The sequence below is a fragment of the Haemaphysalis longicornis genome, unplaced genomic scaffold (genome assembly GCF_048455015.1).
Source record: "Haemaphysalis longicornis isolate Haplotype H1 unplaced genomic scaffold, Haemaphysalis longicornis Haplotype H1 scaffold_6, whole genome shotgun sequence".
NCBI classification, from domain to species: domain Eukaryota; kingdom Metazoa; phylum Arthropoda; class Arachnida; order Ixodida; family Ixodidae; genus Haemaphysalis; species Haemaphysalis longicornis.
Genome location: NW_027526407.1, coordinates 29087181 through 29156987, shown reverse-complemented (window position 1 = coordinate 29156987; position 69807 = coordinate 29087181). Strand labels below are relative to the sequence as shown.

At 47.8% G+C, this 69807-nt stretch overlaps 4 protein-coding genes and 1 long non-coding RNA gene across 8 annotated transcripts in view; 1 reads left to right on the top strand and 4 right to left on the bottom strand.

Moving 5' to 3' along the window:
- LOC144142405 (uncharacterized) overlaps nucleotides 1-5232 on the bottom strand; it is a 16550-nt gene extending 11318 nt beyond the window's left edge. The window contains exons 1-4 of the mRNA XM_077673899.1: nucleotides 5215-5232; nucleotides 4384-4464; nucleotides 2348-2467; nucleotides 2171-2272 (exon numbers count right to left, since the gene is read on the bottom strand). Coding sequence (XP_077530025.1) covers nucleotides 2171-2272; nucleotides 2348-2399 — 154 coding nt within the window. The 5' untranslated portion in view covers nucleotides 2400-2467; nucleotides 4384-4464; nucleotides 5215-5232. The remainder of the gene's footprint in view (nucleotides 1-2170; nucleotides 2273-2347; nucleotides 2468-4383; nucleotides 4465-5214) is intronic.
- A 1722-nt stretch (nucleotides 5233-6954) lies between these two features.
- On the bottom strand, nucleotides 6955-19864 carry LOC144142408 (zinc finger and BTB domain-containing protein 41-like). Of its 2 annotated transcripts, none has more exons than XM_077673901.1 (5): nucleotides 19739-19864; nucleotides 16863-16958; nucleotides 15533-15598; nucleotides 13839-14013; nucleotides 6955-9119 (listed from the first exon to the last, which is right to left on the bottom strand). In XM_077673901.1, the coding sequence occupies exons 1-5, from the start codon at nucleotides 19833-19835 to the stop codon at nucleotides 8513-8515; spliced, it is 1041 nt and encodes a 346-aa protein (XP_077530027.1). In that variant the 5' UTR covers nucleotides 19836-19864; the 3' UTR covers nucleotides 6955-8512. The 2 variants fall into 2 exon arrangements, with proteins under 2 accessions (XP_077530027.1, XP_077530028.1); XM_077673902.1 differs by lacking the exon at nucleotides 19739-19864 and adding an exon at nucleotides 17849-18388 and having other exon boundaries at nucleotides 6956-9119.
- Nucleotides 9012-16856, top strand: LOC144142409 (uncharacterized). The gene is made up of 3 exons (XR_013316982.1): nucleotides 9012-9134; nucleotides 14718-14792; nucleotides 16084-16856. It is a non-coding gene; the product is annotated as an uncharacterized LOC144142409 (long non-coding RNA).
- A 6592-nt stretch (nucleotides 19865-26456) lies between the features above and the next one.
- LOC144142406 (uncharacterized) lies at nucleotides 26457-41553 on the bottom strand. The gene is made up of 6 exons (XM_077673900.1): nucleotides 41108-41553; nucleotides 39154-39258; nucleotides 38994-39089; nucleotides 37600-37680; nucleotides 34466-34640; nucleotides 26457-28534 (listed from the first exon to the last, which is right to left on the bottom strand). The coding sequence occupies exons 1-6, from the start codon at nucleotides 41334-41336 to the stop codon at nucleotides 27898-27900; spliced, it is 1323 nt and encodes a 440-aa protein (XP_077530026.1). The 5' UTR covers nucleotides 41337-41553; the 3' UTR covers nucleotides 26457-27897.
- Nucleotides 41554-45264: 3711 nt separating this feature from the next.
- LOC144142404 (uncharacterized) lies at nucleotides 45265-69284 on the bottom strand. Of its 3 annotated transcripts, none has more exons than XM_077673897.1 (5): nucleotides 68951-69283; nucleotides 66788-66892; nucleotides 66627-66722; nucleotides 57723-57886; nucleotides 45843-45978 (listed from the first exon to the last, which is right to left on the bottom strand). In XM_077673897.1, the coding sequence occupies exons 1-4, from the start codon at nucleotides 69189-69191 to the stop codon at nucleotides 57810-57812; spliced, it is 519 nt and encodes a 172-aa protein (XP_077530023.1). In that variant the 5' UTR covers nucleotides 69192-69283; the 3' UTR covers nucleotides 45843-45978; nucleotides 57723-57809. The 3 variants fall into 3 exon arrangements, with proteins under 3 accessions (XP_077530022.1, XP_077530023.1, XP_077530024.1); XM_077673898.1 differs by lacking the exon at nucleotides 45843-45978 and adding an exon at nucleotides 48457-49202 and having other exon boundaries at nucleotides 68951-69284; XM_077673896.1 differs by lacking the exons at nucleotides 57723-57886; nucleotides 68951-69283 and adding an exon at nucleotides 67864-68300 and having other exon boundaries at nucleotides 45265-45978.
- Between the last annotated feature and the right edge of the window lie 523 nt (nucleotides 69285-69807).

Here is a 69807-nt window from a genome sequence, read left to right as displayed (position 1 = left end):
TTTGGCAGAACAAACACCCCTGACTCACGCAGAATCGTCAAATCTCCTTCACTGGGTCTGTTTACTGAACACTGCCGTTGATTCTGGGCAGGGAGGCTCAGTTAGCCACCTGAGAGCAACCCAGCGACGGCGGGCAGCGTATCTTCAAAATTTTCAAAATAATGTTTAGAAATACATATACAATTTATCCTTGTACAAATACTTGTGTTAAAAGGTTTTCAATACGTAAATAAACGTTTCAGCAGTTACCGTAGCTGCTAGGTTTGCAGGTCACATGACAGGGACACATATGGTAGTGTCAAGTTTTGACACTACGAACCGCCACCTTTCCGATTTCAGGAAGTTTGCTGCCAAATTAAAATTATTTCCACCGATTTGTTTAGAAATTGCTTGTGGTTACCGGGCTAATAAAACGCTGGCTTTCATATGAGCTAGAGAACATATACGCGACAAAAATCAGTTGTCTGTCCCTTTAACACTGCCTTGAAATGATGCTTGAAAATTGTATCAAAAGTAATCTGCCTTTGTGCAAGTTTTCACTGAAATGTGAAATCTATCTAGCCAGTGAGGGACTTGGCCTAAGAAACAAATATCTTGAGTTGCCATTACACAAACCAACCGACAGAAGAACATCTGTGGCTGTAAGCTGTTTGTTAAGACAAAGACAAACAGCTTTGTTTTTGTCTTGGAAACCCCCATTAATACCCCTGCTACACTGGCATCTCGAATGCCTTCGAACCATGCGACTGCTACACTGCTCCACTGCCTTTTTCAATGGCATTCGGCCCAAATGACTGGCGAGCCAAATGAACATCTTAAGACATTTGGGGCTCTCGCACACAGCGTCTCAGGTCAGCCTTGAAAAAATATATTACTTGTGCACTTAAAAAAAAAATATTTTTATTTGTCGGACTTTGTTTACCTTTCATTCACTTCGACCACGACACCTAGATGCAATAATTGCACACTCTCAACATCAGTGCGAGCGAGCGAGCAACGAACTAGTGTGGCCAGACAGCACAAAGCATGTGCCTAAAAGTACAAAAAAAAAAAAAAAAAAAAACCCTTGATTATAAGCCACCACATTAGTGTCAAAGCTTTTGTTATTTATAACTTAATCATTTTACTGCCAAAGACTGCCCGAAATTTTATTGTTGCATTATTGTTTGGAAGCGGAACTTAAAGGAGCCACGAAGACAAAATACAAGTTGGGTTTATTAGAAAGACTGCTTAGTCCTGATAACAATGATACCAATATCACCGCAATCTTCGAACAAATAACGGAGATATTAAAGAAAACGTGTGCAGCAGTCGCGACCCCCTAGCCAATTTCCCGCAACTTTTCTATGACGTCACGGAACCTTGTTTGTGCGATTGGCGGCCGCCTAACTGACCTGTCGCGACGACACATGACTGGACATCTGTAATGGGGCCTCTAGTTCCATTTGACCTCATCACTTGAATGCTAACGGGCAGTTAACGCACTGAAAATTATGTTTTATTGTGGGCCCGTATGACGTCATTCTTGCTCATAACACATCACTGTGGCGCAAAATTTGAAAGTTTTTAAATACTTCTTGCTTTTTTTTGTTAAAAAAAACATCTTTTGTGGCTGTAATGGAGCTGAGTGAGATACGGAATCCTAGTTCTTTCAAATTACACGAAATTGTATTTTCTCTTCATGGCTGCTTTAACGGCAGCAGCACCATGCAGCACGTCAAGCGGTTGCTAAAGCTTTCAAATGCCATTGCAACTGTAGTGAAGCATGGGGGATACTGAATGGAACCATCTTACCAGCGAAAAACGGACAGGGACCTAGAAAGAAGTAGACGGGACAATCGCTAGTTCTAGCGATTGCAGTTCCAGTGATTGCCTCGTCTACTTCTTTCTAGCTACATGTCCGTTTTTCGCTGGTAAAATGGTTCTAAGTGAACCCCAACTAGCCCAACTTTCAGCCTTAACTGTGATACTGAATGGCATTCAAAGCCCCTCATTTGAGTCGAATGTCATTCGTTTCGAAGGCATTCAAGACACCAGCGTAGCAGGAAAATAAGACAAAACAAGTGGATTTCAGCAAAGTGTCGGTAATGCCGCAGAGTTTCTGGCAGAACACTTATCACAGGCAGGACACTGCATGAGCACGAGACAGGAGCCACTAAAGTGAACAAACCTGAAGATGTGGCTCTCGTTTGGCACACCATGCTGCGCATGAATGGACGGACGGTTTGTGTGCCCTCCTGCGTGGTATCAAGACGAGTGTCCCACTGCGTGCCTGAAAGAAACATATGAGCGGCGCGTTTGTTGGCAACTTGCACAAACCAGTCACACAAACAAATTGCAGCAGTACCTTTGTCTGCGGTGTTTGGCGGGCTCCAGGACACCATGTTACAGCCGCGCATGACGTCTCCAAGCCCGGCCAGGATTCGGCAGACGATTGTCAATGAAGTTGTGCTTCGCAAGTGCCCACCTGTCAGCGATGTGAAAGCCGCGCACAACAAAGAGCGAGATTGTAACTTCCTATTTTACTGCAAATAGTTATGTAAGTAAAACTGCGAGTGCGAAATTCCCAGTTAATTGCCCTTTCAATGAAACTGATCGCAAGCAACGCAGAATATGAAGACAGGTCCTCACTTGCAGCTAATTTTTCATTAAGCCCTTCATGAGTATTTGTACCTGAGTGGCCCAAACGACACACCTTTCATACGACACATTTGGCATGAAAGTGTGACGTATGAAGGTAGACTTGATTGACTATGGAATTTCACGTGCCGCCGCTAGACCTTGTCAATGAGGTGCACTATAGTGGAGGGTTCCGGGTTAGTTTTTACCACATGAGGATCTTAAACATGCGCCGCAACCTCAGCACATGAGCATTTTCGCTTTGCACCTCCAAAAGCAGCCCCTGTTGTCGGCATTTCACCATTGTCAGCTCGTAACAGTTCAGCACATAACGCCTTAGCCACGGAGCCAACACAGCATGGAAGTGTGATGTATAAAAGCTGTGTTGCTTAGACCGTTTAAGTATACAATAACAAAAAAAAAAAAAAAAACAGCTGTGAGTCAGCACTCATTAACCGTGCCTTTGTAGTGTTATCCTGTCCAGTTAGCGCGCTGCTGTTCTTTTCAAGCATGAATAGCATCCTACTAGCAAAAGTTTCCACTTTTACAATGAAGAGAGGTGATGAGTGGGTTCGCATTATTCCCACACAAAAACGTGTCCTGAATTCGCTCCATGCATTGAGAAGTGAAACATTATATTCCACACTGCTGGCACACAGCTTGCATAAGTCGCGCGCGATTGGTTACTCCCTGGACTCGCACAACTGATTTTGCAGATCACATTGCGCAACAACGTCGCATTACAGAAACACATATATGCTTAATTTCCTCATGGAGTTCACAGCCATGATGCCACCAGCAGCGCTTATACAGTTTTACAAGGGCATATCGCTTGCATTTCTCACACAATGTTGCCTTCTGTGAAACAGCCTGGGGCAAGGAAGCGATCATTACCACCCAGTCCAAAATAGGTCCACCAGAACATAATGAGTCCGGCACCCCTTCTTGCACACTTGCACTGACTTGTGCAAAACCAAGCGTTTTGCACACGGTGCGATGGCACGTCACTGCACCAACGGTACGGTCATGGAGAAGTCAACACTTTGCTCTCTTCTTTTATTTACCAGTGCTGAACCGTTGGTTCCTGGGCAGCCAAAAACTGCTCAAATAAAATACGAAGCCGCTTTGGAGCAGTATTGGGCAGTCCAAAACGACAAATAAAAGAGGCTTTCTGACGCAAAGCAAGAGCTCCAAACATTTGGTGCCACTATTTCTGTAATTGAATTTCTAATGCTTAGAATGGGCAACACCAAATTGGATTCAGCATAGAGGCACCTAGTGTCACTAAAAAACCTTATTTAGTGACACCAGAGGCACCCGGATATGCTAGCGCACATGTTATTCAGCGTAGGTTCAACAGAAGTGCCGCGGCTGTGCACGTATGTATTCTGATACGCATTTGCTTTGTTGCCCGAAGCATGTTCTAGGGGTACCACCACCAGCGGGGGCACACTGGGGCTGCTTTTGCTCCACTCTGTAGTGCGCCACAATGCATAGAGATAATGACTGCCACAATAGATTCCCTGCATCAGTCAGCGAATGGGACCGGTGTTAACAGGTTCCAGACTCCACTGGTGCGCACTGAGGAAGCACATCGTTTTGTGCACGTTGTACCAATGCCTCCTAAAAAAAACTTTCCAGGTTGCACGGCTAGGTAGGCTCGCCCCCTCCCGCGCGGGATGTCACAATGCGCATTTCTTGCGCAGTGAAATAGATTACAACAGCGCGGGAAGGTCGAAGGAGGCTTGTAGGAAGATTGCCTACCGTCTCACCCCTTGCTCAACTGGAAGGCTTGCGGTACAACTATCAGGGGCCGCTGCATCGCTCCAACCAGCCTGCCAGGTGCTGCAGAAGCCTCGAATCAGTCTTGGCACACGAGGTTTTCTCACAGGTAAACCTCAACTACCAATCCTACGTCGTATTTGAATTCACGTGTACAAAAGCCACGCGCTGTTCGCAGCTGTTCCAACAAGGATATCACTGTCTCGAGGAATCCAGCCAAGGCGGACAAAGCAGCGCTGTCACGTTCTCACAACCACAGAGCAAATAATTCCAAGCGTCGCGCCGTTAACCGCGCCAAGTCTTTATTCGCACGCCTTGTGCGAACAACATTTATTATTTGTCCGCACGCGACGTGGGAACAAACGTTTAGTTCAGACGCGGTGGGCGAATAAACATTATTTCGGACTCCGCGCGCATGCCGCGCGCGACGTGCAAAATGATAACAAATTTAGGGCCTGAACCGTACATCTTTGCTGCATTCAACGCGTTGTGAGGTACAGAAAACAGGCAATACAAAAAGAGAAACGCTGGCCGGGAAAGGGAAATAACAGCTCCGGCCCAAATATGCCGCGTGGAAGTGGTGGAAGCTCTCTGATCAAAATACGCAAAGCTCGATGCCTGCTACGGCAGGCGCACGGCTGTATTTTTGTTGCATTTGCTATGACAGCGCGGTCGTACAAGAAGCAGAGGCCAAGACAACGGTAGCAGAGCTGACATATCAAAATTACTAACTAAAATGTCACCAATATTAGCAATGTTTTTGTCCATACGAAAAGGAAACGCAAGATATAACAACAAAACAAGGGTACGCACCAGATACAATGTTTGCTCACAACCATAGAGTTTTCTATGCTCACAACATGACTGACGGCCCCAAAAAATTCCCATGGGAGGCCTGTTATAAAACGAACGCACGTACTATAATATATAAAAAATTAGTTTCAGCTAAAATTTAGGAGCCAATTAAGATTGCTAGCATCAAAGCATTCTTTCATATTTCAGTGAACGTGTATTATGCACTCCTGGCACCAGCAATGCAGCTTTCTTTCCTCCACGAGTAATAAGAAATTTGCACCCGGGTAATTAAGAGAGAGACAGAGAGAGAGAGAGAGAGAACAACTTTTTTGAAAGCAGTGATCAGAAGGCGCCTGCTGCCTTCTCAACAAGAAGTGGCTGGTCTGAGAGTGAGATGACCAAGGGAAGGGGATAGTGGTAGGTAAAGATTAGGTAAAGTCAGATGGATGACAGGAAAGACATAAAAGTCAGGACGAAGGAAGGACTGACAAACAACTGAGCACTTTATTGCAGCAGTACCGCAGCGATGGCTCAGTGATGGCTTTTATACTGCAGCGATGGCTCAAAGGTACAGCACTCGCCTTGTATGCGGGAGGTACCGGGTTTGAATCTGCGTACCGCTGGGCACCCACCGGTTTCTTTGATCAGTACAGGCGTCCCTGGTCGAGTGCGGACCCTTGAAAGGGGAATTCACGCCTCAAAAGCTGCCTTTACCCTTGTGAGGGGCCCCTAACCCTTGTCCATCTGGCGGGGCCCCCGGTCATCATGCTGCGTTGCCGCATTACCGGGGGTGAGAGCCTGGCGGCGTGTACTGCCACAAGCGGTAACGAGTCATCATGCTGCGTTGCCGCATTACCGGGGGTGAGAGTCTGGCGGCGTGTACTGCCACAAGCGGTAACAAGTTGAGCGTCCACCGTGGCTGTGGAAGGCACCATGTGCATTCGTGTGCCTTGGTGGCGCCGGGTACCTACCGGTAAAATAGGTACAAGCGACTCTCCGGCCTAGCTCGGCCCTTGTGTGGGACTACAACGCTTGGGAAGTTCATCCGGCTTGCATGGGAAATCGCCCCTATGGAAAAGGGCGGCTGCAAAAACGCAGGAACATTTTTTAAAAATAAAATGCGAGAAATATGGGAAGGCCTTCAAATTTCCCGCAGCAGTGACGTAATATAGGTCAGCACTAAGAGCTCAGTCATCAGTGCCCTTCACTGCAGGGTAGCCTTTAAGCGATGCAATCAAATGGAACCAGAGGCCCCACTAGAACTGCCCAGTCCAGTTTTTTGGAGGTGGCTTTGGTACCGTGAGCTCAAGATACCGTGAGGTCATGGAGAAAGAGCCATAAAGTGGCCATTTTCTTTAATAGAATGTCGATTATTTTTTTGAAGTTTATGATGAAACTCGCATCAATGTTGCAGGGAAAAAGCACTCTTTTGAATTTTGAATGAACCAAACTTTTTTTCTGTCTGCATGGCCCCTTTAAGTGAGAAATTCTTTGGCAGTCACTGTCTGCTGGTGTTTCCTGGAAAACACACAAGGAAGAACAGGCAGGCATGTGCATTCCATAAAGCAGTTTGGTATTTGATCAAATAGATGACCAGGCAATGAGAGAGTTCTGAGTCAATGCTTCCCTAGCTCCTTCATCCCATCTCTCCAGTCGCAGGTTCCCCAAGTGCTGCACGCACTAATGCTTCACTGCACTGCACATCACGGATATCACAGGATGACGACGAACACGAACAAGGGCGTGACCGTGACGTCATAGTGAGAGTCGGCATCACTTCCTATCGTGGCACACCCGAGGACGTCGCGTACAGTTTTGACATCACGCCTTCTCTTCAAAGATTTGTGTTGGAACACCCTTCCACAAGAGACGCCTTCCGAGCCTGTGACCTTGCAGCCCCTCCATGGCGTCACATGACAAACTGCACTCACAGAAAGGCACATTGGACTTTCCTACATCCTCAGCTGTTGCTACGAAGCTAGATTCCTACACAGTTGCCCTGTAAAACAACACAAAGCTGTGCAGGGCATGTAGCAAGTCTCTCCATCACGGAAGGCTGGCCTCGTGCACTTTGAGGTCTTGGGCAGACTTCAAGTACACTTGCCATTTAGCAGCTAGGGCTATAAATCCAGGAACGGCCCCAAAATTTGATCTCTACTCTGAGAGACACCCAACTTGCTGCGGATCCAAGCACCTCACACTCTTGAAGAACTTCCAAGTGTAAGAGTTCTCCAAGCATACTAGCGCCTTGCTAGCCGCTTTTCTCGTTGCACCCTTCATTTGTTTTTATAATCTGACGGGCCTTGTCGTGTGCAATGTTCTCTTTCTGTGGCTATGGCTAAGCCCCTTGATTCAGGTGGAGGCTGCGTCAACTGGACACTTTTATTATTTGATAAGGCAGGAATATGCAGATGCAAATTTAAATTTTCAACAGTAAAAAGGTTGCAGACAATTAATAGAAACCATTTTGCTATTACTAATAGAAAATACCACTTTTCCGCCACATTTCACTGAATATATCGTTTTGGGGACGTAGCACCACACTTTTGACGTTTTTTTTTTTTGAATTCCGCGAAAACACTTTATTTCCGCGATTTTTCGCGGAATTGCGGAATCGCAGAAAGCTAGGGGCTCTACCCATCATTCTGTTTGTGTGGCATCGAGGTACAGAGCTTGGTGATGAGGGCCTTTCGAGCCACAGAAGGTCTACTTTCTTACTGGGATTTATTTTTCTAAATTCAATCCTACGTGTTGCTTGTTAATAATGGTGAATTGGTATCTTTTAGGTTGCATTAGGTTCAATGCACAGCCTACAACCACGTGTAATTAACATTCTGCATCATGCTAAGAGACGTCACGTGGGGCACTGTGCAGTGAAGGGTTTGGAAATACACCTCCAGGACTGGTCTGTTTAACTGTACGCTAAATTACAAACTCCACCCAGAATCCCCTTATTTCTCTTTCTTACGTGAGAGAAAGAGAGAGAGAAAAAACAAATTCTCACGCACACTGAGCGATTTCTCGTTTTTTTAATCCACCAGGAAAAATGGGCATCGCAACCAGGAATCGTACTAACTAAACACGCACCAGTGCAGTGCCTCAGGCTTGGACCCCCCCGCAGAATACGGACAAGGAATCCCTCCCACAGTACAGACACACAGAAATCAACACATCTTGCACTAAAGCACCAGCTATGACCGGGAACATTTCCACACCTTTTCAGCCTGCCGTAGCGACGTACAGTAGTAGCGGCGGTCGTTCAACTTCCGCAGTCCGTATTTCTCGCAGAGGCCCGAATTGGACGCACCCCAGGGTGTCAGGACTTTTTCTTCGTCTGCGCCATGCGGCTCCAGACCATCTTGCAGTCGTGGCTGATCAGAGCCATCTTGTGGGGGAAGCCCTCGTGGCAGGTGATGCACTTGTAGGGCCTCTCGACCACCCGGGCGTGCGCGCTTTTCTCGTGCAGGACGAGCTTCTCGCGGCACACGAAGGCCTCCTGGCAGACCCCGCACACGTGCGGGCGCTTGCCCATGGTGTGCACTTGACTGTGGAAGTCGAGGTCTTTCTTGGAGATGAAGCGTCGGCCGCACGCACAGGTGTGGCGCTGTTCGTGCGCCTTCCGATGTGCGGTCAGACCGGATTTCACGTGGAAGCGCTTCTGACACACACCGCACACGTACGGCCTCTCCCCGGTGTGCAGCTGCTTGTGCACTTCCAGGTACCACGGATGCGCGACCTCTTTTTGGCAGATGTCGCAGGTGTTGGCGGCCTTGTCATTCTGGGAGCGCCGCCCCGTCACCCGAACGGCTTGGCTAGTTTTACCTCGACTCGGCTCATTTCTGGATTGGTGCTTGGGTGGAGAGAGTTCGAACGTGTACACCTCTTCTTCATTGTGGTTCCTCTCGTGGGCCTGGACAGTCTTCCTGTGTATGCGACAGGTGAGCAGAGAAGACATCATTACAACCGCGTTTTACAACTCGCTGAAACGGAAGATTGGATGAGTGGCACATTTTGAAAAGAATACGCCAGAATAATGTAGTGTCTGTTCATTCTGCCTTTCTTGTGCTCCGTTGCCTTTCCACTGTTTATTTTTTTTAAAGTGGTTATAAGCACAGCACAGACAGCTTGACGTCACCTACTCGCTGGCAGGGCTCGGAGAACGACAAACGACATTTCCCTCAAACCAGCTCCTCTTTTCCCACAAGCTGTTATAATAGAAATAGTTTACCCCGAAAACGTTTGTAAATTCAGTCTCTTTATACAGGTAAGTGCACTTTAATTTTGTGCACGAAACTTGTAATAGAAGAAAAACAATGTAAAACCACAAAAACCGTACCCCACAGCAAACATACCATTGCACAAACTCACTACTCGTGCTGGTACCAGAACTCACGCAAACACCTTAAAGCCCACTGAAATTGCCTTTTCCAGCTACAGTTTCCATCACAGACACACGTCCTATTGCTATGGAAATTGCAGAAGAATTACAGTAATTAGGCACCACTATTTATAGTATTTAAAAACATTTTAAGAGTGGCGCTGTTGTACAAGCCGTATGTCTGGTGTTGCAGGGAGAAACACCAGGAAAATGTGGACCGCCTGTGAGCGTGTGCCTCATGGCGGCCACCAAGTCCCGGCTCGTGCAGTAACTATAGTAAAAAAAAAAAAAGCTCCAGCGCTGTCGTCAAGCACTACTGCGCATGTCATGCTTGGCATGAGGAACACAATGATAGCGATGCATACGACGACGACTATTACTAGCAAAGTGCAATTCAACGACGAAACATGTAAATAAACAATTTCAAACTTGTGCAAATGTGTGGTGATGTCACTGATTTGTCCTTCAGTGCTCACGTAGAAAGAAATCCTGCAGTTTCACTATAGTTCAGGCATTGTGCGACTTCGCGCAAGCTTTGCCAGTTGAGCTGGTGGAAGTCAACAATGCTGAGGATGACTTTGCATCCACCACTCGCCACGAAGATGACGACAACCTCTTTGATACATATGACAGTTACTAGTACTGCAACTATGTGAATAAACAATATGATACTGAAAGTTGACTACTCGTCCAGCAATGCTCACCCACAGCCGCTTCGCCATTCCAGTCTTGCACATTAGTGCAAGCTTCCCTGAATTTTTATGTGTGCAAGCATTCGGAACATTTGAATACTGAAGCAAATAACGTGACATTCAATTCTGCTTCGAATCAAATAGCAGAACTAGAAAATTTTCAAAGTATTTTCAAATTATTTAAAACTTCGAAAATGCAAACGGGCAGTTGTTTCCGAATTGGGACGCATGAAATTAAGCCTCGTTAAAAACTAGAAATTCCTCACTAGAACTAGCTGGGCACCCGATGAATCCCACTTTGAGCGTTTACGTTCGACCGCTGCAAACAAGCACCGACTCTGTCCGCTAGCAGCATTGGGCTTTCTCGCAAGCAATGCTCCGGTGATGTGCGGGTAATGAAAGATGCTTTCGGGGGGCACCTCTTGCCTCGATGGCGTTGGGCCAACACTGCACTCTGTTCTTCTCTGCTCTTTTCGCACCTGACGACACTGCACTAAAGCTGGCCCGATCAATGCCCTCTAGGTAAGAAAGCCCACCTGTGTGCTGTCACAGTCCCCAGCCTCTTAATCAAATGACGCACCATGTAAATCTTTTTTCTTAACTCTAAAGTAGTGAGAGACGAGCGTCTCTTCTTCACCATTTCCCTGCACCTACGTGACATGCACCACCACTTTCAAAGTGCTACGCGTAGGTTGGCATAAGTGCTCTGAACAAGAAAGCGTTACAGCTTGGCACTTCTTTACTTCAGGGGGCCACGAAGGCGAAATGCAAGTTTGGTTCCTTCGAAACTTTGCCTCGTTAGAATGGCAAACTTGTAATGCAAACTTCACTCAAGTAAGCTGTATAATTAGGAAGAAACAGAATGGCCGTCCGACCTACTAGCTTGTCTCCCGCAACAGAACCTGTGATGCCATATGTGCCGGCTGTGCGACTGGGTGAGGCCGGCAAAGGCAAACGCGAGGTAGGCAGGGCTTATTTATAAGCTTGCAGAAGAAGTTATACTTGTGCCTAAATTTTAATTCTGTTGGAGTAAACAATGGAACTTACAAACGCATACACATACAAGCACCAGAGCATACTGCACGCACTATGCTTGTTACAACTGCACGCAGTCTGTGCTTTGGGCTTGTCTGACACGACGATGGACAACTGCATAAGCGATACTGCCACTTATGTGACTCTGTTTGTCGAGCATACCCAACGTTTCACAAAACAATTACAGTCAAACCCTGCAATAATGAAAGCACGTGAGTACGAAATATTTTTGGATCCTCGGCGGACGTCCACAGAAGCTCACAAGGATGGCTTGGTGCACTAGTTGGTGATGCATATTAACAGGGTTACCAGTGCACGCAGACGGGGAGACACAGATGGAAGAAAGGACAGGACAAGGCACTGGACGAGTCAGGCAGAACAAGTCAGCGCCTTGTCCTGTCATTTTTTCCATCTGTGTCCCCGTCTGCGTGCGCTGGTAACCCTGTTAATGTCCATAGCAGCCCGTGTATTTCATATCTCGCGGCAAAAAAATGTTTTTAGAAAGCAATCCCCCATTCATGAAATTTGCTGCAAGTCCAGTCAGCATTTTATCTACCAATTTGAGGCTAACAGTGTCCAAAAAGTGAAAAAAAAAAAAATGCTTTTTTTTTCAGATTTAAATTGCTACGGCTGCAGCCACTCAAAAAAACAAAAAAAAAAAAGAAAAAGCCACACTATCGGGGGGTGACACAAATGTGGAATTCCAATGGCAGATTCAGAGCAATCAGCGAGCTCTGCCGCAGCGCACGCTGCTCCGAAACAGCCTTTGGAATGCACCCGCTCCCGCCAGAGCAAATGCTGAAGTATGGCGGGAACAGGAATTTCCCGACAGCCTTTATGTTAGGCCCTTCCAAAAACGTCTGCTTCCCTGCAAGTGTTTTTTTCTTGCCAGGTCTCAACTAGAGTCCCTCCACCGGCTCTTTTGACAATAAACTTTAGTAGTCTCGACGGCGTCAAGTGTTGCCCGCGACGAAAGTTACGTCGGCCTTTTTTGCAGGCAGGTGAAAAATAAAAATAATAACAACAAAAATAAACCCTCAAGGCGCGCTTATACGCCACGCCCATCCAGTTTTCGTTTGAGCTGGGCTCCTCGCCACTTGATTTCGACTTTCAGCTGTCGCACGCTTTCGTTAAGTAGCAAACATGAACGTGACACGACATGCAGCATCTAGTATTTTCCCCTTGTGGCCGTGGCCGTTGCGCCTATTTGCCGGGGTGGGCGCCATGGCAGTTCAAAAAGGGGAGTTGAGCGGAAGCAGACGGCGAAGACGTCTCGAGAGAAGAGAAGGCCCCCCACGAAATCCGGCTGACTTCGCCGATTTCGGGGGAGCAACTTTTCTTGCTCTACGGAGCGATCTCCGCTGCGATGGCGCTCCCTATCTGCCACTTAAACGCGCCTGGTCCAGATGCGTGTCTGCAAAGTAATGTAACCGACTTTTGGAAGTAAATTTTCAGTTTCTGCAAAGGAAAGTATGACATCCACCTGAATGCAGCCGTACGGCTACAAAGGAAAGCTATACAGCTTCCTCAGAAACTTGGGGATTTCCCCTAAATCTGGTCGATTAACACCTGTGCTTCACTTCGAGTTGTTGATCGATTCGCTCTCACGCTACCAAACGACTGGCCTCCTGGTTAGCTCAGTTGGTAGAGCGACTGCTCCGGTCAAGAGGTGGTCCCGGATACGTGATCCACGTGTTTACTACAGAACATACAACCATTCAGTGCATCCGCGTTTAACTAAAAGTCATGGCCCACATATGTGCCCAACGTCATTGCTGGAAAAGTTGAACTGCTACACTGCACTTTCTGGCTCCACCCGGACGCAGTAAACATCGCTTGGGAGTGTAGCTGGTGGCCCCGTTTTGCAGTTTTCTTATATAACAAAATGTCCCAATATTTCCCATCTCTCTAAAATGGTTAAAACGAGCGTGCTGGTTTCAGGAATCACTCATTGCACCGTAGTGCGAGGACAGCCCACTGGTATGCTGGCAATGTCAACATCTGACAAATGCTGCAAGCGACTGGAGGGGGTGTGCTAGTTGTTCAGGCGTCCGTGTTGCTGCCATACCAGCACGCGGAGCCTATAGCAAATAAAAAATACGCGTTGAAAACAATGTTTTCACGCCAGAATACAAAAAGTGCTCACGCCCGTGCCTCAACTTCGTGGTAGCATTCCAAATGCAGCGGTAACAAATTACCCAATAAATGGCTTGTGAGCAGAGGAAAGCAGAAAAATTGAATTGACTCGAGTGAACCTCCACCGTGTTTATCATGAGAGGAGCGAGGCGGGTGGAGGAAAGCGTGACCAATGGGGGGGAGGCAATTACGTGGCAGGAGTTATGGATAGCCTTCTATCGATAGCACCCGCCACGTAATCGCCTCTCTCCACACCCCCTAATTGTCTCTTTTTCCGCCACATAAATATCGATAGCCTTCTATTGAAAGACGATAGAAGGATAGACGACATTTTTAGTGAAGGAAGCGGATATGCGTCCAATTTTTAGACCGGCAAGTGTACGGCCAGCGCGGCTGCCTACCTGGCGTAGCTTGAGAACTGGCAGTAGGGGCACCAGTAAGGTTCCACCTGCAGTGACAGCCGCTCGGTCAGTGCGTGCTGAAGTCGCCAGTGCCGGTCGGCGCTGTCTTTCCGAGCAAAGAACTTGTAGCAGGCCACGCAGCACACGCCAGTCTGGAGAAAGTTGACCTGGATCCCTAAGAGGCACCACACGAGAGAATGAGAAAGCAGAACGGGCGTTTTATCTCTGGCTGTGTCTATTCTCACGGCAGCCGTGAGAATTACCTTCCCAAAATTCTCACGGCATTGTTGGGTTTCACGGCACCCCGAGCATTGTTGGGTCCAATATTCTGCGAAAAATAACTCTGCCAACTGCTTATTTGGCATTGTGGTGTAGTAGCCGCTGGGAGACTGGAAGACTTAGAATTCAGAACAGGGCTTTTTCTCTTCTTCTTCTTCTTTTTTTTTTTTCTTTGCAGTTTCAGAGTTTGGCAAGTTTTTGTTCATCGGGTTTTTGGTTGAGAATTTTCTGGAGCGAGGTTATTTTTACAATTAACGCAGATCAACACATGGGACTGCTACTGCGTTGGGCTTAAGATATCGGCTGTTCAAGGTGTAGTTGGGCTGGGTTACGGTTAGGTTATCTTGGGCTAGAGTAGGTTAGAAAAGGTTACGTTTTCACATGTGGCAGCTGCCGTGAAAAATTTCCTGTGGTAACTCTCACGGCTGCCGTGAGAGTACACGCTACCTTTATCTTTCGGTGGCCAAAAACCTGGCTTAGGACATCGAAGATCCCTCACAACATTCACAGAACAATTCCAAGAGCGTCAGCAAAGCATGAGCATTTCCGAGTGTGCTGGTGCTTGGATCAAATACTATGCAATTACACTTTTTATTTCAGATATTATGGAGAAAATCCGGCGCTGAATAGGGTTGGGCTGGGGTGCACCAGGCAAGCACTCCCAAATAATAAAAAGTAAGCTACCTCTATCAATAAAAAGAAGAATATACAACTAATGTACCCTGCCGGTGACAAAATATGGAGCTGAAACTTGGCACCTAACTAAACAACTTGAGAGCAAACTTAGGGATAGGAAATGAGCTTCCTGGATTTGGGAAAAAACTTGAGTAGATATCACAGCTACAATATAGAAAAAGCAATGTGCTTTGGGTTGGCCATGTAGTTAGACAAAATGACAAAATGACCAGGGTAACAGACTGGAGATCAAGAGATGCGTCTAGAAAAAGGGGAAGGCCAACAACTTGATGGGGGGACAAAACAAGGAGCTTTGGGGGCAAGGAATTGACTCCAGCAGTGCAGGACAGAAGCGGCTAAAGTTAATGGGAGAAGCCTTCGTCTTCCAGTGGACCTAAACAGGCTGTTGATGAATACTTTTTCTTTGGCTTGCCTACAATCTAACCTTCTATTTGCATGAGCGAGTGATGATATTAGCTCACAATTTGTAGCTCCTGTTTTAATCTAGCCATCTTTATAAGCTTCTGTTTTGCAAACTTCAATTAATTTATAACTCCATTCTACATACCCTTTTATTTTACCTTGCAGTGACCACATTAATCACTCCTTTTTTTTTTCAAACCCATAACAAGCCTTTGGCTATTAGCTCATACAGCAGTTTTGTCTATTTTCCTGAGTACTGTGTGCATGAGGGGTGCAAAGCTATGTCAAGCCTGAACACAGGAGAAAAATTCACTTACCAGGCCTATTCTGAGCTGCACGGTTCGAGGTCCCTCCATGACTGGACTTGCTGTGCAACCCTGAGCCTGCAGCGAGAGAAATCAGCGTTTTGTTGTTCGTGTCTCAACACTGTAGGTATTTCAGCAGGCTGTGTTGTGAAGGCTTTATCTGCGCCACTTTAAATATTTTGACATGCCTGGGGTTGATCACAGTGACATAAAATGACAAGAAAAGTGCACAGGCCTGACTTCAAACTTTATTTTGAGTTCTCAATGAGCGTCTCAAAATCAGCCTCAACGAGAGCGAATGTGCCTCCTTGAAGGTTTAAGCAAGCCTCGGTTGATATTTGGCAAGTCCTATCAAGGAGTGTATTTTTTGCGTCGTCTTTTTCCCATTTTGTGAGCGTAACAAGTGATGTACAAATCCTGAAAGCTTGCAGGATAAATTTACAGTTGGAAGCCACTGTCAGCGTGTTTTTTTTTTTCTCCTCGTTGTCCTTGGGCACTCTTTCATGTCACTTTGAAACGCCTGCCAAGCGGAGGTCCCACTTTGCCGCGCGCTTTCCCTCCAGGTTAACCCAAAAGAGGCCTCCCCTGAAACTACACGCAAGTTTGACCATCAGGCAAGGTTTTCTATAGCTTTATGTACATTGGTCAGCCTTCTGAAACATTGCAAAATGGAAAAGCACGACAAACAGGGTTCATGATGACAAAATATTCCAAGGGTTTTCAAAGACTTTCCAAGTAGCTCCGTGCGTGGATATTTTAAGGACTGATTGCATGTTAAAAATCTAAACAAGGACAATGTTCAGGGGAAGAGTGGAGGCACGAAATAATGAAAAAACATCTAAAGACAGCAGAGTTGCTAAAGCCAACATTTCAACGAGGGGACTTGTTTTCAGAATAGAAAAGCCTCCTCGTCGCAACAATGGCTCTTTGACAAATTTTATAACTGAGAGACACCAGTAAATACTTTTGGTGCGTTACGAAATGCAAACTTTCATTTGCTAGACGAGATCAACCAAGGAACAAGCACTCACTCAGTGCCTACATGGCCTCTCATTGATTGGATTCAAGAAATTTAGGCACTTCCAAGGGTTCATAATATTTCCATGATTCTCAAAGCCCTGAGAACAAGCTCTTCAAATTCAAGGGTTTCAACGTTTTCAAAGGCGCGCATTAAATCTGGGCAAAGTTGGGGAAGGAAGAACGTAGATTCGGGAGAGGGACGCTGATCCAGCAGCTGCAGTGTTGCAAATGCACAAATACAGCGCTAGCAATGTTCAGAGAAGACGGAATGCCTTGCTTTCGCCCTTGTAGAGCATGTTATAAAGAATGGCGGTCACCAAACCTGGCAATGGGACGACCTCTGTCTGGCATGCTGTGTTCCTGAGGGATGTTCGAGGCGTCTGCGTTGTGCGTTGCCTGCTTTCCCCGCACTGCACGGCTGTTAGAAAGAAAGAAATTCCCGCATCAGACGCTTGCAGAGAAAGCAACAAAACAAAGAACCTTTACTGGCCTTGACCACTGGGGCGGCGACAATGCCTGCACGTGTAGCCATTTTCTGGTGAATGGCCACTGTTGCTGCATGTGGCATGAAAATCATGAGCAAAGCCAACGCGGGCATTTAGACGGTTACATGGGCCACGAAGAGAAAATAAAACTTTGTTCAGTTTGAAGAAACTACTTTGGTGGCTTGCTTAGCTCCATTCGAGCCATGAAAGACGTTTACTAACTGAGAAAATGCAAGAAATACTGAATACTTTCAAATTTCACGCTGCAGTGATGTAATATGGGCGGGAGGTACGGAAAATGGGCCGGCACTAAGAACACAGTTGGTGTTAACAGCAAGTTAGCATTTCAGTTGTGTGAACAAACACAACTGAATCGCCCCGGACTCATATTTCTTGGCAGCATCTTTCCTCAGCTGCGCAAACAAGATTGCTGTGTCACAGAGAATCAGTGGGAGTTGCCACTGCTTCGTCCGTTTTCTTTAATATCTCGATTACTTGTTTCAAGTTCACGCTCGTTGTTATCAGGACACCACACACCAGCAGCTGGGCCCAGCTGGGAATTCTGGCCGGCCAGCTGGTTTACATGGGCAGGCCTATAGGAGCTGCCAGGTGAAAACACCAATGGAGGCCCAATCGGGCCTGCCGAAAACACAATTGGGCCAAATGGAACCATTTGCATTTTCAAATGGTTCAAATTGAACCAACTGTGTCTTCGGCAGGTCCAAATGGTCCTCCCAATGACTTTTTTCGACTGTGATGCGCGTTTTCTTGATCAGCTGATTCGGCTAACGCAGGTTACACAGCTGAAATTAATTGGAACTACCTTTATTTCTTTCCACTTTTCGCAGCATGGCCCTGGCGTCTTTTGGCCGCGTTACGGTGGCCACCATAGCCGCGTTCTCCGATTTGCGGCAGATGTCGTCCCATCTGGCTTTCCGCCGGCGTCCTGGGCGCGATCTTTGGCGAGCGTGTTCGCCGCGCGGCGCCGTCGAGTGTGCGTTCGTTAAATCTCGCGCCGCAGCGCTCAGCAGGCGAGCTGCTCTTCGGGAGTCCTAACTACGCGTGGCTTCTCCATCGCAACTCATAAACCACACTACCTTGACTTAACGCGCTCTCTCATTTGCCGGCCCAGGGCAGCTTTGAGCATTTCCTGGGCAGCCCGAAACTGCTACCGCCAATGAAATTCTATGGGCCAATAAAATACGAGCTACTCTGGAGCAGTCCAAAGTGGCAAATAAGAGAGGCCTTAGGTTCTGTGCAAAGCTGAAGCAGAGCCCAGACGAAATACCTATCCAACCAACGAATCGCGCACCACATACAAAATTTACCACAGAACAGGGACTTTACTCAAGCAAACAAAAAATGCAACATAAAAGATAAAAGGATTTGGATTGGATTGGATCTGTAGCTCCCGAAGCAATGTTTGTTGACTACCACGTGAATAACCACTGAAAGTAGCCAAACACGGTTTGATAGACACGAAGAAACCTTTAAAAAATGCGACACTGAAAACGTGAGACAAACAGAACAACAAGACGAGCGTAAGACGATCGCACAACGAGCCACGGCAGCTGGATGAAAGGCGCATTCACGTGCGGCCTAAATTCCTCGAAATGTGCTGGGCCTTTCGGTACGGGCCTTTGGCCTTTCCAGCTCACCCCAGCCCTCCTGGGTTGAAATAAATTATCGTTGTTATTGTTTCTTTTCACTTGCCACACTCAAGCAGCTTCCGTAGCAGCTCCGCTGTTACGGCCGGAAACAGCGGAGCTGCTGTTACCGGCCGTAACTTAAGAAAATGTCGAGCGCTCGCGAGCGCGTGCCTCACGGCGACCGCCAAACGTCTTCGTTTCGCGCAGTGGTTCTGGAAGAAGAAGAAGAAGAAAAAAAAAAGAACTGGCAAAAACCTTGAGGAGAGAGAAAATGGCGAGCGCTCGTGAGCACGTGCCTCGTGGCGGCCGCCGAGGCACGCCAGTTTATCTTTTGACCAAAAAAAATTCACAGCATATCCACGGGGTGAATGATGATGAGTGGGCGAAGCTCTTGAGGGGAAATCATCGGTAAAACCGCGCGCCGCCGCCGTGGAGGTTGCGGCGGACGCCGTGGTTTGACGCGCCGCTCAGTTTTCGTCCACCCCAACCTCCATGCAACGTGACCCGGCGAACGCCGCCGATGAAAGACAGGACAGGAAGTACAACGAAGTACGAGGCTGTGATTGGCTGCGGCCTCAAAATGCAGTTTCCCGCTTCCGGTCGCGTTCGCCGCCGCGCGTTCGACATCTAGCTCGCGTAGATCGCCGACGAACAGCCGTATTTTCGACGCCGGCGGCGGAGCGGCCGCCGCCGGGCGACGTCCGCCGCCTTTTCGCCTACATTTCGCTGCATGGAGGTCGGCCTTTATCCATCGGGCGACTCCGAGCGCGCGCCAACAGCGAACGGATTTTATTACAACGCTCCCCGCCATCTAGTAAACAATCCAAGAACTAAACTAGAGGTAGCCACGACATCTAGTAAACAATCCAAGAACTAAACTAGAGGTGGCTACATACATACGCCGAGGATGGACAGACCCACGCCTTAAGGAGCTTCGCCCCTAAAAGTGATTCTTACGAAGGCTTTTGATTGCGTGAGCCATGCGGCCATACTTAATAACCTCAACGTTGGTGTCAAGACATATACCTACATTGCGGACTTCCTTTCGCAACGAACCACTCAACTCAACATCCATGGTCTCAAATCGGACTCCATGAGCCTGGGCAGCAGGGGGACACCACAAGGCTCCGTGCTTACCCCCTTCCTTTTCAATGTGGCCATGCTTGGGCTGCCTCCTTTGCTCGACCAGATCCCCAACATTCACCATAGCTTGTACGCCGATGACATTACGGTGTGGACAGTAGGTGGTAGTGATGCGGAGATACAGGAACGCTTGCAAGCAGCCGCAGATGTTGTACATACATACGTACACGATAGAGGTTTGGCCTGTTCCCTGCAGAAATCAGAGATCCTTCTGTACAACCCCACAAGGCCAGGCAGGCGACCATCATCTGCTCCAGACATTCAAGTATTCCTCCAAGGGAACGCCATCCCCAAAACTGACTGCATTCGCATTCTGGGTCTGCGGATCCACGAGAAAGGCACCAACACAGCAACCATTCAATCATTGCACAATGCGGCTGCCCACATTAGCAGATTAATAACAAGGATCGCAAACAAACAGCATGGCCTCAAGGAGCCCAACCTCCTCCACCTTGTACAGACATTTATAATCAGTAGAATTACGTACGTCGCCCCATATCTCAAGCTGAGGAAAGCAGAAATAGAAAAAATTAGAATCGAATTATTCGAAAAGCCACCAAGGCAGCAGTCGGCGTCCCTATCAGCACCGCCACAGACCGGCTGCTAGAGATGGGCATCCATAACACCTTGGACGAGCTCATTGAAGCCCAACGTACGGCCCAATACAATCGTTTAGCAGCTACCATCACCGGGAGAACCATCCTAGAATCCTTGCGCATTCCTTACGCCCATCAACACGGACACAAGACCACCTTACTTCGGGAAATCCGGGAGCACATCAGTGTGGCACCGATCCCTCGCAACATGCATCCATCACACCACCAGGAGCGCCGACAAGCAAGGGCCATGGCACTGCAAAGGCAGTACCACTCTAACCCAGAGGTCTGCTACGTCGACACGGCAAGCTACCCTGGCCGAAGCGCGGTAACGGCAGTGGTGGTTGACCACCAAGGTAATACGGTATCCTCGTGCTCAGTCAACACGTCCCGCACAGATACGGGAGAAGAAGTGGCCATCGCCCTCGCCATCACGGGTACACGGGCCAGCGTAATCATATCCGATTCCAAAACTGCCATGCGCAATTACGCAAGAGGGAGAGTTTCTACAGAAGCGGCGCATATACTACGGACCCGCTCTGAGACGACATCAAGACAAGTCCGTCTGGTTTGGACACCAGCGCACTCGTCCCTCCCGGGGAACGAGATGGCACCCGAGGCAGCCCGAGGATTCTGCAACCAGGTTGACTCCAAGTCCGAAGAGGTGCCGTCTGACACGTGGGGGAGGGATCGGCTCTGGACATATCAGGAAATTACCCAGCACTATAGGCTGAGTCGCCTGAAACTTCCGGCAGCTCACAGATCCCTCACAAGAGGACAATCTGCAGCGTGGCGTATGCTGCAGACATTCACTTTCCCCCACCCCGCCCTATGCCATCGACAGTACCCAGAAAGGTACCAGGGCACATGCAAATGGTGTGGACTGCCAGCTGCTTCACTGACCCTCATGGTTTGGGCCTGCCATCTCAAACCACAGTCCGCCAACCCCGGATTCCGAGCAGTGGGAGGCCGCGCTGCTCAGCTGCATTCCCGAAGTACAAGCTGCGGTCATCTAGCTGGTGGAAGACGCCGCCAGGGTCCATGGGCTCCTGGCCGCCGTCTGACGAAGCGCCCACCCGGAACCTCCCTCTCGGGTGGTTACGCTCAGCAAAGATGACAAATAAAGTTTTATTTCTCTCTCTCGCTCTCTCTGACCAAAAAGTAACCAAGCGGTTACCATCACCTGGCCTGCTTTTAAACAAGGGTGTCACCTTCCCGTGAAAGTTGAGTGAAAATAGGAGCGTTCGGTCGAGATAAAAAATTGTGGACTTCTTTGTTGATGACATGAATGACCAGTAAAATGGTTCCTTATTTTTGATTTTTAATAAATACCAGCATGCGAAGAACACAGTGGGGATCCGGACAGTTTATCCAACGCCGTTTTATCGAACGCCATTAACGCAGTCGCTTTATCGAACACCGTTTTATCGACGGGCATTTTATCGAAGCTGTTGTATCGAAAGTGTTTTTCTCAGCCTTTTCGAGTAACAGAATTTGCAGTAGGTTTTTAATTTCCTCCTCGCTATGTAGTTTGCAAATCTTGCCTCCACAGCGAGCCTATTTAAAAAAATTTATAGTCTTTGTACTAGTTGCCTTTAATTTCCTGCGTGTTTTCTTGTTTTCGTTGAGATGCGCGACATATGTCTCCAGAATTTTTTGTTCTGTTCACTGCGCAGGTGGTACTGCCATAACGAATCTCCTTGTGTCTCTAGTCCCCCCATCTGATCCGAAGCATATCATGGCACTGTGGCGTATTGATTAAAATGCCTCGATATGCTTCGTACTTTTTTGTATACACCGCTTTTGTGTCGACACATAATCTAGTCATTTCGCCGCGTATTTTGTACATAAGTAAGGCACTTCTTGGTGCTTGTGGGTCCAATGTCAAAAACTTAACTGCAACGCTAGCAACAGCCTCTCCCGATTTCTGCATACCTAATTCTTAATGGGCACCGAATTCAGTTGCTAAGAGGTTACCAAGCCTTGTACTACTGTTTTCGATGCCTTGCATGAACTAACAAGAAAAATGTTAGTTACCAAATTAGTCACCGTACTGCAGGTTTGTTCGTTTTCATCTTCCCCTCGTTGCACCCCAGCAGGTCTGTTGGGGTGCGTGCTTTTGTTTTTTCATCATAAGGCATAAAAAAAGTAAGATCAAAATAGTAAAGACCAAAAATAGAGAAATCATAAAGGTCTACTCAATACAGCGCTGTGACCCAATTACCTGTTAATTAAAATGAAAAAAAAAATGAGAACGAGCAAACAAAGTCTAATACTATGGCCCGTGCGATTACCTGAACAAAGCGCACAAAAAACCAACAAAATGCGCTGCCTGGTCGGGCGTATTCCTCCAAGGCCAGCACGAAAACGTAAGGTTGGTGAATCAAAGGAGGGGCTAAGAGTGTTGACGCAAACGTAGAGAATTCTACGACATCCTGCAGTTTTTATTTGAGCATGATTAACAAAACACGTAAATTGTGACGGGATGGTCCATTGTCCAGTTGTCCTAGGTTAAGAGTTTTCCTAGTGCAAGATGACCTGTGACGACTTGCCCTACTTGACAAGTATGACAACTTGGCTGTGATGGGTTCACTTGTGACGAGTTCTCCTAGACTTCACCGCCTCTGTTGGGGCCTCACTTTCACTGTCGGACCCTCACCCCCTGTTCTATTCATATAGCACTAATCTTTCAGAAGTTCTTGGCCCAATATTTCTCCAGATGCAAACACTGTGACCACATGGTATGAATAGGAGTCGTGTACAAACCAACTGACTAGAAATATCGGGGGAGGACAAGACTTTGGATCATGTAATGATGAACCATATGGCGCAAGGGGTATATTTGACAACACCAACCTAAACATGCCGATACATATCTAAGGAATATTGCGCACGGGGTTAGGGTTGGTACTATAGGAGCAAATTCTGTAATATAAACAAGAGGGGACATACATGCTTGAGTGCAATCAATGAAGACTCAAGAAGTGAAACAAAAAATTTAATAGAACAAAGGTGCTCGAAAACGCAGTAAAGGCGCTTCAACATATATAGACAGGTTTTTGTATGTAATGCATGGCAAAGACAATGTAGAATGAAGCTGACAACAGGTTAGGTTAATGCTAGGGCCAGTTAAACATAAAAAAACCCCGAGAATTACAAGGAAAGCTGCAAAACCGCACTTTCGATAAAGCGGACCTAGGTGGTTCGATAAAACGGCATTCGATAAAACGGGCATTTTTTCGATAAAAAGGCGTTCGATAAAATGGCGTTCGATAAACTGTCTGGGAACCACACAGTGTACCATACCGCGACATTTCAGTTGTGGATGCCAGGCATCACCATTTCAATGGCTTGTGGCCTGGGATAGTTGCCTGCAACAATACTAAGCGCTGTGATGTACAGATCATTCAAGGAAACAAAATGAGAAAACCTCGTAATGGCGAGGGCAGCATAGGAAGTGACCTTTGATGTTGCACTCGATGGCACAGCGGTAAGCCGGAACGTGCAGCATGAATGGCGAAGGTTGCTTGGAAAAAGAAAGGTAATGAAAATGCTGACGAGTGGGGCTTTCTAGAAATAGATCTGGGCAGTGGCACCATGGAAAAATTTAGTGTTTGGTGGAGCAGCTGCTACCAGAAAATGATAAGCTGACCAAAACGAAGTGTTCTCCCGACTGTTGCCACTTACTGCTTGAGCACTGCGGGTCAAAGAACCCTGCTTGCTCACTACTTGCCCCCATTCCTACTATGCTCAAATTATTTTTTTGCATGAACATTTTTTCTCTCATCCTGACTGCAGGACTGGTCTGGTTAACTGCACGCCACATTACAAACTCCACCCAGAATATCCCCTTATCTCATTATCTCTCTTTTTCAGAGAATCTAAACACAAGCACCACGCTCACCCGCTGTTTACTTTAATCTTTTTGACGCAGACAACTGCTGCTACCACTAAAAAGCGCTCGTGGCGCATCTGCCTTATTTGCGTTGATGCGTGAAATGTTTTGATGCATAGTTTGATAACAGTGCTAGGACAGGACACAGAAAAGGCGACACGAGACTGGGCGTTGACTCGTATCACCTTCTCACGTCACCAGTCTCATGTCGCCTTCTCTGTGTCCTGTCCTAGCGCTGTTATCAAACTAAGTATGTACTACCAACAAGCCCGAATTAACACAGTTTTTCAGTTTTGATGCAAATGCTTACACGTGCAGCAATATTTTTACTTTTTATGCCAGTAACTACTACTACTCAATGCATGAACGGCTGCTTCGTATTTGTTTTTATTTTTGTGTGATGTCACCGGAAGTTCTGATGCTGCAGCGTTTTGGAGATGGAAAGACGTGTCACACAATTCTCGCTGAAAAAGGTGTCCACCTTGTCCCTCAGTTCCAGGTGCACAGCGCAGCACCCACAAAGCGAGGTCTTCCGAGTGTTGCATCCCAAGAGCTTCCCCTTCAGCTTACGTGATCAGTAGCAAGCACTCTTTTTTGTGACACCGTACTGCTGGCACTAGTTGGGCATGTTGCTGTTGGCGTGGGCGTACTATCACACGCCGGTCCTGGCACAGCTTCATATACAGTTGAACCTCGTTATAAGAGACATGGATTTAAGAGACAAATGGGTAAAAGAGACACTATTCACCCACATGGTTGGCTGTACTATCTTTCCCATTAAACATTAAATTGACCTCTTTTATGACAGACGTTGGATGTAGAAGACAGTTGGTTGTAAGGGACAAGTCATCCTTGAACTTTAATCGACAATCTCGCTTGTAACAGACATTTTAACTTCAGATGCAGTGCCACCAGTCACTAATTGCAGTTGCTTCCATTGTGGAAACACAGGTGGATGACAGACGCCTGCAGTTGCTATTTATTATAACTTCAGCAAACACACAGTGGTTCAGCCAGCTATGAAATGACGATGAGAAGCCCTGCCAATGGAAATGCAACTTACAGAAGTGGTTGAAGCTTACTGCCATCCATTACAGCGCGTACAACAACTTCAAGTTGCAATTGAGCAACTTTTTCCCGATTTCCCTTGATAAAGATTTGTATGTGCAACCGCACATGCGGGCTCTCCCACTCGTGTAGCTCCCAATCAAGAAGCATCGCAGATGTCGAGTCCTGCAAGCGTAATGAATAGCCTGAGCACACAGTGGAAGAAGCTGTGCGTTTTGGATATTCATCAGGCTTGTGAACTCAACATCTACGATTCATCTTCCACAAACAGTGAAAGGAAAGAAAGCTTGCAGAATCGGTTGTGAAAAACAGTGTAAATACAGTCATGAAGCAAACAGAGATTCAGAACTGTTTCATAAATTCTGGGGGCCAAACATAAATTAGAATGAGCCTTTGCAACATGCTGTAGCGTTCTATTGAGCTAATTTTAGTCATACGGTGCCCACATTGAACTAGGGTCTGATTAGTAAGTGAGAACATGGTTTCCTGCTTATAAGAGACATCTCGTATAAGAGACAGAAACTGCTCCCCAGTACGTGTCTCTTATAAAGGGGTTCAACTGTATTTCAATGGACCTTTTTCCAGTACCAGTCCTCCTAGCGGCAGCCACGGCGAACCTAAACTGGCAGTAAGGCACGCCCCCAAAAATGCTCGGCTTTCGGGGAACCTGTGCACGAAATGTTCTCGTCCTGCCGTACCTCCCGCACCCACCGTCACCCGTGCCTTTCACATGAATGTCGCGGTAGCAGGCGCACACTCGCGTGACTAACCTGCAGTGGCCGAAGCACCCCTTTTCTCACTTTTTTTCATTTTCGTTAATCCCTCACTGGCAGCCAAAGGCATGCAAAGTGGTCAGCCTCAAACATTTTTGCCCCTTCCCATTGAAAGCCTTTTTGTGTGCACGTACAACAACTCCAAAAAGGAGGAAATAAAAACGTGCAGCCCTAGGAGGCATAGCCACTCAGCAAGAAGCAAGCTGAGGGGGCACCCTTTCGTTTATTTTGCCTGAGGCGACTGCCAAGAATGGCGGACCAGCAGCCCGCGCATGCACGTATCGCTACTGGAAAAAGGGACATGGGGAAAAGCTCCCAATAATTTGAATGCATCAGTATCCAGAACAGTTATTTCGATCTGGGATCCCCTGGTTTCCGTCACTCCGCGCCGAAGTCGGCCCAGAGTGATTACAATGTGTTGCAAGTCCAAACCAAACCAAATTTACTAGAGATGCAAAACAACGAAACAGAAAAACAATAGCATAGCAAAAAAACAAAAACAAAAAACAGCATAGTTTGCACATTATGCTGCTGCGACAGCTTATTTCGCTTCTGCAGTGGGCGATTACTTTTAATTTTCACTGCCTCGAGCCTGCCATGTAAATAAACGTGTTTTCAAGCATAAGCAGCGTCATTATTTACAAAATAACCTGCCACAACAATGTAGTAACACCTAATTTGGCTAATTGTGTTTGTCCCACGCAGTGTGGTGTGATGTCCATGCATTCTAGCGGCTGCCCACGAATTCGAACAATTTCATCGTCCCCTTCAACTTCGAATTAACTAGCTTTTACTGTATACATTTATATTAAATGCTGTTGTGAACTGGCGCTAAGTGCCTTAACTTATCTTGAGCAAGAAGAAAGCAGCACGCACATGCTCATTGACAGTGAGAGAAGCAACAACAACAACAGAAAATGGTGGAGAGTCTGATTGATGTTGGTGGCAATGGTGACTTTGCGGTTTGTATGGGCATGATGAACAGCCTGGTTGCCAGATGACAACTAGCATTATGCCTATTTCCGGTATATAGGTCGAAGGGTGACTCTTTTTTTGGTAAAAAACTTTGACCTATATTCCAGCTTGCATGGTAGCAGTCACAGTCATATCCATCTATATCGTCGTCTTTCTCATGCATGAGTTAAGGGACCTGATCATTTTTTTTGCAGGCTTTCACATTTCTCCCAAAGCGGAACGTGTCAGCACGCACTAGAACTGGTGGCAACCGGCTTTGCAAACTGGGTGTCTGCAGCTCAAGCTGTCTCGTGCTCCCCCCTTGAGGCGCGGACGCACGTGAAATGTTTTCTCAGTATTTTTTTGCGGGCGCCACGCGCAAGCCTGGATGACGCCGGGCGCTCCTCGTAACGCACGTGCTCAAGAGAATGGTAAATGGTGAGAGTAACTATGACACGGGGATTTTGACGCCGTCGCACACATTGTAGCTAGTAACAACAGCTTTGCTTTAAAAACAGCTGTCGCAGGTAGGACTGGTAATAGCTGCACACCGAGCAGTGCAGTGCCTTGGGCTTGGACCCTCCACAGGACGTGCAGAGGGAATCCCTCCCACAGCACAGACACAAAGAAATCAACACATCTTGTGCCAAAGCACCAGCCATGACCAGGAGCACTAGCACACACGTTCCCCGGGCCAGTTCAGCAGCAGTGGCGATGTACAAAAGTAGCAAAAGGGTGGCACACACGAGTGACAGAGGCCCATGCAAACACACCGTGCAGACAGTTTTCAGGGACTAGGACATGCCGAGGGCAGTGGCTTTCTGGACGGCCACCTCCACCATGCGGCTCTGGATGAGCTTGCAGTCGTGTCTGATCAGGGCCATCTTGTGGGGGAAGCTCTCGTGGCAGGTGATGCACTCGTACGGCCTCTCGACCGCCCGGGCGTGTGCGCTGTTCTCGTGGAGGATGAGCCTCTCGCGGCACACGAAGGACTCCCGGCAGACCCCACACACGTGCGGATGCCCGCGCAGGTGCATTGTGTGCACCGTATCGTGGGCGTCGAGCTCTCTCCTGCGGGCAAACCGCTGGCCGCAAAGCGGGCAGGCGTGGTGCTTCTCGTGGGCCCTTTGGTGTACGGTCAGAGCGTCTTTCCGGCGGAAGCACTTCCGACACACGTCACACTCAAATGGCCGCTCCCCCGTGTGCCGCCGCACGTGGACCACGAGGCTTTGTCTCAGCGCAAACACTTTTTGGCAGACGTGGCAGATGTGGGCGGTCTTGCCATTCCGGGAGCGCCGCCCCGACACTCGAACGGCTCGGCTCGTTTTGTCTTGACTTGGCTTGTTTTTGGATTGGTGTTCTGGTGGAAAAAGTTGGCACGTGTAGGCCTCCTCTTCCCTGTGGCTCCTCTCATGAGCCTGGACACACTTCCTGCGGGTACCACCACGAGTTGAGTAGAGAGAGAGAGAGAGAGAAAAAAATGTATTTGTTAAGTCTTGTGGTGGCAGCCATAGTGAACAGGAGTGTTTGAGCCTGCAGGTCTGAGCTGCCCGGCCCACCTCCCACACTGCTCGTCACTATTTACATTTGGGAAGCAATCTTACGGACATGGCCCCATGGAGTAGGCAAGTGTGGTTGCCCCAAAGGAGGCAGTTTGGTGAGCAATGCAGAGAAGGGGGCAGAGCAGTGCACAAGAGCAAGTTTGCGAGTGTACAAACAAGCCAGTTTGACATCGCCTGCTCGCAGGCAAGGCTCACAAGTGCTAGACGACATTTTCTTCACGCATACGTTTTCCTCCTGATTCCAAACAAGGGTTCTCCAGCCCACCCTCCCCCCATGTGCTACGGTAAAAAATTTCTTTTGCTCCATAAAAATGTTTCTTCCTCCTCCTCCTCCTCACTGTGAGAATGTTGTCTTCACATTCGTAAGTACGTTTTAATTTTGTACATTGCACTTGCAATGGAAAAAAAAAAGCTGACCCACAAAAACTGTACTCCACAGCTAATATAACACGTGAGAGACAGAGCTCATGCAATACCTGGAAGCACACTGGAGTTATGCTTTCAAGCTACACTTCCCACCACAAACACATTTGTCACTATGGAAACTGTGCAAGCACAGTAACAAAGATACCACCACTAATGAAAAAAAAAAGATTTGAAAAGAAAGGAAAAATGCACGGTAATTTGCAGGGGCATACAAATGTTCTATGTTGAGGCAAACACAATATTCAATTCTGCTTCAAACTGAATAGCAATTGGGGAGGCAATTTTAGAGTGGCGCCCCTAGCGGCGCCAACGAGAAACTGAATAGAGGGGAAACAAAGCAGACGACACAGGCTTTTTCACATGGCCGAAGTCGTACCGTATATTTCAGGATAACGATATTTAGCCATTTATCCAATTCTAGGGAGCACTTTTGAGTATATGTTGATCTGAAAGAATTACTCAAACTGTACACATTTCCCGAAAAGATTTTGCTCGCTGTTTTACAGCATTTTGTCCGAACTAAAATCCCACTTACCTAACATTCAGCCGTCCCCCTACGAGAGCTACCGCACTCAGTCATTCTTACCATGGCTATGAGAATCCGTACAACTGTTGCACGAGAAAAGTTACTAAAAGAAGAAACAGAGGAGCGAAGTCTCCAACGCTGTTTAGTTCTCGGCGTTCAAATGAAATTCCAGTTTGGTAAGAAACTGCATTCGCGTCGGTGTACTGGTCCCCTGACAGGTGCAAAAATTTGTCTCCCCCACTGAACATAGTCCCACACAGTAGACGCTGAAGGCGGCAGAGTATATACCTTCACAGGCTTTCACACACTATACACGTGCAAATACGCGCGACACTGACCTGGTTATATTCGCATGAAAAGCTCCGCCAAGTTCGATAATCGCGCGCCGATGTTAGAGCCACCGAACTGCCCTAACGGCTGCCTGCACTTTCTTCGCATGCTGTCGTTCAGGAGAGGGGAACACAAAGAGCAGTGACCTCCCGCATTTTTGTGTGTTTGTATTGATTCCGACCACCCAAAAAGCGCAGAGTGCTGGGGAAAAAATAGAGGGGGGTGGTGAAGGCGGCGGCGAGATTCCCCCTCCGTATCGTCTGCCACAACGTCAACTTGTCTTTCTTTGTAGGCATTTATTTGCAGACAGCCACGGGTCGCGTGATTGTTTAGACCAATGAGTGTTCATGTCGCGGCGACAGCTTCTGTTTCAAACGTACTGGTTTTCTCAACGTGCTAAGGCTGGGCGGGAAATGGGCGCTTATCGCTCGTTGAGTTAGCTCGTCTGTGTCGGTGTGCTGTGTGTCCCATGGAGTTGTGAAACAGTGTACATCTCGTGATTTGCCTTCAATTACCTGTGCTTGTTCCATCACTGTCTGCGTGTCAGCTCGCCCATCTTATATGCGCTGCCGGCTCTCCGTGCGACGACGCCTAATGAGCATTGGATACCGACTCACACAAGTGTGTGGTACGTGTAGCGCTGCCTATTTTGTGCGGATTACGGGTCGTCCGCGCAAGGAGCGTGTTTTGCATTGCTACCTGGAAGTACTGCGGTCCTGACTGTTGCGCAACAGGTGCAAAATTGAAAAGAAATCGTTCTGTGCTATTGTGCTGTGCTCGTTTTCTTTTTTTTTTGTTGTTCGTTCGCGGAGCCGTATCCTGGCATTTCTTCATCAGCGCTTTCATCTTGGAAACATCGGCTTGTTTTAACGGTGGCCCGAGGCGTGAGCGTTGCAGGTGACCGGCGCTGATGTTACTTGTACGCGTGTTTAATAAAATGAACGCGTTTTTATACCACTCTCGCGGGTCTTGTTTTGAAGTGAAGGTTGCTAGCAAAAAAAAAATATTTTTAGAGCAGCTTTTGGCGTGTTCAAGTTTCCTTTCGGCGTAGCGTGGAGTGTGGGGTATCAATTGTCTTTGCAAGCGGGGCCTTATAAATTGCCGCACTGACTCGCGACTCACCTCGTAGGTATGGAACTTACTACGCACACACAGGGTTCATCAAAAGTGACCTAGAGCCAAACTTCTTTTGTACCCGGTAAGGCGGAACGTTCAATGGGAATTATCGAAAAACTTGCAACTTTCGGCGGCTTGTCGTGTTCACCACGGGTAAATTGTCCAACGGAACAGCTGTTCTTTTAAAAAAGCCACTGTCTTCTCACTGCCGCGAATGATTGCAAAGCCTTTTGGGTCGGCTTTTCGTGTCTGTGGTGATTTCTGCGCTGTTATTTTCATTTCTGTCTGAGATGTGCCTGAAACACTCTGCACTGAAGTGTACTACAGAGCGAGTCCAACGTTCCTTCAAAATTTCAGCTTTGATATCGAGAGCTTGCGTTGGGTTTCCGCCTGCGGAAAGCATTGCAGGCTAATGCCTGATGTGTATTTCGTAGATTTCCACTGCCCCACTGCACATAATTTCCCCGTACATTAAAGGAATCTTGTTTGACCGACCAGTGCCCTACAGAAACCCATGTGTTTTTGTCGTTTGTTTCCCCTCTATAGAAATTTGACCGTGGCACCCCCTAACTTAAGCGGCGCCACCTATAGACCATTTTATTTTCTTCGTCCTGGGGGCTTCCATTTTATCAGTGGGCTGTGCTAGCGGCCCTACAATTGGCGCAGTGGACGGGAAGATGTAACTGCGCATGCCCAACACAGCCCAGAACATGCTCTGATCTTATTTAAGATTAATAGATGAAAAGGTTTATACGCCTCGAGCGCGGCCTGTAGGGGCGCCACTGAAATCCCCCTAGCGGTCCGTTTCGAAAGCAGACGCGGGAGTTCGCGCCCCGCTCCCCAGTGCCGCCGCTGCTTTTGCGGCACGTTCACGACTGAGATTTACCGTTTGTGGGCGTTTGAAATTCATGTTTGTGTGGAGCAGTCACTCTGTTCGCAAATGGGGTGTGTTTACGAGAGTGTAAATGTTTCCGACGCCATCTTAGTGTGGTATTTTCGGTCTGTATAAGCGCCAGGTGTGTGTCACAGGCCAGCTTCGCGGAACCGGCGTATGATGGAGCCGATTGTAGTTTCACTGACCTGAATTTACTAGCCGTGTGTCCGTAACCACCGGTTCCTCAGATGTTCATGCTACGGCTATACACTACGATTTAAATCGGTTTTGTGCGCTTACATAATCAGCGGGTCACTCATACCTGACAGCACACCGGTTACGTTTGCCAATATTATACCTCAGATATTGATCACCACCATTTACAAGCAGTCTGTGTTAATTTCGGGAATATTCAACAAAATTACGATGAACAATGCATAATTATACCCGGGGATCAACACACGACAGAGTCGTCTTGTCGTGAGGTGCGCGCCCGCAGACCTTTATCTGCTACATATATCCTCTGCGAGCAGCGCGGAGACTGGCTTACAATATAATCTGCGTCCGCGACTAAGTGCTTCTTCGAAATATCGTGATATGGCACAGGGAGCCTGCAGAATAAACCAGAAACTGAAACCAGAGGGCCTTATCACATACCACACTCTTCCAACGACACATTTCATTGCTTGTTGAACAGCCTACCCTGTATACTTCCAAAAATGCGTCCGCCGTACGATCAGCTCTTCGTTGAAGTAGAAAAACAAAAGGAAATTGAACGCGAGATTTATGTGTGGGATTACTAAAACATGCATTGCTTGATTCCGCTCCGCATTTGTACACGGCGTCCCCCCCCCCCCCCCCCCCCCCCCCCCCCCCCCCCCCCCACCGATTTCCGAAATAGCAGTGCATTTCGCGTATAGTTGGTCTAGTGAAACCTACCTGACTTAACTTTAGACGAACGTCTTTAGCATGCCAGAAGCAGCACTGTTTTTTTTTCATTTCCGTTAGAGCTATTATGTTTCTAAATTCCGCATTGGCACAGCTTTATTTTTCTGTGGTTTCATTTCCTTGGTTCTTGCTATATGGCGTGTGTGGGCACATATTTAACGACGCACATGCTTGGAATATACTTTACATTTTCGCATAGTTTATATTCTTACAAAAGGCATAAGTTATTGTCTGGGATTGGGTCATCACATCCCCGAAATATATTTTTCTGCGGCGTATATATGCGAAACGAAGCCGCATTCGTTGTCCACGCTGCAAAGTGAAGCCAACCTCTCATTGTGCCAGTATCAGGTCTAAACGAGGCGTCAGTAGAATTCATTTGTGCCTGATGTTTTGGAGGTGACATGGGTGATATGTTGCTGCCGTCGCCGACGCCTGGAAGAGCGGCGACGAAGCGCGCAGAACCGCGTCCCCGGGTAGCTCTTGCAGGCGATCGCGTACTCTACGAAGACGCAGCTGCTTTTTATGTGACCTAAACATACTCTTTGCCTATAGTCGTCACCATAACAAGTTTTTTTACAGCGCGGAAAGGCGAAAAGAAGCGAAATAGAACCAAAACACTTGCACGAGCCCCTATCAGTCACGCAGCGCAAATCCTGTCAACGCCGCGGAGAAGCGGCGGCAGGCGGCGCAGCGATCGCGAAGCTCGAGGCGTATAGGACGATCTCCTGGCCAATATTCGAAAATTTTGAAGTGCTATTGAGTAATTTCAAAGTTTGAAAATGCAAATAGACAGTTGTTTCAAAACTCGGATACTTGAAATTATGCCTTCTTGAAAACTAGAAATTGCCCGCTGGGACACGAGCAAAATATATTCTTTACAATGAGCTCGAACTAGTTGGGTACTGAATGTACTGCACATTGAGCACTTGCAATCAACCACCGCAAACATGCAACTTTGCCTGCCAGTGGCAACAGGCTTTCCTGCACAGCATAGGTGATGCGCGGCTGAGCGGCAAGATGCTTTTGGCAAACGCCTCTTATTTCTGTGGAATTTTGCCAGCACCGCATTCTGTTCCTCTGTTTACTTTTTGCATTATTAAGCATACACTGAAGTTTCCTCAGTCAATGCTCTCTAGATAAGAAAGCCCAGCTGCATACTGACACAGCCCCCATTTTCTATCAGAAAACCCTGCAATCCGTTGGTCCTTTCTTTGCCTCTAATGTTTCTTTTTTAAATGCATACAGGACATTGGCAAAATAATTATATCGTTTAGCTTCGTGCTCCGAGAAACCACAACAAGGATTTTTTGCCAAGATGGCATTGACACCGCAGCATGGGCGAATGACAGTGACTGCTGCCATCACAAGCTCACTGCCGATTAGTTGATTGCCTTTGACAGAGAGCAATGGCATTCAAACCGCGTAAGCAGACTTAGATGCTCCAGTGATATATATATATATATATATATATATATATATATATATATATATATATATATATATATATATATATATATATATATATATTTTTTTTTTTTTTCCCCAGAGGCAACTGCACAGGAAGCGTGGCTGCCTACCTGATGTAGCTTGAGAACGGGCAGTAGGGGCACCAGTAGGGTTCCACCTGCAGTGCCGCCTGCTTGGTTGCTTCGTGGTGAAGTCGCCAGTGCCGGTCAGCGCTGTCTTCCCGAGCAAAGAGCTTGCAGCAGGCCACGCAGCACACGCCAGTCTGGAGAAGGTCGACCTTGACCCCTAAGAGGACCAAAACGAGAGAAAGGCAAAACAGAACGGGCGTTTTACCCTTGGCAGTGTCTGTTCTCACGACCGCCGTGAGAATCCCGTTTCCGGAATTCTGACGGCAGTTGCCTGTGATTGCCTAAGCACGCCACCTGGAGCATCGCTGGATCAAATACTCAGCGAAAACCCATTCGGCCGCCTGCTTTCGTGGTATTGGCTGCGAGGGCCACCACTGACGTCACTGACAGGATCCCTGTTCCTACCTTGCTGTGTAGTCGGTCTGCTGCGAGTAACGTATTATTCCATACCTATTTATTAAATAAATTTTCGTGTTAATTCTTGGCATTAAGTAAATTTTCGTGTCGTCTGACCCCCTGCGGACTTTATAACCACATGAGCTGTGGTAAGTGTCCCAATGCCGCCTGTATAAACATTGCCTAACACGTCACCCGCTTTTCAATGGGAGCGGTAGGGACGCTTAGTTCAGGCACTTATCCGCTATGTGGCGCGCACCAGCGGACGTCCCGCCTTACGTCACTGCTCGCGAGCGGCAAACGCTGCACCCACTTCTACTGCGTGTGTCTGTCAGCTTGCCCGTACGATTTCAAGAGCCGTTTCGCTCACATCTAAGCCGTGACGGCGCGTTAATTCGGGGGCACAATGGGGATCTCGTTCAACATGTCGCTCGCTTCATACCTGCTGCATTTTTCAAAAGATGACTGATGGAGGCGGAAGTGAAGTAGTGTAAGAACATAATTATTGTCGGGAAGACAGACAGCAAACAGAATAACTATATTTTCGGATGGTACAGCCATTATTTTGCTGATATTTTTCTCTCAGGAGGATTTAGTGAAGAAGAAATTGCGAGCACATCTTTTGTTCAAGCTCTCACTTCTACCATTACTTGCCAAAAAATGTCACTTGCTTGTAAATTTCAGGAGATTATAGAAAACAAAAGGATAAGCAGCTGAGGGTCCAGCGATGCTGTTGCGGCACGTGATCCAAGTAGGTAAGCACAGAAAGGTGGCATAAGCCTGCGGCAGCACAAGTGGTTTTGCGTCCGTCAAGGCAAAGGCGGTTTTATCAGCGACAGACCCAGACAGACAGTCATGGTGCAAACAAGAAGGCGTAGGAACGCCGCCTGGGGAACGCTAGACAAACTGTCAACTATTTTGCATAGTTTCCGAGTAGCGGCGCTGGCTGGAAAGCACGTAGGAAGGCTACGGAGCGGGAAAGAGTAGGAGAGAGCAGCAGGAGAGTGGCTGTTGGGCCATTTTTCGCTCACGCGTTGGGCAATGTTTATACAGGCGGCGTTGGCTGTCCGCAAACAACTTGAGCATGGTGATGTGACTGAATGCGGTGTAAGTGAAACCTGTGAATCGTTTTCCCGGGCCGCAGGTTTCACAGGTTTCAGATTTTGCATGTGACCAGTACAGGACAGTTTGTTGCCACCCTTTGAACTCAAACTGATCGCTAAAAAGAGTTCCCCTTGCGCTAAAGTGGGTGTTAGAGTGGCAATTAATTGTGCTAACGATTGTTATTCCCATGAATTTTGCAGGCGGCGATGAAATATCTGCCGCGATGTTAAACCTACATTTCTCTACACCGAACGACCATGGATGGCGAGCGACCCGGCACTGCCCATCAGCTTAGTCACGGGCAGTGCGACAAGCGCACAAAGGATGGTGCCACCTGCGCACAAGAATCAACACAGGGCCCAGCCCAGCCGGTAACTTGTCACCGACTGCTAAAATGTAAATCGTCACAAAAACAAAGTTCCACATGCGAGAAAGGGGATGGCACTAAGGTGAAAAAGAAATTAGTAATTGTTTCTCGCTGAAAGGCATGACCCCAAACCACGAGATGGACAGAAAACCTTGACTCTGCCGCCCCATTTCCAATGCTTCCCTGCACTGCATTTAATGGCGAGCATAGACATCAGTGTTGCTCGTGCGTCAGTTTGTGTCTCCATGCACCTTGGTGGCACGCACTGACACATGTCAACGCGGGCAACGTCAACGCGTCAAAACGCAAAACATACACTGCATGTGGTCGCGGCTTTAAGACAGGAAGACGGGAAGGTTTGCATTCAGAATAGGGCAATTTTGTTTTGTAGTGTTTCAGAATTTAACACATTTTCATTCATCAGGCATTTAGTTATAAGTTTTTTGCAGGGGGGCTATTTCTACAATTATCGCGTGATCGATGCACATAGCTTATACTGGGTTGGGTTAAAGATGAGTTGTTTTTGGTGTAGCTACGGTAGGTCAAGTTAGGTTACATGGGGTTAGTTTACGTTGGGTTAGTTAAGGTTAGGCAGGGCAGGTTAGGTTTCTGAAAAAGCTTGGCAGGCTTTTCCAGGCTTTTCCACAAGTTATTTCCAGCGGTATTCTCACGGCTGATGAGAGAATAGACACTTCCTTTAGATTTTAGTAGTCAAAAACTTGGCTTAGGACGTCAAGGATCGCTAGCAACATTCTCAGACCAATTCTTTGAGTCCCAGTGAAGCAATTGAGGGCAGTCTGTCGTTTTGATAAAATGATTATACTGCACTTTTTATCTGACAAATCAAACAACGACTTCTCTTTGGCTTGCCTTGACTCTAACCTTCACTCGGTTCGCATGAGCAAGTGATGATACGTAGTCACGATTTCTAGCTCTTCTCTAAAGGAGCCTGTTCTAGCCATAATTAGCCATCTTCATAAGCTCCTTTTTTTGTTTTTGTTGTTGTTGCAATCTTTTATTGATTCATAACTTTAAGCTACATGCTTTTATGCTACACGCTTTTATGCTACATGCTACACGCTGCGATAGCAATGGTTTTTTCCTTTATTGTCAAACCCGAAGAAGCCTTTGGCTATTGGCTTGTACCAAGTTTTTGCCTATGTTCCACATAATGTGTACATGAGGAAAGACCAGCAACACCAACCCGAACACTCAGAAAGGTGAGAACAGAGGGGGACGATTCACTTACCAGGCCAATTCCCAACCGAAGCATCTTGACATGTCGAGCTGCTGTTCGGGGTCGCTCCATGACTGGAAGCGCTCTGCAACCCTGCACATGCAGTGCATCATGTGTTGAAAGAGACGAATCAGTGTTTCCATATTCCCGTTTCAACAGTGTACAAATTTCAGCAGGTCATGTCGAGACAATTTTATTTGTGCTCTCTTTAACAGGACAGGCAAGCTTCAAAAAGCGTTGAGGGTAGCCTAAAACAAGAGCAGACAACACAGGCGGAAGCATACGACTAAAAATTTATTTTGTGTTCACAATGACGGTCTCAAAATAAGTCTCAACAACAGGGAATGAGCCTTTTTGAATGTTTAAGCAAGGCTCGGTTGATATTTGATAGGTGCTATCATGACTGTCTGCTTTTTGTTGTCTTTTTCCTCACCCATGCCCATTAAATGTTACGTACAAATCCTTCACGCTCGCACGATAAATTTTCAGTCGAAAGTCAGCACCTGCATTGCCTGCTCTTTTCTCATCGTTGTCCGCAAGCACTGTTTCAGGTCCCTTTGAAATTCCCGCCAAACATGGGTCCCCCTTTTCAGAGTCTTCCCCCCCCCAGGTGAACCCAAATAAGGCCTCCCAAAAAAACTGCACAAGAGTTTGAGCATCAGTGAACACAGGTAAGGCCACTAAAGCTTTACGCACACCGCTCGGCCTTCTCAAGTGTAGCAAAACGAGAAAGCATGACAAACACGGTTCATGAAAACAAAGAATTCCAAGGGTTTTTAAGTACTTCCAAGGTAGCTCTGTGTGTGGATTTTTCAAGGACTGCATTGCCTGTTTAAAATCTAAACAAGACCGATGTTCAGGGGCAGGTTGAGGCTTGAAATGATGAAAAACCATAAAAAAATGGCGAAAGTTGCTGGAGCCGACATTTCAACAAGGAGACTTGTTTTCAGAACAAAAATGTCTCCTTGTTGCAACAACGGCTGCACCAACATTTTTTTTCTCCGACAAATGTCACAACTCAGAGACACAAATAAGTACTTTCAGGTGTTACAAAATGCAAAATTTCGTTTGCTAGACACGATCAACCAAGAAACAAGCGCTCATCGAGTGCGTACATAGCCTCATGTTGATTGAATTCAAGAAATTCAGGCACTTTCAAGGGGTCATGAAATTTCCAAGACTCTCAAGGCCCCGAGAAGAAGCTTTTCAAACTAAAAAAAGGGTTTCCAAAGACCCACATGCACCCCAGACACATTTCGCGGAGTAACAAAGTAGAAACGGGAGAGGGACATTGATTCGGCTGCTGCAGTGTTGCAAATGCAAAAACACGGCGCTAACAATGTTCAGAGAAGAAGGAATGGCTCACTTTCACCATACAGTACTTTATAGAATGGTGGTTATCAAACCTGGATATGTGATAATGTCCGTCTGGCATGCGGCACTCCTGAGGGAGGTTCGGGGCGTCTGCGTTGCACGTGGCATGCTTTGCCCGCACTTCACGGCTGTTGGAAAAGAAACGCGCACGTTACACACTCATGCGAAAGGGGACAAAACACTTGAGAGCACCTTTATTGGCAGTGGTAACAGCAGCTTTGATCACCGGGATGGCAACGTTGCGGCTGGAGATGACACCCGGGCGTGCGGCCATGTTGCGGTGACCAGACATCGTCGCTGCATGTGGCATGTTCATTTTCTATGAGCAGTGTGGGAGATGAACATGGCAAACAGAGGCACTTTCAACAGTTAGCAAACTTGCACTACTGGGTGGAGGCAATTTTCCCACAAAGCAAGTTTCCTTTCACAATTCACGTTTCACAAGGTCAGCGCAGTTGGTTCTTCCATACAGAGCAGCACCATCAGCACGTCGAGGCCAGCTCTGCTGAACATTCCCACCTCAGCACGACCAGTTCCTTGAACATCACAGTGTGGGAACTATACAGCAGCAAGCATGTTGTGCTGCACTTAACTGCCACCATTTTAATTTGTTTTATGATGCACTGATACAGGGTGTTGCGACGATAATTGGAACACTTTAAAAATTTTTCCCGAGCGAACCGCCGCTCTGTTCGCGCTCAAACTTCACAAGAAGGTCACATTTTGTGGTCTATTTTGTTTGACACCGAGAAAAAGTACGGTACTCACCTGTTTATTCTGAAAATAAATAAAAACGATTTTCGCCTATGGGGAAATGGCGGCCGATTTGGACGTGCGAGCCCGAAAACCGGGTTTTCTGATCGTCTGCTAGCTCATTCCTAGGTGCATTTTCTGATCGTCTGCTGCACCATTTGGCTCCTTCCTACCGTGAATCCCAAACGCGCGTTTCACTCTGCATACCCCTGGTGGTTCCGTCGTTCCAACATCAACTTGCGCTGGCTCGCACGTCTAAATCAGCCACCATTTTCCCATAGGCGAAAATCGTTTTTATTTATTTTCAGAATAAACAGGTGAGTACCGTACTTGTTCTCGGTGTCAAACAAAATAGACCACAAAATGCGACCTTCGTGGCAAGTTTGAGCACGAACAGAGCAGCGGCTCGCTCAGGAAAAAATTTTGAAGTCTTCAAATTATCGTTGCAACACCCTCTATATTGAATGCAATGCCATATTGCCCGCCATTGAATGCAATCGCGCGCTAAAATATTTGTCAGTGATTCTTGAATGAATATTCAAAATTCAATGGAATATTGGAAGGCGTGACAAGCGTGATCTGCTTACACATAGGCGAGGGCCTTTGTGTAAGCACATAATAATTGCAGAAACAAATGCTGCAATTACAGCTTGGGCTAACAACAGACTACTAAAATTATTTTGCTTTTTTTTTTTTTTTGAATTACAAGAACCGTTCTGCGACTTCAAAAGCTATTCACAGCAGCGAGTTGAACTACTGAACTTTGCAGTGAGCATGTCTGAAACGAACGTCGCAAATGTTTTGGATCTGGAAGAACGGTGGTGGATATGGAAGGTTGACAAAGACCCAAAGAGTTGATTATTCCACCACCAGATAACTGATAAAAAAAAACGAACAACCAATGTTTGCATTCCTTCCAGCTTCACTGCTGCAGGAGAAAATGGTAGCTGGTACCTTGCTGGTTTATGGTTAAATTCCCACCTGGGCCCAGCTGGTCTCAATCGGTTGATTGATTGATTGTGGGGTTTAACGCGCCGACGCAACGCAGGCGATGAAGCGCGCCGTAGTGGAGGGCTCCGGATTAATTTTGACCACCTGGGGATCTTTATCGTGGGCCGAAATCTCGTACACACGGGCGTTTTTGCTTTTCGCCTCCATCAGAAAAGCGGCCGCCGCGGCCGGGAATCGAACCCGCGACCTCGTGCTCAGCAGCGCAACGCCTTAGCCACTGAGCCACCGCGGCGGGTGTCTCAATCGGTTCCTGCAGGGTATTTAACCATAAATCAGCTGGTACCAGGCTGGAATTTAGCCATAAACCAGTTGGTGCCAGCTACCGTTTCCTCCTCGTCGAGCTGATTCGCGTGGTAACACCGCTAGAATCAACTGGCATTACCTTTGATTTTTTCGATTTTGGCGGCATGGTACCTGCGTCTCTTGGCCGCGTTCTCGGATCTGCGGCACGCCTCGTCCCGTCTGGCTTTCCGCTTACGTTCAGCATCTCGGGCGCGAACTTCACACCGCGTGTCACCCGCGCGGCGCCGTCGGTTGTACTCTCGCCGGCGTTCACGCTGTCGCGCTTCGTAGGCGAGCTGCTCTTCGGCAGTCCTCACAACGCGTGGCATAATCCACACTACCCAACTAGTAATCGGTCCCTCCCATTTGTCTGCACAGAGCAGCCCGAAACTGCTACCGCCATTGCAGTGCTGTTCTGCAGCAGTTATGAGCCCCTCAATATGGCAAATAAAAGAGGCCTCAAGTTCTTTCCAGAGCCGCAGCAAAGCCCGTAAAATTCCTGTCAACCAACATATCGTGCAACGCTCCAACCATTGACTCTCTTCAAACAACAAACGCAAAAAGCAAAAAAAAAAAAAAAAAAAAACAACGTCTCAATGTTTGTTGACTATCAAGCAAATTCCCACTATGAATAGCCAAATGTGGTTTATGCACCCGCGAGTAACTTACCGAAGTTACGGAATATTTTATATGATATCATGGAGGAAAGAAAAGGTATGATATACATCAAGTAACGTTGAAAAATGGGCAAGTTGATAAATGCCCATCTTCACAGCGCAAAACAGTCAAGAAAAAAAAAAACAGAAGCGCTTGTTTTTTGTTTTTCTCCCTGTTCTGGGCTGCCAAGATGGACATTTACAGCCATTCCCTTGTACAACAGAGCACCATACTTGTACTATGCGCTGTCTTGGCACAGCAAAAGAAATGTGCCCGTGCATTCTGTACAGTGTAACCAGCTCGGCGGCCGGTGTTGGTGTTGGCCCACACTGTGGTCGTGATGGCACACCAAATTTATTTCATCTAATCTGGCTCTGTCCCGCCTACGACAGAGGCCGTGAGCAGCTTTTAGCCATTGGCCCGGCACCTACATCCGAATCCGAACACATACGCCGGGTGCGGGAAGATCTGATTACCGAATGCGCTCTTGAGAATGGTCTTTGTCCGACTCCCCTAGAGTGCACCAAGCACGCTCCATCTGCTCGGTTTGTGTGCGAAAAGTGAGAAGAATTACAAGCTAGTGAACTGTTAACCGCATATGAACAGCGAGCATGTGCATTAATATGCAGAAAAGGAGAACTGTGTGAACAGGGAGCTCCGCTGAACTGCTCTTTCCCTTACCTTTTAAATGCAGAGCATTTCAGTAACTCACGATGTCACCCGCGTTGACGTCCGTAGTCCGCACCGCACCCCTCCCTACTATAAAAAAAAAAAACATACTATCCGGCGCCAGGTTTCGATCCCTCGACCCTGCGGGCGGAACGCACTGTACATGGTGCTCTACCCACTGCGCCACAAAGCCGACACAGAATGGGCGTTACTAACGCGCCTTATATCGTTGACTCATTCAAATTACTGCTGACGAGCGCTCTCTCGTCAGCAGTTGCCACAAGTGCAACAACATTAACGTAACGCAAACTACTTAACGTCGTGCGCCCCCGGAAATGCTCTGCATTTGATCGTGCCCCTCGCGAGGGGGATGTTTCACTGTGTCTTCCTACTGGCCAGTACACTCGTCGCCATCTGTCGGATGTAGTGCGAACCCTTTGCGGCTGATGGCGCGCGATTTGAAACGACATTTAGATGTGAAGCAGCTTTTTACCTCTCTCCCCCCAGGGCATCTGGCCTCCTTGCCTCAATAAAGCAATTCTATCTCTCTCTCTCTCTCGTTGGACGGAAAATTTTGTCAAACAAAAAGCCCAGACAGAATCCAGCAGTTCTTGCCCAAGGTGCCGAGAGAAGGCCAGCGCAATCTTTCTATCTTCATACAGCATCGAGTTGAAAAACTAAACAAGCATCGATACAGATGATAAGCCGCCCGAGAGAGAGGGGAGAGAGAGAGATATATTATTTATTAGGGGAAAGCAGAGGTCTGCTGGCATGTTGTCACCTACATGCTACTCTGCGGGGATGGGGAGGAGGGAATAAAAAGTCGCAACAGAAAGTATGGAGAAAGAGAAAAAGAAGGCCAGAAATAACATGCACGAAAAAAAGGCGCCTGTGAATAACGGGCCCCCTTATGTTCCTGGTAAAAAGTAGGAGAGCAGCTGCTGTGCCAATTTTTTTTTTAATAAGGTGTCACTTTCCTGTGAAATTTGAGTGCAAACAGGAGCGTTTGTCTGTTGGCGACATGAATCCAGTAAAATGGTTTTTTTATTTTTGATTTTCAATAAATAAAAGCATGTGAAGAACACAGTGTACTGTACCGCAACATTTCAGTTCTTGATGCCAGGAATCACCACCCCAACGGCTTGCGGGGTAGTTGCCTGCAACAACTCCTAGCGCTGTGATGTACAGATCACTTAAGAAAACAAAATGACAAAGCCTCGCGATGGCGAGGGTGGCTTAGGAAGTGCCGATGTTTCACTCGATGACACAGCTGAAAGCCAGAACGTGCAGCATGAGTGGGGGAGGCTGCTTGGAAGCAGAAAGGAAATGAAAACGCTGACGAGTGCGGCTTTCTAGAAATAGACCTGGGAGGTGGCAACATGGCAAAGTTTGTGTTTGGTGGAGCAGCTGCTACCAGAAAATGATAAGCTGACCAAAACGAAGTGTTCTCCCGACTGTTGCCACTTACTGCTTGAACACTGCGGGTCAAAGAACCCTGCTTGCTCACTACTTGCCCCCATTCCTGCTGCAAATACACTCAAATTCTTTCTTTGCATTAACATTTTTTCTCTCTCCATGTTCTCTCATCCTGACGGCAGGAGTCGTCTGGTTAACTGCACGTCACATTACAAACTCCACCCAGAATCCCCTCATCTCACTACCTCGCTTTCTCATGTGTGTGTGTGTGAGAGAGAGAGAGAGAGAGAGAGAGAGAGAGAGAGAGAGAGAGAGAGAGAGAGAGAGAGAGAGAGAGAGAGAGAGAGAGAGAGAGAGAGAGAGAGAGAGAGAGAGAGAGAGAGAGAGAGAGAGAGAGAACAGATCGTCACGTGCACAGAGCAATTTTTTTTTACTCCATCAGAAAAAACAGCTGTCGCAGCTAGGAATCGTAACTGCACACGCACCAGTGCAGTGCTTAAAGCTTGAAACCTGCACAGAACTTGGGAATCCCTTCCACAGCAAAAACGCACAGAAATCAACACATCTTGTGCTGCAGTACCAGCTACGAGCAAGAACGCTTCCACATCTTTTCTGCGCGACACAATCTCCGAACCAGTTCACCTGCCATGGCAATGTACGGTAGTAGCAGCGTCTATTCACCGGACAGATTTAGGGGAAATCACCAAGGTGGAGTAAGTTTCTGAAAAGGAAAGTTTGACAACCACCTAAATGCAGCCATACGGCTACAAAAGAAAGCTATACAGCTTTTAAGTGCGAATGCACTTCTTAAGCGAGCCTGAAGCGTCCGCCGCCGTCCGCATAGCAACAGCTGCGGGTGCGCGCGCTCCTCGTCTTCCTTGGCAACGGGGGGAGATGGGCGCGCGCTGCCTGGCCGCTTACAGGGCACATACCCACGTGGGGGATTGGCCAGGAATCTCCTCGTCTTCCTTGGCAACGGGGGGAGATGGGCGCGCGCTGCCTGGCCGCTGACATGGCACATACCCACGTGGGGGATTGGCCAGGAATCGGGCGTGAGAAGGGCTAATGCACCCGCTTAAAGGAGTACTGACACGAAATTTCAAAGCTGAGATCCGCTCTAGCAATGAAGTACAACGACAACACAAATAGGTGTCTGTGCGTGGCACATACCCACGTGGGGGATTGGCCAGGAATCTCCTCGTCTTCCTTGGCAACGGGGGGAGATGGGAGCGCGCTGCCTGGCCGCTGACATGGCACATACCCACATGGGGGATTGGCCAGGAATCGGGCGTGAGAAGGGCTAATGCACCCGCTTAAGGGAGTACTGACACGAAATTTCAAAGCTGAGATACGCTCTAGCAATCAAGTACAACGACAACACAAATAGGTGTCTGTGAATAAATGCATCTTTCTTTCTTTGTAGTTGTGTGTGTGTGTGTGATCTCTCTTTCGCGAACATTACCGAACCGCGCAAATTCAACTCCTGCATTCGCACTTTCACATTCTTCCCCTCGGGTAAATGCGGGGAATTTTTTTTTCAGAAACTTCGCAGTTGACGAAAAATTCGTCCTGGTCCAGGATTCGAACCTGGGAGGACCACCGCGTAACCGGAGCAGTCGCCCTACCAAGTGAGCTAACCAGGAGGCTAGCCGTATGGCTGCATTTAGGTGGACGTCAAACTTTCCTTTGCAGCATTTATTCACCTTCCGCACTTTGTATTTCTTGCAGAAACCTGCACTGTACACGCCTCGTTGTGTTTGGACTTGTCCTAGATGATGCCTGCCTGCGGCTCCACACAATCTGGCAGTCGTGGCTGATCAGAGCCACCTTGTGTCCTCATGGTAGGTGATGCACTCGTAGCGCTTCTCGACCACCGAGACGTGGCCGCACAGCAGGCAGGCGTGGTGCTTGTCATGCACTCTCTGATGCATGTTCAGAGCGTCTTTCCGGTGGAAGCACTTCTCACACACATCACACACAAACGGCCGCTCCCCTGTACGCAGTGTTTTGTGGACAGCAATGTTTTGTCTGAACGCAAACTCTCTTTGGCAGACGTTGCAGGTGTGAGCGCTCTCGTCCTTTCGGGAACTCCACCTCGCCACCCGAACGGCTCGGCTGGTTTTGCGTTGACTTGGCTGGTTGCTGGATTGATGATGTTCTGGTGGAAAGAGTTGGCACATGTAGGCATCCCCTTCGCTGTGGCTCCCCTCGTGGGCCTGGACGCGCTTCCTGTGGGTGCCACGAGTTGTAAGAGAGGGAAAGAAGGGAAAGGAGAAAATTTATCGTGTCCTGTGGTGGCTACCGGCTTAAAGGGGTACTGACACAAAATTTTGATGGCGAGATAACTTCGGAGATAGATTGGTGTGAACACATATACGTCATCTGCAAAATATCAGCGGCGAATACAGCCTAGAACATATTTAAAATCAATTTTAAAGTGTGCGAAACGCAACCAAGCAGCCAGCAGAGGACCCCGCGCAATCGACATCCCATGGATATTTTGTACATAAACTTCCTCCATGACATAAACGACATCCAAACACGTCACGTCACAACATCCAAACACGTCACGAGTATGTGTTTGCCGCTTCCGCACTGCTGGCGTTTTTCGCCTGCTCGCCCGGCTCGCCGCTCCAATCGGAGGGCCGGAGGGCGCAGCTTCTGCTCTCGAGAACGAACGACCCGGTCGTTGGCGGCGGAGGCGCCGTGATTTCGTTAGCTCATCGGGCAGCTGGCCGGGGCCCGCAACCAAAATTCTACAGCGATTCCAGGCACTCTGTTTCTATTACTTTTATTTTACATTGTACGCGAAAACGCGCCGCAGACACGAAAAGCCCACTGAGCGAGCCGCACGGTCGCTGTGCAGGGGCAGGCGGCCACGGCCGCGAAGTGGCCCAGGCCGGCTCAGGTAGCTCGACTGATAGATTGTTACTGCTGCGCGAAATTGTACCCAAGTCCCAACCAGGGCAGCTTATATGAGAAAGGAGTTAATGATGCGATGGCGGGTTGCATTAAAAATTGTCATCTACACCGCTTACGAGAGCGGCAATCGAATATCCGCCGCAGTGCTAAGCCGAACACATCTGCAGGCGGACCTGTAGGCAGACGCCGGGCCGGCTGCTTCCAGCGCGCGTCTTGCCACCCAATGTCTCGAGCGCCGTGCGTCGTTCTTTAGCTGCGGTAGCATTTGCACTCGCAGCGCCTGCGTCACGTCCACGGTCGCTATTTAATTAAGCGCCTCACGAGATCAGTACGTGGGGGCATTCGCAGAAACTGCCGGTGATGCAGATTCGACAGTGCTACGGCAGCTCTGCTCTGTGATATCCCTCCGACGGTCACGTGGTCAGCTTTGTTCGCACAAAATCCATCTTTTCGCGGCACCCGCTGAAACCGAAACTGCGACTGGCCGCATTGAAAATGCCTCTAATTAAACAACCGTCGGACGCTGAAGCAAATGAGGTTTCTACAGGTGATAAGAAGGTCACTAGCTACTTATCGCAACAAAAAAAAAAACAAGATGCAAAATTTTTGTGTCAGTGCCCCTTTAAGTCTGGCCGCAACAGGGGCAGCCCAAGTGGACAAGGCTGTTTGAGCTTCCAGGTGCGACACAGCCCACTGCATGTTTCCACTGGTCATCACAGTTTACACTTGGGAAAGGACCTCGGGGCTACCATAGAATAGACAAGTGTGGCCGGGTTGCCACAACAGAGACATTTCAGAGAGTACCGATGCGTGCTTGTGGGTGTACAAACAAAGAAGCCCAACATCACCCACCCATTGGCATGGCTCACAAGTGCTAAGTGACGTTTTCCTCAAACATGCCACTTCACTCCTTCCTCACAGGGACTGCACGGTGTTCTCCCATTCACCACACTCCCATGTGCTACAATAGAAAGACACAGCTGTGAAAAAAGTTTCCTTCCCGAAAATGTCCTCGTAGGTTGGTAAGTACATCTTAATTTCATATGTAGCACTTGCAGCAGACAAAGAGTTAAACCAACAAAAAACTGTACCCTACAGATAACATACTACCCGTGCGAAATCATTAGTCTTCCTGGAGCCAGAACTCGTGCAATGCTGGAAGCAGACTGAAGTTGCACTTTCAAGCCACAGTTCCCTACGAAACTTGCACAAGCACGACATTAAAAAAAAAGAATTAAGAAAGCCAAATGCCTGGTAATTGGTAAGGCTGTCTGAATATTCTAACCATTTGAATATTGAAGCGAGTATTACGATGTATGATTCGTCTTTAAATCAAATAACAGCATCGAAAATTCTGAGGTGCTTTCAAATTATTTCGAAGTTGGGAAGTGCAAATGGGCAGTTGTTTCAAAACTCTGACACATGAAATGATGCCTTTTTGAAAAGTAGAAATGGCCAGCTAGGACACACGCAAAATATATTCTCTGCAATGAGCTAGAACTAGTTGGGCACTGGATGTATTATACATTGAGTGGTTACGATTGACCGCCGCAAGCAGGCACCAACTTTATCTGCTAGTGGCGATGGGCTTTCTTGCAATGCACTGGTGACGTGCAGCTAAATAAAAAGATGCTTTCGGGAAGCACTTCTTACTAGGGTGTTGGAATGAAATGCTTTTCGTATCCAGTTTCTGTTTCTCTCCATAAATAAAAGGTACGTTCCAGTCCAGAACCGGAATGGAAGAAAAAAAAAAAAAAAAGGTTTATAACAGTACATACCGGTTCGTGGTAGCCCGCAAGAAAAATTGATAACTGGGTTTCCACTGCGCTCTGGCACCACTTGCGTACAAGCGAAGCACGACTTGTAGCTGCTTCCGTTGAGTGTACCGTTGTAATGTGTTCTTTTCACTCTAACCAGTGTACACTGTTGTAATCACGCCAAGCATAACTTTTTCTTTTTCTTCTTTATTATGCTGTCTTCCTGAATTTTTTGCACTCATTCATGTAAGCACCCCCTTATAACAGTGCTTTAGGATGATGTAGGTTATATCAATAAATACAGTCGAACACGGATATATCAAACACGAATATATGAAGTTATTGTCTATATTGAACAGTCTGACCATCCCCTTGGAAATTCCACACAAAATTACAGCGCTCTTGTAAGCATGTATCGAACTCCCGACCACTGGCACATTTGATATACTGAACGCTGCGCTGCAAGGGTCCATGCAAGTGTGCTTCTCCCAATGTGGTGTATGCAATGATGATGATGATGATGATCACTCCTTGCAAGCGACACCAGCTGCTCGCAGGCTAGCACGGGGGGCAGCCGCATTCGCCGAATGGCAGGGAGAACGCAGGGAGCGATTGCGTTCAAAGGGCAATGAAGGAGGAGGGGAAACCGTCTGGAGGCACTCTGTTTCCGGCCTTTCTTCTGCGTGCTTGAGCGGTTATCAGTGGTGGCTTGCGCAGGGGGGCCTACGTGGTGTGTGCGTGCTTGTTTTGCCTGCAGCATGCGTTTCAGAGCCACTGTGAGGGAAAAGCGGAAGAATGGGGATTTAGCGACGAAAGCGGACATCATTCGACGGGTACATGCCAGTGAAACGATGTCGGCTGCATTTCTCGCCGCATTTTGAGTGCATACTGCGCATGAAACCTGACGTAAAGGCGTAGGAAGGAGTGCAGCCACGACCCTGCTGTTGTGGTGCATGTGTGCAAAGCGGCTTTGTTCGCGGCTGCAGATGGCCAGTGTTGTGATACCGAAAAAGACCGCGCTGAGTGCCTCGAGAGTGAATTTATTAGAGAGCTGTCAGCATTTCCATGCGCCAACCCGAATTATGGATGACACAACGGCACACGAGAAGTGCTGACGACGGTGCAGGCTGTTCGGACATCGCCGATGCCAAAAAAAACAAACACTACTAGTGGCCCTGACAATGTCCCAACCAGTTACTGCAGCTGAGTGCACCAGTGTTCAGATTCGCAACTGCTGTGGCACAGACTTTCTCATTTGGATGGCATTAGTAAGCATACTAATGCCAACCATGGCGTTAGTAAGCTTGAAGACAGTCTGAGGAACTTTATTACGCAGAAGAAGAAGAAGCAAGCGAATCACCGCAGACTTTTTTCACGCTAAGGTGGTCGTAGCGCTGTGGCTCAAATTTTCCATGCTGTGAGGAACAAATGGGGAAGCTACTGCTTGTCGCAATCTCGAAAAGCTCTCAGTGATGTGCGGAGGTTTCGGATGGCCTTCAGGTGGGAATTTCTTATATTTCGAATTATCAGTACATCGAACTATTCCACGATCCCCTTGGAGTTTGATATACCCATGTTCGACTGTAAATTAACAAATAAATAAGGGAATGACAAAATAAATAAACACATAGATATTTCAATACATTAACGATAAATAAACACGGCCGCGATGTCAGCTTCGAAGACACCCGCGGGCGGCGATCACGCAGAGAGCTAAGCTCTGACCATGGCGAGAGACGTATAGTGGCCTAGAGATTTGCAGAACATGGAGACAGATTGAGAATAGCAAAGCATGCAGAAAACCTGCCGAAGGAAAGAAGTCACCAGCAAAATGAAAGGTGGTTTCACATGCCAGTGAACCAGTGGCAATCTCCCACCTCACCGCATGGAAATTGGGATCAATGCTGAAACACCTGATTTTCCACTCAAACCGAAAACCAAAATGAAATTCTTTCGGTATTGCTTCTGAATGAAGTAATAACGTTTCAGTTACATTTTTGTTCCGGCCAAAAATATCGTTGTATTCGTTTTTCAGTTCTAGTATTCATTTTGTTTTGACACCCTGCTTCTTACCTCTTTGGCATCGCACCAACTCCGCACTCTGCCTTTCTCTCTTCTTTTCACATCTGATAACTTTGCAATAGGGCGGCCCCGGGCAACGCCCTCTAGATAAGACAGCCAAACTGTGTAATGACGTAGTCCCCGGTGTTCCAATCTGATAACCTGCAATATGTTGACTTTTTTTTACCTGTAATGTTTCTTTTTAAAGGGACCCTGCAACACTCTTTGAGCAGTGCAAGTAAACCTGCGCAACGTTTAGATTACACTGCCAGGAATACCCGAGCCAAATATTACACGTGCACGTGAAGCGATGAGCGCGCAAACTGATGTGAAAGACGCGGAAAAACCAACCGCTCTCTCTTCAGTTGTCCTCATTATGCAACCCCTGGCATGGCCTAAGGGACGTCACATAGGCCATGGCTGCCCGATCGGCTGTCACTGGTCAACTTCGCGGCTAGATTCTCCCATTTCCGTCGTCGTCATCGCTGTGTACGAACCTCTTCTATGCCTGAACCTGTAGGCACAGTTTTGCTGCTTCTTTTGTGTTTTGAGTGCGCGCGGAGTTTGAGTGATGAGCTCAAAACTTCCCTTTCAACGGGACCACTCGACTACAAACGTTTATTGCTTCAAAAACGCCCTACCAGCCCGAGCGCGCACTTGCGAGCAGGCACCCATGCCTGCTTTTTTGTGGCACCAGACCGGAAATAGGCCCCTCCGCGTTGCGGAGAAAAGGAGAAAACTACCCGGCATGTGATGTATCGAAGGCCGCTGAAGAGAACGCCGCGAGCCTCCCCCCTCTCCGGGAGAGAGCGCGCGGCTTTCGTCGCGTTGTCCGCGGTCGAGTTGAGAGGGAACGATTATGCGCGATTTCTCATCGCGCGTAGTTTCGTTAATTGTGAACGGATTTTCATAATTCTTGCGGGAGGAGATTTCTGGGACAATAGACTTTATCCCAAAATACATTACTAGTAGTTGATGGCAAGTGTTGCAGGGTCCCTTTAAATGTATACACTACACCAGAAAAAACATATCATTTGGCTTTGTACTCCTCGAAACTATGATAAGGCTTTTTTTTAACAAGAAGGCGTTGACACTGCAGCATGGGCAAATGACAGTGGCTGCTGCCATCACAAGCTTACTGCCAATTAACCGATTCCCGTTAACAGAGAGCTTTAGCATTGAAGCCGCGTGAGCAGACTTAGATGCTCTCAGTAATTATATAATACCCTGGCTACACTAGGGCCCGAATGTCATTTGAACCAAATGTTATTTAACTCAAATGGGGTGCTTCGAATGCCATCCAGAATCCGTCGTGCTACACTACAATTTCGATGGCATTTGAAAGCTTTCACAATTGCTCACCGTGCTGTAGTGGCGCTGTTGTCGCCCCGTTCCGTTTTCGTACAATACAACAACAATCAAATTTAGGAGCAGTCTGAGGCAGTAAAATGATATCAAATTAGAAGAGACACCAGTTTTGACTCTAACGTGGTGGCTGTTTGTGTAGTTTTTTTTTTTTTTTTTTTGCAACCGACCCACTGGTTTTGAGAGTATGAAAATTAAATATGTTGATTTCATATTTTAACAGGGTTCGTACAGGTTTTCAAGAAAAAAATTCAAGGACTTTTCAAAGACCTTTCAAAAAATGGAAGAACACTACGGTAGATCAATCACGTTACATTTTATTGAACAGAACAAAGAAAAGTGACTTCACTTGAACTTATTGCACGTTAAACTCGATTCGACTAGATTGCACAGTTTCAATCGACTAGATTAAGTTCTTAAGCTCAGGGCAGGTCTTTAAGTTTGTTTTCTATTTGCTTCTTAATGCTGCTGAGCTCTTCAGCCTTGGCTTTTGCGGTCTTTCTCAGGCTGTTTGATTTCACCACGTTCTTGATGTCAGCGGTTGCTTCAGCCTTTTCTGCATATTCATCTGCAGATGCCGTTAAATCGGCAACAACTGCCTCAAGCTTCTTTTTCTTCATCTGCAGGCCTTCAACTTCTTCCATAATTCTCTGCCTTTTTGTCTGCTGGGCGTTTTCCTGGCACTGTTTCTTTTGCGATTCCAAGTGTGCACTGTAATGCTGCCTCGCTGCGGACACAGCTACTCTGAGTTCTTTTGAGATAGGAACGTTCAGAATCCCACCTGCCCTCTCCACTGCGTCGCATATGATACGCTGTGAAACGTATGACAAACCTTTCAGATTCTCTACGGAGATCTGGCGGTTGATGCTGAACCCCCGTTCGACAGTGGCTTGCCCATGGCTCAGAACAAGCAACAGCCTGACTGCTTTCCACAGCTCTTTGTATGAGGCATTGAAGCCCAAGAGGTCACAAAAAAACTCATTCAGCCTGCTTACGCTCCTTTCAAACAGACGAAGCTCGTGCTTAGACTCTTGCAATAATTCAGTGTATTCTGCCAGTACACCTTTTCGTTGGCTGTCACTCAGTCTTCCTGCCACGGTCAAGACGTCCAACACCTTCCTTAAACCCACCAGGCACTGATCTGGCTTCGAGCACATCATGCGGGGGTCAAGGGAAGACAGGTTTCTAACCATGGACGACTTCAGGGGACTTCGTTCCAGTATTTTCTTGGTCACAGCTGCCAGAAATTGTTTACACTCCATTCTGAATTGAAATGCATCCTTCGGACTTGCTTTCGAATCTTTGAGTGCTTGTACGCATTTGGGGCCGATATCCACTTCATCAAGCGCAGTGTGGTTATTAGGGTTATCAACATCCACCCTGAGCAAGCCACCAACCCCTGCCAATGAAGACAACACTGAAGCCTTCATGAACTTTGCAAGGAGCTTCCGCGCAACACTTTCGAGGTCTCTACCAAGAAAGAAGATCATTGGCTTGTCGGACTGGTAGTCTTTCAAGAACGGCTGAAGAATGGAAGCAACACTGAGAGCAAAGTTCAGTTTTGCCAGAGTCAAGGAGTCACGACAAAAGCTGTGCACATTTTCAAAGGATGCACACTTTGGTAAGCTCACCTGCTTACTCCTTGCAGACTCCACATATTTCTTTATGTCATTCCAGAGAAGCAAAGCTCTTTCAATGACAAAAATTGTGTTTTCCACCCACCGATGGGCCACAAAGTGCAGCGGAAATGTGTCCTGGTTGGTCACGGTAGAGAAATCTTCCCTTCGTGCTGGTGAGTCTCGGAAGAGTGCCCTCGGGCTTGTCAACAAAAATGTCAATGCCCCACTTGCTCGCTGTAACACCAGCCCTGTAGGCATGGTGGATGGTATGCAGGCCACACGTCCCTAAGTCAACATTTTCCTGCAAGTGCACTTGCATGTTCCTGAAGAACTTCAGGTTAACGTTTGGCCCGTCCATCGAGATCTGAAGAACCTTGCCAAGTGGGAAAGGCTCCAAGGCCCTTAGAAGCACTTCCTGAATATCCTCTGCCGTGGAATGCCCCATAAAGGGGGATGTGTAATATCTGGTGGCCACCCCGTGTGACGAGTCCCAATAGCGCACATGCACGTCCATCTGCTTCTCTTGCAGGAAGTCGTTCCCCGACTCGTCAAAAAGCACGACGTAATAGTCACACTTCTCCACCTCTTGTATGCACGACAAGAAAAATGGCCTGAGCCCATGACATGCTACATAGGTGCATTTTTTCTCCCCGCAGGAAAACGATTTGGCCACGTCGCTGTCAGGAAACATCAGCTTGAACAAGTCGCCGCTTTGCGCCGATGATCTGTACGAGTAGTGGGAGGTGACCACTTTCATTGTCCAGAGAATTTCCGCATCGGTAACCACCTCGTGTGATTTGCAGGCGCTGTGTAGATCCGTTGCCTGCGATGGAGCCGAGCCAGTGGTCCGCCCGCTTGTGCTTGTTGCCAGATAGTTCTGCATCGAGTTTCCAGCTGCCATTTGCATGATTTCACGGTGCTTTGCACTTTTTGCGTGGCTTCTGAGAGCAGATTCGCCCTTTGAAGCGATGTCGAACGTCTTTCTGCAGCGTGTGCATTTTGCGCAGTGAGGGTCTGATGTATCCGGCGCAACCCAAAGCTTATAATCGTCGTTGCTGAGCCAAGCGCTTTGGAACTCACACTTCCCAGGCATTATTCTGAACTATGCCATTTGAATGCACGAATCACTGGATCACTACGCGCACCATATGCACACGAGGGAAGAAGACAGCAAACAGGGTTGCCACTGAGTTTGGAGTGAATGTTGCCAGACGGCGAGCAAGAAGTCGCCAAACTAGCCATTTTTTCTTAAGATTTCGCCAAACATGTCGCCACATTTTATATCTGCGGTAGCACCTAAAAATAAAAGCTTCTAATTTTGCATAATCCCTAAAAATCAGCACTGTTCCAAACACTTCCATTATATTGACGTTTTTCAACGCCAGTCGCATCGTGCGCTTCAAATTTCCTGGTTCTTCGACTAGTTAGATGGCGCCAAAAGGCTGGCCCAGTTATCATGGTAAACTTCTAGTACACTCTAATCATCGTCTTTAATGACTGTGCGGAGCACAATACAGTATCAGTGCAACAAGTAGAAATACCATTGGTGAAAGAGTATAAATATTTAGGAGTATGGCTGAACGACGGCGAAGATTACACGCATGTGCATGAGGCTCACATTAAGACAAAAGGAAGCCGGAACGCGGCTGTAATGAAGTGCAGAGCCCTCTGGGGATACAGCAAATACGAAATGGTAAGGGGAGTCTGGAAAGAGGTCATGATACCAGGATTAACTTTCGCAAATTCGGTTCTGTGCATGAAACCAGAGACCCAAGCGGGCCTCGAGGTAAATCAGAGGGCGGTAGGCAGATTGGCCCTAGGGGTCCACAGCAAAACTACAAATGAAGCAGTACAGGGGGATATGGACTGGCCGTCTTTCGAGGCGAGGGAGGCGCAGAGGAAGATAAAGTTCGAGGAGCGTCTTCGTGACATGGAGGACGAAAAATGGGTTGCGAGGTTGTTTAAGTACCAGTATATGAGGACATGCGGTAGAGACGGAGGACCAGACAGCTGACCAAGCGGTACGGAAAGTTGGCAGGGGAAAGTGAGGTTTACACAAAAGTTTAAAAGCAGGTAAGGGCAGCAGAGACGGCAAAATGGGAACAGAGAATGGAAGCAAAAAAAAAACCCCTGGAGACTTATAAGGCAGAGAACCGGGAAATTAAGAAGGAGGGATTCTATGGCAATACGAGAGGAAGTGCACTGCTCTTCGAGGCACGGGCGGGGTGCCTGAGTACCCGGGCATACACGGATAGCTACAGGCAGCAGGATGAAACATGTGCATGCTGCGGCAGTGATCGGGAAACTATAGACCATATTGTCAGGGGCTGCACAGAGATACGACCACTTCGGGGTGAGGGGGAAACAAAGCTGGCCAACACCGACCGCGCTGGCGGAGGCTTTGGAATTTGGGGCGAGGGGGAACCTCAACTTCAACGCCATATAGGTGACGAAGAGGCGACTGGAGTGGTGGTGGGGGAAAAGTAGGAAAGGGGTGGGTACACAGGCGGAGTAAAATGGGGGTGGGAGCGATGAGTTTAGAACAGGGAAGAGGGGAGATGCGAGGGAGGAAGCAAATCTATTAGGTTAGCTGGGAGTAGGGCAGGTAAGCGTAATAAAACAGGCAAGTCGGTCGCTGACAACCGACGCCTCGATTCAAAGGAAGAGCCACTAATCATCATCAGTTATCATCAATATTTAAAGTTCCTTCATTGCTTTAACCAAAGCCTCTAACTTTTTTTTCTTTGTGACTGAGAAGGCTAGTACCACGGAGTGTGGGGGAATGGAGCAAAAGTTGCAGGAAAAGCTTAATTAATAATAATAATAATAATAAACATTAAAATAACCACGCCAAGGCGCCACCTTTACCTTCAGCCATAGCGTTATACAGTAGGCTATGGCTTAGCCGACGAAGAGACTTTTCCACCGACGTAGCATGTGATTGTTATCTTGCAAACACAGAAAAAAAAGTGGTGGCTGCGCTTGGAGGGATAAGTACCCAAAAGCACGCTGAAAGTTAGCTACCTGCGCGGTGCCCCAGCCTCACTGGAGCCATGAGAGCGGCGTACGTCCCGCTTTCCGCCCCCCGATGCCTACCCCCGTGCCCCCACCTAGACATGCGCACGCCTCGGGCGAAATGAGACAAACAGCCCTTCGAACGCCGCTTTCTGGCTCCGGCCCGACGGCAAAGCTTTGCACTGCCGCCGAGACAGACGAAGAAAGGGGAAGCGGATAAGGGGGAGAGTCCTCAGCCGAAAATCGCCAGAAATTCGCCATGTCGCCATTCATGATTTTACCTCACCACGGGCCTTTCAAAGTCGCCACTTTGGCGAAAAGTAGCCACCAGTGGCAACCCTGACAGCAAACAAAGGCACCGGAGTCGCCAGAGTGGGCACAGCACAATGTGGCCAACAGACAATGCTTTTTTAATGGGTTGCCAATAAATCCCGCTCAAGACGAAGTCAAAAGAAACCGTTAAATACCACTAAATTTAACTGTTATGATACGTGCTTGATTCATGTAACTGCCTTTTCGTTACAAAAAACCATGCTGGCGCAACTTTTCTTTTTTACGAGGACATCGAGACTCTAGCCCCATGGTGGCAACATGGCTTCTGGCCAACCCCGAAGTCGAAGCAAGCCAAAAAAAAAAAAAAAAAACGCTGCGACCGCGCGCTTGCCTTTTTTTTCGCGCAGGAAGTTTACCTGGTTTGACCAGTTTGACTTCGCGATCCCGAAGTCACGGAAAGCGGTAAGCACAGAATTTTGCCGAATCCACGCTCAACCGCCATAAAATGGGAGCCGCACAACCGAGCCCCGGGAAAACCCTCAGAATTCAAGGGTTTTCAAGGACGGCAAAGAAATTCCAGCACTTTCAAGGCCTTGAAAACGCAACTTTCAATTTCAAGGGTTTTCAAGGATTTCAAGGACCTGTGCGCACCCTGTTTAAGTAAATCAGCAGTGAACAAAGCTCCACAAACAAAAATATTTTGTTTGTTTTACGTATAAAAGTATTATATTTTTTATTGCCGCTCGAAGAAGCTGTGGGCGAGAGTGCTAGAAATGGCATTTGAAATCCCAAATGTCTCTCAGTGCTCAGTTGGCTGGAATGTCATTTGAGCCGAATGGCATTCCAAAACCTAGAGTAGCGGCAAAACTGCGCATCTGAGCCAAATGACGTTCGGACGCCAGTGCAGCAGGAGTATAAAATTTTTAGAGGCAACTGCACGGCGGCAAGCATCGCTGCCTACCTGGTGTCCATTGAGAAAAGGCAGCAGGGGTTCTGCCTGCTTCGCTGTCTCGTGGTGGAGCTGCCACGGCCTCCCTGCACTCTCTTTCTAAGCAAACAACTGGCAGCAGGCCATGCAGCAGGACACGCAGCAGACGCCAGTCTGGAGAAGGTTGACCTTGACCCCTGCAACGAGCAAGACAAGACAGCGGGTGTCTCATCTTTGGCAGTGTCTATTCTCATGGCCGCCACGAAAGTTGAATTCCAGAAATCCTCACGGCAGTCGCCTGTGATTGGCTAAGCATGCTGCTCGGAGCATCGTTGGGTCAAATATTCAGCAAAAACCCATTCTTTACGCTTCCACGGCATTGCGGTGCAGGAGCTGCTTTGAGATGGGGGAACACAGGTTCCAATTCAGAATAGGAAAACCCTTTTTCTGTTTTGCAGTTTTTAGAGCGAAGCTTTGTTGTCCTCACTGATGCCATGGTATGCCAATATGACCTCCAGGAAAACCAACTTTCTCTGACAACGATGATCAATGGCCGTGGCTGAAGTGAAAGAAGAAAAAAACCCTCCCTGCAGTTGGAATCAAACCTTACGTTATGAAGCCATGCAACCGCTCCATTTCAACATGGTCAAAGTGGTTTGGAAAACTCGGACGATAACCAGAGAATCCATCACAAGGAAGCATTGGGTTCAACCATCGTCACCGTTAGACTTTCCCCATCGATGATTTGCCTCATTGGTCTTTTGGTGGAGAATTTTCTGCGCGGGGGCTATTTCTACAATCATCATGCAATCGAGACATGGGACTTTTAGTGGGTTGGGTTGGGTAGGTTGGGTTGGGTTAGGTTAGGTTGGGCAGGGCTGGGCTGAGTTGGTTGGTTTCAGTTAGGCTAGGTTAATGTTAGGCTAGGCTAATCTAGGTTAGGCTAATCTAGGTTAGGATAACTAAGGTAAAGTTGGGGTCATTTAGATTAGCTTTACGTTAGGTTGGGTTAGGTAATGTTAATGTTAGGTCAGGCTAGGCTAAGTTAATGGGTTAGGTTAGGTTTCCAGAACAGCCAGGCAGACATTTGTGGAAACTGCCACGAGAAAGCTCCTGCAGTAATTCTCACGGCTGCCGTGACGATAGACAAAACCTGGCTTAGGCTGTCGAGGATTGCTCGTAGCGTTCTCAGAACGACTCCAAGAACCTTAGTGAGGAGAGAATAAACGTTTAAGAGAGCAAACAATGGTCGCTGAACCATCACTCGATCGGGTGGGTTCACCTCAGTCCAGGTACCCTTGGGCCCTGGCTGCAGCCCTGGCACGAGCGACCAGAAAGATGTGAAGCAAGGGAAATTTTCACTGTGCTGGTGTTTGGATCAAATGACTACACTGTGCTCCTGATCTGGCAAATCGGACAACACCTTCTGTTTGGTTTGCCTCGACTCACGAGTGGGTGATAGGACGACATCACTTATAGCTCTTCTCTAAATGAGCCTGTTCTAGCCACAACCAGCCATCTCTATAAGGTTCTTTTTTTGCTGTTGTAGCTATCTTTTATCGATTTATAACTTCATGTTGTGTAATATTTAATTTATCATTTCACAGTGATCTCATTGATTACTCCTTTCGTCTTCAAACCAAGAACAAGGCTTTGGCTGCTGAACCATACAGATTTCTCGCCTATTTCCAGCATGGCGTGCCCATGAGGCAAGAAAAACACACCACGCCCGAACACTCAGCCAGGTTGGAACACACAAGAGTGATTCGCCCTGCAGGCCCATTCTGAGCAGCAGTGTCCAGACATGCCGCACTGTTTGAGGTCGCCCTCCGGCTGGACTCGCTGTTTGACCCTGATCCTGCCGTGTTCCATGTATCGAAGGAAAGGAATCGGCGTTTCCTCCTTCCTGCTTCACTGCCATAGGGATTCCAGGAAGCTGCACTGAGATGGTTCTATTTGCGCCACCTTAATAAGGGGGCAGATGGGTCTTTAGGGCCGAAAAACGGTCAAAAAATCGCTTTCAGAAAAATGGCAATTTCGGCATCCACGGCCATTTTTCAAATCAGTCTGCAAATTTTCCGATCAAAAGGAACCGTAGTTTATTTGTGGAACCTTGGTAGCACAAGTGGCAAGGAATCATTTTGAGTGCCCATTTCAAACACTGAAGTTTAAGGAGCTGTAAAATTAGTTCCAAGCGATGCATAAAAAATAATGACTGTCTTATTGCACTCACCAGGGTTCATAGTGTTGGAAAATGTAAAGATTACAGTTTTATGACAAACGCAGTTTTGTCTATTGTTCCTCCAAAAATGGTTAATTACCTCCAATTAACTTGGGAACTAATTGACCAACTAAAACAAATAATGCCATATTTGAAATCAGTGGTGGGAAAGCAGCAAGACTGACAAGTTTCATGGAGTTTACTTAAAAATTAAAAGAAATAGTTTTAAGAGCCACGTCCCCCCCTTAAAGGAGAAGGCAAGCTCCAGAATGACTTGACGTGTCTGGGCAAGTTGTTTAATCATGGCGAGAAAAGAGCAGAGAGCACAGTTGGAAGCTTCCAACTAAAAATTCACTCTCAGTTCTCAACAACCGTCACAAAATTAGCCTCAACGGCAGGGAATGTGCCTTTATGAACATTTAAGCAAGCCTCGATTGATATTTCCCCAAGCATTCTCAGATAATGAATGGCAGCCGACCAGTGTCCCTGAAGAAGGAAGTGTACGAGAGCTGCATCTTACCCGTACTCTGAACCAGAGCTCTTCGATGTAGGCAGTTGCGAAACTCCGTATCAAAAAACGGGCTGCACCTGGACCCCCCCTACTTTGGATCGTGCGTACCGTGGCGCCACTGCGGCTGCTGCATGCACTATCTAAAAAACAAAATGATTATTCAAACTGACAATTTAAGGTTAAATTTTGTGCATAATTCAAAGAAGTGCATAATTCTTTATTTTTGTGCTTTCTTAAGTTATTCATTGCTATCTTGACTCCGGTTTTTAGGTGGTGATTGATTCTGCGTCTGCGCATCTGCCTCGACCAATTAGCGCTTGTGCGGGCACTCTGGCACAACATAGGTCCGAACTGAAGTACCAAATTCGGAGTTATCCTTTGGCCTACAGGTCATTGTATGCCAAAAATAATCCAGTAGCCGATCAAGCGGCTCTAAATAATCAGTTTCAGGTGGCATAAAGCCGTCGAAGCGACTTATTTTTTTGTGGCCAGAAGACCGAAGAGGACGCGCAGCAGACGACACTGCATAAGCGACGGTTGACCCCATGGTCGCATTTCTGTTTACTACTTTTGCTCCGTATGTATATAAAACACTTGCATAGTTCAACACATTGGGCTCCTTTGGCATAACAAATTTACATAAGCACTCAAATACCATTTTTCGCCCAGGTCGTCGTGCGGCGAAGCAAGTTGTATAGTTTATTTTGCCACCAAAAGATGGCGCCACTGTAAAACAAGATCCAAAGCAGTGGACCAATCTCAGGGCCACTTTTTGATACATGGGGCCTATTGGGAGTTTCGCAACTCCTATATCCACTAACTCTGCTCTGAACCGATAGGGCAGAAACTTGGAGGCTCACTAAAAGGGTTCAACTTAAATTAAGGACGACTCAGCGAGCAATGGAGCGGAAGATGGTAGGTGTAACATTAAGGGACAAGAAGAGAGCGGAGTGGGTCAGGGAACAAACGCGTGTTAAGGACATATTAGTAGAGATTAAGAAGAAGAAATGGACGTGGGCAGGGCATGTAATGCGAAGGCTAGATGACCGTTGTTCATTAAAGGGACCCTGCAACACTCTTTGAGCAGTGCAAGTAAACCTGCGCGACGTTTAGATTACACGGCCAGGAATACCTGAGCCAAATATTACACGTGCACGTGAAGCGATGAGCGCGCAAATCGATGTGAAAGACGCGGAAAAACCAACCGCTCTCTCTGCAGTTGTCCTCATTATGCATGGCCTAAGGGACGTCACATAGGCCATGGCTGCCCGACCGGCTGTCACTGGTCAACTTCACGGCTAGATTCTCCCATTTCCGTCGTCGTCATCGCTGTGTACGAACCTCTTCTATGCCTGAACATGTAGGCACAGTTTTGCCGTTTCTTTTGTGTTTTCAGTGCGCGCGGAGCTTGAGTGATGAGCTCAATACTTCCCTTTCAACGGGACCACTCAACTACAAACGTTTATTGCTTCAAAAACGCCCTACCAGCCCGAGCGCGCACTTGCGAGCAGGCACCCATGCCTGCTTTTTTGTGGCACCAGACCGGAAATAGCCCCCTCCACGTTGCGGAGAAAAGGAGAAAACTACCCGGCATGTGATATATCGAAGGCCGCCGAAGAGAACGCCGCGAGCTGCCCCCCTCTCCGGGAGAGAGCACACAGCTTTCGTCACGTTTTCCGCGGTCGAGTTGAGAGGGAACGATTATGCGCGACTTCTCATCGCGCGTAGTTTCATTAATTGTGAACGGCTTTTTATATAATTCTTGCGGGAGGAGATTTCTGGGACAACAGACTTTATCCCAAAATACATTACTAGTAGCCCATGGCAAGTGTTGCAGGGTCCCTTTAAGGGTAACAGAGAGGATCCCTAGAGAAGGCAAGCGTGGCAGGGGGTGGCAGAAAGTTAGATGGGCAGATGAGATCAAGAAGTTTGCGGAGATAAATTGGTTGCTGTTAGGACACGACCAGGATAATTGGAGATTAATGGGAGAGGCCTTTGCCCTGGAGTGGGCGTAGACAGGCTGATGATGATTGATATTTGATAGGTGCTATCTAAATAGTTCAAGCAGTTCAGCTCGACGTGGAAGCTGTCAAGTGCGAAGCAGTCAACTAACTAGAGGGGCTCTGGTGCCATTCTCCGCTTTTGCTACCACCCCTCACGCTATTCCCTTCCCTGTCTCACTCTTCTCTTCATGAGTTGAACAGATATTTGTTCAATGCAATTCAATTCCCCCCCCCCTCAGTGCTCACGTGCCTGATTTTTGTTTTGTAGCGTGAGCTACACTGGCCGAGGTTGAGCAGTTTCGCGTGGCTCCTGGAGAGCTGCGCCGCTGCGCATGCGTGAGGAGCAGTGATGTCACACGGTGCACAGAACGTTGTTCACTGCCCGGTGTCTCTCACACGCCCCACGCGCTCAGCGTCTTCGCCGACCTCCGTTCCACACATGGTGGACCGGTCCACTTGATGATCATGTGAGGGGTGGCCGGGTGTGGAACCGATGGCTCGTGCGTCGCAGCAACACCAGCGTGCGCCTGTGGAACCAGCTTAGCTCTGGGGCGGTTGGGGACGCTGCACCGGAGCCTCTTGATAAACATACATGTGTCACATAATGCGTATACCGTGTGTGTGCGTCATTGAAGCAGCAGTAAGCATGGTAACCAAGCTATCCTGGACAACCAGGAAAGCTAAGAATAACCAGCTGAACCTCAGCTCACGCTACGTATATCCTGGCATAGCCGAGCTAAGCCAGTGCTAATTTTTGTGTTCCTTTCCAATAAAATACTAATTGCGAGTCAGCGCTCGTCTTGTGCATTTGTTCTGTGTCCCTCGTCGTTTGTTGCACTGTTACTTTCCATCATGAACACGTACCAACTTGCCCAACTTTCCATCTTGTTGCCAATTTTTTGTTCTGCCTGGAACGGCCCGAGCGGGTGTTCAGTTCGTTTTGTGCTCGCTTTCATCCCGCACGTGCTGGAGCCTCTCTGCTTCATGGTGAATGCGTCGTTCTTTTTTTTTTTCGCTTACTGTCGTAAAACGAACCCAACAGGCATTCCTAACTAAATGGACGCAGGGTCTGCCGGTTAAGTACACATATCTTGCCTCAAATGTACCTGCAGTTTTCTCTGCGCTAAATCATGGGGACATCTATGACGGGTACCAGAGGTTCCAGGAGTTTCGAATGGTTCTGCCTATAGGTAAACGACTTGTTTGAGCGCCCTCCCATCTTCTGACCAGAAGGCTGAATCGAGGGACAAGCTGGTATTTTTTCGAAGCCTCTGTTTAGCCGCATGAAAACAAGCTGGGCCCCTAAAGTGCTCCACACTTAAAACTCCCACTGTGTTCTTCCTCTTTTGTGCACAAAACATGCGATGTACGAATCTTGAAAGCTCGCAAAATAAATGTACAGCTGAAAGCCAGCACCTGTGTTTTCTGCTCTTTTCTCGGCATTGCCTGTAAGCACTGTTTTATGTCGTTTTGAAGTTCCCGCCAAGTGTGGGTCCCCCTTTCCCGGATCTTTCCCCCCAGGTCTATCCAAAAGAGGCCTCCCCAAAACTGCACCCGCGAACACAGGTAAGGCACTGAAGCTTTAAGCACACCGCTCGGCCTTCTCAAGTACTAGCAAGGTGGCATGGCGCAACCAACAGCGTTCCAGGGGTTTTCAAAGACATTTCAAGGTAGCTCGGAGAGTGGATATTCAAGGAGCACACTGATTGGATCGATGTTGGGGGAAAGGAGGAAGCTTGCCATGATGAAAAAGCATAAAAAAGTGGCACAGTTTCTGGAGGTGACGCTTCAACAAGGGGACTTGTTTTCCGACAAGTCCCCTTCTTGCAACAATGGCCATTGGTGGTGAGATCTTTGAGTGGCGCCCCCTGGCTCTGACGTCGGCTTAGGGATTCACGCCGCTGTCGTCTGCTACACTCCGCTTGTGAGGGGCAACAGTGCTTGGGCTAGAAATCACCCGCTTCGTTGCTGTAGTGCGTTAAAAAGCGTATTCTAGCGACTCAGTTATTTTGCCAACTTCTGACGCATCTGAATAATTTGAAGCTGTATCCCCCCAAAGTTTGCAACACACGAAGAGATAGAGAACAACTTTCTTCAGAGTATCGGTCAGAAGATCGTGTGTAACTCGTCCTTTCCTGCTTATTCGCGAGGATCAGCGATCAGAGCTTCTCGATAAGTATTCAAAATGCGTAGGCTTCCCTGCAGTATTTTTGAGATGCTCCAAGGAAGACTGAACAGTCTAATACTACGTACCAAGCAGCGGCCTCTACACGCTCATCGCACAGCAGGAAATAAAGCGGCTTTCTTCTGTTTCTTTCGTTGTTGTCTTGTATCGGATTAATGTTTCTTGCTTTTTTTTTCTGTCCAACGCATTAATTTTTCTGCTCCGTCACCAACTTCTTATTAGGAGGTTTCGGGATGTTTGGGAGCCTCACAAAGGTCGTGTAGACATTTCCTTCATTTTGTGTGGCTTACATTCCCTTCTTCACAAATTGGCTTTCATTACGGCTGCGTGCAAGAAGGTGCATATCCGCAGCGTGCTTTGTTTATTCACATGCAAATACAATGAGAAGGTTTGTGCTACGCCACCGCGATCGCGCCCTAAACAACGTGGTCCACAGTACTCGTAGGCGGCTTTTGTGCTCCGAATTTCTATCCTAATTATATCGTTATCATAACGAACTGACTCTCAACTCGAACAATGATGACATGATTATGGTGTTGAAGGCATGATATACTCGCTAACTAACGTAATAAATAGTATACCTGCATATATTATAAGACTCGAAACCGAAGAAGAATTCCAAGTAGCTCTTTATTGCTTTTCAACCCTTCCAGGCGCGAAGAACAAATCCTATTTTACTTGGGATGGCGTTCTACGATTTGAAGAAAATTAGTTTTACTCTCTTGTCCTGGACTGAGGACCCGGCCCACTAACCAGATCGATTTAATTGTTAAACAAAGTTTTCCCCTCCTCCCCTTACTCCTCCTCCTCTTCTTGAGTGCAGTTTTCCTATAACGCATATCCGAATATCTGGAAGATATGGCTGTGCAAAATGTTCCGAAATATCCCTCCAGGTCTTAACAAACATATATCTGTTACTATAAATTTAACGAAGACGTGACTCGTTTTGCTCAATAAGCCTCCATACTGGTTAGATGCCTGGTATAGAATCAGCACGCGCGTATATACACACTGGAACTCAACCTACAGTTTTTGCAGTCTATAGTGCATGTCGGCAAACTTTCATGCCTTGACAACGTAAAGTGATGTGACAAAACGCGTCCGAGCGTTCGGCAAGGTTGCAAAAACTGTTTTACCTTACATATGATTACCGGGAATCGTGATGCCTTCTGCCAAAGCCGACAGCCCTGAAGGCCTAGAATTTGTTTTGGTCTTGTTTTCTCTCTGTTGTCGGTTACTACCAGCTGGCTCGAAAGATTGCTTAATACAGAAGCTGACGCCTAGCTCCGACTCTTCGCGCTCCGCACAGGACCGGCATCGCAAGGAATGGGGTGGCGCCGGCAATGTTTCTCCCATAGCGGTATCCAAAACTATACTTTAGTTGACACCATGAGCTAGTGTATGCGATTTTAAGCCTATTGTTATGATAAAAATCCACACGCCAATTCTGGTGCGGACAAGCATCAGACGTTGACCGAGCGCAAAGAAACAGCAGGGAGAGCAATCCTGAGTGAAGCAGACGACAAATGCGAGAATCCCTAAGCTGACGTCACGGAGGCGCGCTTTGCAGCGCCGCCTGTGTTCGCGCTCACCGCCAATAGTGACATTTTCTTCTCCGACGACCATTTTCATAATTCAGAGAGACAAATAAGTATTTTTGGCGTGCGACAAAATGAAAGCTTGCATTCAGTAAGCAAGATCGACCAAGAAACAAGCACTCACTCACTCAGTGCGTGCATAGCCTCATGTTGATTCATTTCAAGAAGTTCAGGCACTTCCAAGGGTCCACAAAATCTCCAGGACTCTCAGGGCCTTGAGAACAAGCTTTTCAAATTCAAGGGTTTCCAAGGTTTTCAAAAACCAGCATGAACCCCAGAGCAACAAAGAAAAATTGAGAGAGGGACATCGGTTTGGCTGCTGCAGTGTTGCAAATGCAAAAACACCGTGCTGACAATGTTCAGGGAATGCATGCCTCACTTTCACCACACAGTACTTTATCGAATGGTGGTTATCAAACCTGGATATGTGATGATCTCTGTCTGGCACGCAGCACTCCTGAGGGATGTTCGAGGCGTTTGCGTTGCGCGTGGCCTGCTCAGCCAGCACTGTTCACCTGTAAGCAAAAAAACGCATGCGTCAGTATGGCCGTGCAAAAGGTGACAAAACATTTGAGAGCACCTTTATTGGCAGTGGTAACAGCAGCTTTGGTCACCCGCCTGGCAACGTTGCGGCTGGAGATGACACCCGCGCGTGCGGCCATGTTCCGGCGACCGGACATCTTTGCTGCATGTGACATGTTCATTTTGAGCAGTGCAGGAGATGAATGTGGCAAACAGAGGCACTTTAAACAGTTAACAAACTCTCACTACTGGGCAGTGGGAATTTCCCACAAAGCGAGTTTCTTCCATCAGGGATGTAAAATTCACATTTTGCAAGAACAAAGCAGTTGGTTCTTCCATACAGAGGAGCACATCTGAGGCAGCATGCACCATCAGCAAGTCGAGGGCAGCTCTGCTGAACATTCCCGCCTCAGCACGACCGCTTCCTTGCGCATCCCATTGTGGAAACTGCAGTAGTCAAGCATGTTGTGCTGCAGTTAACTTCCACCATTTGAATTTGTTTTGTGATAGCAGCCAGTCCACGCAACTACACGTAGTCACGATCAATTTGAAGGTGATCCCAGGAGCATCGAATGGAAGCCCTTTGCAACTGCATAGCGGCCTGTATCAGAACTTTGGAGATAAAGGTAGCGCTACCTTCTTCCCCTCGCAGTCTCTTGCATGACACAACCAAGATGCGACCCGTAACATGGTGCCCCTGCTTACTTCTTCGCCACTAGGGCATCCACCTTCAACTTGATCACGACTGTATGTAGTTCTCTCACCGAGCTTTGCCGAGAAAACGTCTGAAACTGACGTCGCAAACATTCGAGCCTGGAACAACGATGGTTGGAACATGGAAGGCCGGCGGCAAAGAACAAGAGTTGATTTATCCCAAGAACCAATTCAACTGCTCCGCCCGCCTCCCTGCCAGCTTCACTGTTCCAGGAGAAAATGGCAGCGGGTACCTGCTGGTTCATGGTTAAAGTCCCAGCTGGTTGCAATTGGTCCCACCTGGGAATTCAACCGTAACCTAACTGGAACATCCAGGGCACAGCCGGCAATTTAACCATAAACCAGCTGGTGCCACTTTTTCCTGGTCGAGCTGGTTAGGGTAACAGTGGTTACGCAGCTGGAATCAATTGCTGTCACTACCTTTGATTTTTTCGATTTTGGAGGCGTGGTACTTGCGTCTCTTGGCCGCGTTCTCCAACTTGCGGTACGCCTCGTCCCGTCTGGCTCTCCGCATGCGCTCGGCATGTCGGGCGCGTTCGTGCGTGTTGGCCGCGCGGTGTCGTCGCTTGTACTCTTTTCGAAGTTCACGCCGTCGCGCTTCGTAGGCGAGCTGCTCTTCGGGAGTCCGAACTACTCGTGGCCTCCCCATAGCAACTCATAATCCACAATACCAACCTAGTGGTCTCTCTCCTCTGCCTGCCCAGAACAGTTCCGAGCAGTTTCTAAGTAGCCCAAAACTGCGCCCGCCATAAATATTCTGTTCCGGAGCAGTTCTGAGCAGCTAAAAATGACAAATAAAAGAAGCCTAAAGTTCTCAACAGAGCCACAACAGATGCCTGTCAACACCACAAACTCCAGCCAACTACGACAGCAAAAAAAAAAAAAAAAATATATCCCAATGTTTGTTGACTGCCATGCAAATGCCCACCAAAACTAGCTAAATGTGGTTTTCCGCGAGCAGTCATTTACCAAAGTTGAAAAATTGGCGAGTAGATAAATGTTTATTTTTTTTTTCAGCGTAAAAAAAACAGTACAAAGGAGGAAGAAAACACAGGAAATGCGCTTTTCCAGTATTTCCTGTTACAGCGGAGCTGTGAGCCTCATGTTTGTAAGCAAAAAATCGTCAAACCAACCAAAACCATCAAACCAACCAACGTCGCGGAGATTGATAGAACAGCAGAGCTTTAACTCTAGTATTAGCCTTATGTTCAGAATATTCCCGCTTACGCCTCATACATATGCCCTCCGAGCTGCTCGAAGCGGCTTCCCCTCTTTCGCATTCGCCCGGCTTCTTCAGGAGAAAACATATCTTCCTCGGTCTGCACGGACTGGCCGGGCAGCTTTTCCTCTAGAGTCAGTAGTCTATGGTCTGCACATCTCGTCAGTAGACGAGATACTGACGCCAGCGGTACACAATCGCCTTGGTCCACTTTCTAATCCAACTCATGAGCAGTGGGCATGCAAGAAAAAATTATCAGTGGCTTAGCTCTGCTATGCCAGGACATACGTAGCGTGTGTTGCTGCTGCTGAGATGGTCGGGCACGTCGCTCAGCATCCTGGCGACGCCGCTTTGCTAGACGTTCCTCCCTTTGCTCCGGTGTCTCCGCAGCACGTTTAGCCCTCTTCCGTTCGTTCTTCCTACGCTCAACCGCTAATTGCCAGGCAACTACTTCGGGATCCGACGAGTTAAGCTTCTCCGCTCTTCTGCGCCGCTGAGCAGCGATTTCGCTCTCCCTCCCCATGGCCATTACACCCCCCCACTTATACCTTTGCGCTTGCGCACAAAATGAGAGGCTCTATCAAGCGGTTCCCGCGCAGCATCAGACTTAGCTACTGCGCAACGGAGGCGCACAGCTGGGCAGGCGCCGGCGCGTCTGCCGCGGCTATGACGTCACTCCTCCGGAATGCGCAGACCGGCGAGACGCACGCGGCGGCGGCGGCTCCGGCACGCCAGCTGTGCGCCGTGTGACGTCACCGCTCCTCGCGCATGCGCAGCACGGCTCTCCAGGAGCCACGCGAAACTGCTCAACCTTGGCCAGTGTAGCTCACGCTGCTCGGCGTCTCGCACACTCCACGCGCCCTCGCCGACCTCCGTTCCGCACGTGGCAGACCGTTCCACTTGATGATCATGCGAGGGGTGGCCAGGTGTGGAATCGATGGCTCGTGCGTCGCAGCAACACCGGCGTGCGCCTATGGAACCAGCTTAGCTCTGGGGCGATTGATGATGCTGCGCCGGAGCCGCTTGAAAAATGTGTCACATAATGCGTATGGCGGCCATTTTTTTCCACTGTCTTTTGTTTTGCGCTACAGAGATGGACAATCACAGTCACTCCTTGTTCTTATTTTTTGGCTGTAAATTAACTA

Bases quoted from the DNA above. Each gene is read 5' to 3' on its own strand.
- LOC144142408 (XM_077673901.1), bottom strand. From the start codon at position 19,835: ATGGCCACATTGAAAAGGAAGGGGGTAAGCACGGAGCCTTGTGGTGTC. The intron at 15,599-16,862 runs GTTTGGTGACCG...CTCTCGCTGCAG, and splicing joins AGAGGTCGTCCCATTGCCAG to GCTCAGGGTTGCACAGCAAG. The intron at 14,014-15,532 runs GTAAGTGAATTT...GGTGCCTCTTAG, and splicing joins TGCAGCTCAGAATAGGCCTG to GGATCCAGGTCAACTTTCTC.
- LOC144142406 (XM_077673900.1), bottom strand. From the start codon at position 41,336: ATGCCACGCGTTGTGAGGACTGCCGAAGAGCAGCTCGCCTACGAAGCG. The intron at 37,681-38,993 runs GTTTGATAACCA...CTGCATGTGCAG, and splicing joins GGACATTATCACATATCCAG to GGTTGCAGAGCGCTTCCAGT. The intron at 34,641-37,599 runs GTAAGTGAATCG...TGGTCCTCTTAG, and splicing joins TTCGGTTGGGAATTGGCCTG to GGGTCAAGGTCGACCTTCTC.
- LOC144142404 (XM_077673896.1), bottom strand. From the start codon at position 68,092: ATGGGGAGGCCACGAGTAGTTCGGACTCCCGAAGAGCAGCTCGCCTAC. The intron at 66,893-67,863 runs GTAGTGACAGCA...TGTCACATGCAG, and splicing joins CAAAATCGAAAAAATCAAAG to CAAAGATGTCCGGTCGCCGG. The intron at 45,979-66,626 runs GTTTGATAACCA...TGGCACCCACAG, and splicing joins AGAGATCATCACATATCCAG to GAAGCGCGTCCAGGCCCACG.